At 38.3% G+C, this 60360-nt stretch overlaps 2 protein-coding genes and 1 long non-coding RNA gene across 10 annotated transcripts in view; all 3 read left to right on the top strand.

Moving 5' to 3' along the window:
* The first annotated feature begins 4359 nt into the window (after nucleotides 1-4359).
* LOC148387630 (solute carrier family 12 member 7-like) lies at nucleotides 4360-18570 on the top strand. 3 transcript variants are annotated; one of them, XM_088395760.1, is made up of 27 exons: nucleotides 4360-4480; nucleotides 4898-5056; nucleotides 6879-6967; nucleotides 7141-7266; nucleotides 9270-9416; nucleotides 10019-10073; nucleotides 10599-10729; nucleotides 10791-10927; nucleotides 10997-11101; nucleotides 11739-11950; nucleotides 12023-12190; nucleotides 12286-12384; nucleotides 12601-12658; nucleotides 12793-12967; nucleotides 13140-13258; nucleotides 13496-13594; nucleotides 13721-13840; nucleotides 13910-14014; nucleotides 14726-14894; nucleotides 15302-15497; nucleotides 15571-15740; nucleotides 15826-15957; nucleotides 16263-16370; nucleotides 16448-16617; nucleotides 16859-16873; nucleotides 17153-17286; nucleotides 17393-18570. In XM_088395760.1, the coding sequence occupies exons 2-27, from the start codon at nucleotides 4915-4917 to the stop codon at nucleotides 17482-17484; spliced, it is 3273 nt and encodes a 1090-aa protein (XP_088251886.1). In that variant the 5' UTR covers nucleotides 4360-4480; nucleotides 4898-4914; the 3' UTR covers nucleotides 17485-18570. The 3 variants fall into 3 exon arrangements, with proteins under 3 accessions (XP_088251886.1, XP_088251887.1, XP_088251888.1); XM_088395761.1 differs by lacking the exon at nucleotides 16859-16873; XM_088395762.1 differs by lacking the exons at nucleotides 17153-17286; nucleotides 17393-18570 and having other exon boundaries at nucleotides 16756-16873.
* On the top strand, nucleotides 17532-46271 carry col15a1b (collagen, type XV, alpha 1b). Of its 5 annotated transcripts, XM_088395759.1 has the most exons (48): nucleotides 17532-17618; nucleotides 18943-19851; nucleotides 19935-20045; nucleotides 20944-20982; nucleotides 21924-21988; nucleotides 31548-31735; nucleotides 32129-32338; nucleotides 32467-32619; nucleotides 33279-33353; nucleotides 33672-33767; nucleotides 34580-34691; nucleotides 34857-34897; nucleotides 34980-35126; nucleotides 35192-35218; nucleotides 35293-35355; nucleotides 35485-35562; nucleotides 35710-35772; nucleotides 35836-35988; nucleotides 36166-36321; nucleotides 37399-37452; nucleotides 37592-37627; nucleotides 37700-37837; nucleotides 37928-37987; nucleotides 38054-38080; nucleotides 38170-38211; nucleotides 38404-38466; nucleotides 38630-38665; nucleotides 38748-38831; nucleotides 39060-39125; nucleotides 39455-39490; nucleotides 39722-39784; nucleotides 39938-40021; nucleotides 40210-40245; nucleotides 40351-40404; nucleotides 40483-40539; nucleotides 40732-40791; nucleotides 41133-41177; nucleotides 42285-42372; nucleotides 42451-42476; nucleotides 42584-42682; nucleotides 42818-42962; nucleotides 43052-43107; nucleotides 43178-43309; nucleotides 43383-43481; nucleotides 43568-43642; nucleotides 43787-43984; nucleotides 44099-44214; nucleotides 44620-46271. In XM_088395759.1, exons 7-48 carry the CDS (start codon nucleotides 32156-32158, stop codon nucleotides 44840-44842), a joined length of 3645 nt encoding a protein of 1214 aa, XP_088251885.1. In that variant the 5' UTR covers nucleotides 17532-17618; nucleotides 18943-19851; nucleotides 19935-20045; nucleotides 20944-20982; nucleotides 21924-21988; nucleotides 31548-31735; nucleotides 32129-32155; the 3' UTR covers nucleotides 44843-46271. The 5 variants fall into 5 exon arrangements, with proteins under 5 accessions (XP_088251885.1, XP_088251884.1, XP_088251882.1 ...); XM_088395758.1 differs by lacking the exons at nucleotides 17532-17618; nucleotides 18943-19851; nucleotides 19935-20045; nucleotides 20944-20982 and adding an exon at nucleotides 21536-21682; XM_088395754.1 differs by lacking the exons at nucleotides 17532-17618; nucleotides 18943-19851; nucleotides 19935-20045; nucleotides 20944-20982; nucleotides 21924-21988 and adding an exon at nucleotides 28346-28911.
* A 7173-nt stretch (nucleotides 46272-53444) lies between these two features.
* Nucleotides 53445-60360, top strand: part of LOC148387628 (uncharacterized) — a 7519-nt gene continuing 603 nt past the window's right edge. The window contains exons 1-4 of one of the 2 annotated variants that reach the window (XR_015862867.1): nucleotides 53445-53830; nucleotides 53910-53964; nucleotides 54933-55071; nucleotides 58618-58835. This is a non-coding gene — a long non-coding RNA (uncharacterized LOC148387628). The remainder of the gene's footprint in view (nucleotides 53831-53909; nucleotides 53965-54932; nucleotides 55072-58617; nucleotides 58836-60360) is intronic. The other variant, XR_015862866.1, reaches the window with a different exon arrangement.

Genomic DNA, 60360 nt, shown 5'->3' with positions numbered 1-60360 from the left:
TATGTATGTACGTATGTATGTATGTATGTAAGTGTGTGTTTGTGTGTGTGTATGTAATGGGAAATGACCCCTTATCCAAATATGCTGTATATCACATAAACAATCAAAGGTCTCCAGCCAAATTTCATGCAGAAGAAAGTGTCAAAATTCACAAGAGCGTGCTGCAGAGGTGGCCATCGGTACAAATACAAGATTCTTGAAAACAACACTTCTGGTCAACAGCCAACCTCTAAGTTATGAAACAATAAGTCACTCATCATGACAGTCAAACATAAATATGTGGAATCTCAGCAAAACAAGCAGGACATCAATTAAGCAAACTTCATTTATTTATTCTCAGAACCACTTCTAATAACACTTGAGACGCAAAACAAAAAACTTTTAGCTTATCAGAGTAACTATTTTGCATTAAAAAATAACCTACTATGTAGTGTTGAGTTATTTATCAGTATCACAAACAGATTAAAAGTATAAAGAGTTTTTGTGTGATTTTTTTTGACTGACTGCCACACAAGGGAAAACCTCCCCTCACTTGCATGAGTTTGGGGAATTCAGCTCCTTGACCTTGATGTGTTTGAACTTGGCACAACATAAACTGACATGGCTGTAAGGGCCCCAAATGAGTTTGTGAACCGCACTACTCAGCAAAACGCCACATATATTGAATACGTCAGTAAATCTGTGCCAGGGCCAAAACCTTCAAAATACTTGACCTCAAACCAAACGTAACTATATTTTATAATCACAGCTTTACCTGTCATGTCATGCATGATCCCTTAAAAATTGGTAGTTACTGGTCTGGAGCGCTCAACCCACAAGATTTAAATGCATTGAAATCTAAAGGGTCTTTTCATAGAATTTGAATTTATAGTCCTGGCTGTTATTTTGTGTCGGTTTAACAACACACTCCGGTGTTGCCACTTATAGTTATAAAACGTTTTTGATTGTGTGTGTCAGGGCAACATAGTAATTAGGGGGGGGTGATGAGATATGTTTCGAAATTCGAGCACAGCTGGACATGCCACACCAAAGGGCGTTTGTGTGTGTGCACTTTTGTTGATGAATGCGTAGTTCTGCATGTGTCTGGCATGTAAGGCACTTTCTAAATATGACTATGGAACGATCTCACGCTATTAAACTGGCTTCTTGGGTGGACACACACCATGCACGCAGGTTGTGTGTTTTACGTGAGTAGTATAGCATGTGGTTCAGGCCACTCGTACCATAGATTTGGACAATGTTTTTTCTTTTTTTTTTTTTTTTTTTACCCAGTTAGCAGCTGTGTTTACTTTGTGAAACATGGTCATTATTTTCCACAGCTTGGTTTTCTCTCGGATTAGATTTATTTATAACCATTTCAGTTTACTTTCTTATGGTCCATTTGACCACACACGCATACCTATTTTATATATATATATATATATATATGAGAGAGAGAGAGAGAGAGACAGAGAGACATTGTTTGTCCATGCACTTGCCATAAATGGGGGCTGCCGCTTTTGACAGAGCTACGTCCCTTACGTACGTCAGGATTATTGTGAAACTTCTATTGCAGGTTTTTTTAATTTATTGGCTTCACGGTTTTGCCCAATTGTAGGTATTTTGCACTTCTTAAAGTTCTTTGCTAATGCACTGCAAAAATCAATAATGATTTTCAACAGGAATGTCAATATCTGGGATATATAATTTTAGATAAGTGCTCCCTTTGTTTTTTTTAAGGAGTGGACATATTTTTACTTTATTGCAATTCATCAAATTACATAATCTGATTACAGATGGTGTGTTAACTCAGCACACTATCATTAATATTTGTACCTTTTGAATGCATCTGCCTTATCTAGCCAAATAACTTCAGCAACACTCTATACCTCCCATGTTCTAAAGACACACTCACACTCAGAGTGATCCAAATGTCCATTCATGAGTTGGCAAATCTCCTGTAGTGCTGTTTTGTTGGTAACCACATACGGAGCACCGGTGCCAGCAGAGTGTGGCAGAGGGTCACTTCATCCCACAGACTCATAAATTTCACAAACTCTCTCCTTACCCTCCACCTTCTCCTCTTGGCCCATTCATTGTAGAATCAGAATTTTCCACATTTGCTAAAAATAGAAAGCAGACGCTGGGCCAAGCAGCCTTTGGTGCCCTTTAGTCGCTGCTGAATATAAACTCCAATTAGGAGACTACAGTGCATTGTATAAAACATGGGATTCATTGTTCTTATTCAAAGGCCAGTTTTGAGGCATAAACTGAAGGACCGAAGGCTCTGGTGGAACAGCTCAACTCTGAGTTTTAGGTGAATTCCTAGTGAAACACATATGAAAAGATAAACATAAAAACAAAAGTTCTTGCCATGATATTGCGGTGGCACAGCACAGTGAGGGTATTTGTAATTTATCCTGTTTGATGACACAAGATACTAGCCAAACCGAAGCCCCACTGTGTGTTTGTGCAGCTATCTGGTTTTGGAAGAGGAGTCCGTAAACAGGTAAGAATTCTACAAATAGAATTAGGTCACTTAACAAAATGGTCTTGAGGGAGGGCAGCCTGTTCCCAGTGTGCGTCAGCACTGACCTTTTTACTGTTTGCTAAAGGGATTTTGACTTTACACTTTTTCTAATTTTCACTTCAGACGTATGAGTTGGAAAAGTCTTTGTCGCTCCATTCAGTCTATTTCGGAATGTCATACTGAGTTTTTGTAATTCAGCCAAGAATAAGTGCATGCAAACAATCAGAGACCTGCATCGATTAATTTGATTGACAGTTTTATTTTACAGTACCTGATACAATTCTATTTGATTACTTGTGATTGTTTTCACAAAGTTTCCAACCTCAGGAGCTTCTCTTTTTTATTAATTATTCTGGCAGGGAGCATTTGCTGAAACTTTTTGGGCAATCACCTTCCCACTGTTACTTGCTAAAAATAATAATCCTTCCTTAGAGTGACTGATTTAGTGGATCAGTTTGGCAGTCATGTTGCATCCCTCATGTACCCACAGCACCATCTACTGACGTTGCATAGGAGGAATGAAGACTGCAGTATCATTTTTGATGTAGTCTAAAGCCGTGATTGCCAACCGGTGGTCCGCGGCTATCTAGTGGTCCGTGGTGGTATTGCAGGTGATCCACGAAATTGGAAATGGAAAATAATGAAAACATTTTTAAGAATAAAATTGATTTATTATTTGGACTTGATTTATTTTCCAGCTAATTTTGTGAATCATCTGCCCATCCAAACGATGTCAAATGAAGCTGAGATTCCCAAAATAGACATACAGATGCAAATAGCCTGTCGAGGTCTATCCTCTTTTGGGGCAAAATAAAATCATATATGCTTGAATTATTTTTTTTTCTAACAAAAGGTGCTCTGTCCCGAGTTTAACACATCTAGACGATACAACCGCTCATAATGATATACACGATGTGAGTAGGATGAAACCACACTACTTTCTCAGAAGTTAGGAGAGTAAATCATTACACCATCAGTGACACCCTGGTCATAAAGTTATCCATGAAATAGTTGGCGTCAGCAAGTTTACCTCATCATGATCATATAATTCAAAGCACAAATCAAGTTTCGGGTCATGAGAGTTCAAATGAAGATGTTTCTGACAATTATTATTTAATTTATCTCCTAAAGGCAGTACAAGTGATTATTACGCCTGCCTTATAGTTTCTGAATTTGAATTTCGGCTCAATTCTTGGAGTTTGCATCTTCTCCCTATTTTCTGTTTTCCTCCGACATTTCAAACACATGCATGTTCGCCTAACCCTAACCCTAACCCTGACTCTTGCCAGCTGGAATAGGCTGGCTCAAGCTCATCTGCAAAAGAAAACAAGCAGTTAGAAAATGGCAAGCTGAGCTGTTTTATTTCCATGAATACACGCAGCACTCCCAACAAAATGTGTCATTAGGAGTCATTAGGTCATTTGAATTGTGTAACATTAAGATAAAGAAGTTGACCTTGCATCACTCAATGATCACACTGTAAGGGAGTAATAGAAGAGGGGGGAAAAAAAACACCTTTTACGGTTAGTGTAAAATTAGGACTTATTTTTAACCGGTATACTTTGACAAGCAGTCTCTGAAACAAATACATATTTTTACAAATTAACAAGATTTAAAAGGTCATCACTGTTTTTCCTGCATTTCTAGTCATCCCAGGCCTGGGAACTATTGTTATAAAAATAATTAAATCCCTATTGCTTCTTCATTAATGGCTGGGTATTGCACTATGTTTGAAGGTGTGTTTTTTATTTTTTATTTTAAAGTTTGATATCCTATGCGAGGGTGTGTTACCACTGCCCAGAACCTCAACACCTCAGCTCTACCCATAATGCACTGTGGGAAAGGTAACACCCATTTTGTTGACTAGTAGGAAATCCGAAGCAGACGCTCCCAGTCTGAGAAGAAGTAGAAACAAAACCAAAAAGCCACAAGAAACGCAGATACTTGGCGGTTATATTTTCAAACTTCCATGTAAGTTATTGCGGTTTTGGAGGCATATCTTTCCGTGACTTTTGATGTTGTTTTTTTTCCCCCATAAGAATTTTTTTTGTCTACCTTTTGGAATTTCAACCAAGGTGAGAGTGCAAGAAGTATGACAGAGGGCGGGGGAGGAGCTGCAGGATTCTCTCCATGTTTGCAGACAGCGCTGTTCGTATGTTAAACAGTGTCACATGGGGAAATGCTCTTGGGGCATTGGAGAGAAAGGGAGGGAAAACAACAAAAGAAGAGAGAGACAAAGATATATTTTGGCTTATCTCACGTGCAGGAATAATCTCACATATTTGTGGAAATTAGATCACACCAACCAAAACAACAGACGTCACGTGGTTATGTGCAGATCGTTTTGTATCTCCAAGTTTCTTTAACACGATTTTTTACATTCTACAGGCAACTGTGGTGACAAGATGCCCACCAACTTCACTGTGGTGCCAGTGAATGATGAAGAGGGCAACAGTAATAAGGCAACTGGAGGTGACAAACCTGTCAGCCTCAATAATATTTTTCGGGATGAAGATAAGGAAAATAACTCAGACGGATCCCAGTCAGGTAGGGCATGCATTATGTTATTGCCTCAGCAAAAGTGTTCTTAGACAAACAATCATACAGCAATAACTTCATGTTGTGACAAGCATGCTGAAGTTTTAAATGCGTCAGGTTCAACTTGCTTAAACCTGCTGGCCATGCAAATGAAATATTGAACTGTGCGTAGTAAGTTAACGCTGCAAGTTAACATATGGCTGACATGCAAAAATCCGCTCCATAATTTAACAAACTCATTCAAATTTTTCTTGGGTGACTTGTTTGAATTTAAACGTTTACCTTGTTGATTGTGTTTAAATAAGTTGGTGATTAGTGAAAGTAGTTTCAGAAATGGACTGAAAAACGAAAATCTATTATAATTTTAAAAAAAAAAGTAAACTTGTATAATAAAGAATTTTCATTATCACTTACATTATCACTGATCATGAGTCATTGTGTCATATCATAGAAATGTTTCAAACAAAAACAACCCAAAAGTGTGCGTTGGTCACCTGTGGCCCTCATGACTTTATAATCAGCACATTTAGCACAACAAAAGAGCTCAAGCCCACAATGCTGATTAGACAGGATGTCATAAAAATATATAAACAACAACATACCTGTATGTGCATTTTCCATTCCCGGCTACTTTGACCAGGATGTGAAACAATCCGGTTGTATTAAAATGTACATTCAACTCTTTGCCAGTCTTGCAAGCCATTTCTAAGTATGCCCGTCTAAGAAAATACCAGAACAACGAAAATTCAACCGATGCACAGTTAGATATCACCCTAGGTTTCACTAGATCTGTTGAAGTCTCCCGAGATCTTCGAGCACATGACTTCAAGCATGATAGCGGTGTGACGACTGTGCCACTTTTGAAAAATATTTTTCAAGAGAAAGGTCATTTTTCTGCAACTTAGGAGGTCCCAATGTCATTACACAATAGAAGTAACCAAAAAGCTACATTTTGTTATAGGTAAATTCCATCCTCCCTGGTTAATTTATATATAGGTTAGATTAGGGTCACAATTGAGCTAGACCAGTCAGGACTACTTAATATCAGGGCACGCATTGACCCGAGATAACTTAACGCAGAAAAACATGCAAGAATGAGGAGAGAGCATGCAAACCCCACCAAAGAGGATTTCATACCTGGAATGTGGGACCTCTTGATTATGAGGAAGGAGCATGCTAACCACCTTGCACTTGAATATGTATCTTCCACAATTTCGGACCGGAAAAAAAAGTTGTTCCGATCAATAACTAACCCTCCATGGGATTTAAATGTTCTGCAAAGTAGTGCACACAGGCTGGACAGTTATTCTGACAAGCAGTTGCATCCTCTACTGTGGCCTAATGAAGGGCAATGGTTTCTGCAAGGCATTTCATGATCTGGAGACAACAGTCCAATTTAGTGTGATAATGTACCGTAACAAACATCTGACATAACAACAGTCATGCCCACTGCAACGTTTGTCTAGCCTTTGGATGTTTTTTTTTTCCCCCTCACAGTTGAATAACTATTCTGTTACAATGTGGAAACGTATCAGATAATGCAAATTAATGCAAAGTATTAAAAAACAGTATTTCTTAAGGTGGTGTATTTTTAGAAGAGGCTTGTTTGATTGCATTTCAATTTTAATTCACTGGGGAAAGATGATTTTAGGTACGATATGCGAGTGTGGTCACGGAACAAATTAAATTCGTATCTCAAAGTACCAGATTTTTTTTTTTTTATCTGCACATACAGTTCCATTCATTTGCATCTATTGTGTTTATTTTATTTTTTATTATTTTTGTTTTTGTATGATTTATTTTTTTCATTTTTTTTAATGAATCCCTTTAGGCGATGACGTTCAAAGGGAGTCACACCCATTCATCAACTCAGACCATGACATCGAACAGTATGATGGCAAAAACATGGCCTTATTTGAGGTAAGGCTGAACCATTTTGGGTGTTTAAGACAATTACAAATTAATTATGTTGAAGATGTCTGCTCATATGCTTCCACTATCACTGGGGGCTCATTTGGTTCCAGATATTTGTAGTAAAAAAATAAACAGCAAAATGGTTTCTAATATCCATTTGGTTCTATTCTCCTTTACAGGAAGAAATGGACCGCAACCCTATGGTGTCATCTCTTCTAAACAAGCTAGCCAACTACACCAACCTCACCCAAGGTGTTTGGGAGCACGAGGAGGCTGAAGATGGGGTTAGGAGGGTCGCCATCATGGTATGAACTTTCTTAATCCAACTTGATAACTTGCAATGGGTTTCTTAAAGAAACATCTTTCAATTTGCACATTGTAACTGTTTTTTTCCCCCCCTCGGTGAAATGAGTTTGACATGCTGAATGACATTCAAAATGTTCCTTTGAAAATTTGATCCTATTTAGTTTAGATCTTACTTACGCCCATTTGTTGAATTTGTTTCTTTGTAATATGAGAAAAAACAGCAGCACATCTGATCAAATACAAGTAGTTGTCTATATAAAATAAATAAATAATCAAATGTTAAAATGGTTTTGGGGGCATGCTGGAAACGAGACAAACACATTTTTGTCAGCGACCTACTTTGTAGTGCAGATCAAATCTCTTCCTTTCCTTTTTCCTCGTCGAACTAACTGGTAACATTTCTTTTTATTCAGTAAATTGTATGTGGCGTGTGTAAATGCAAGTTGAGGTAAAATTGGGATCATTGTAAATCCATTTTTATTTTATTTTTTTATTCTTTACATTTTTCTAAATAGCATCTGTGGGAATTATCTGGAGTGGCTAGAAGAAAGAACACTGAAAAGTGAAGAGCTGCTTTGTGAAGTGGCCTTAAGTGGTCTTGCTAAATCCCTCCTCCTGAGTGACAGCATTGCTCTTTCTTTGCTAGTCTTGAGATCTTAGGCTCGGTACTCAAAAATAGGACAGAGATATGCAAACCGACTGCAGGGAAGGAAGTAAAGCGAGAGCTTAACTGCAAAAGAAGAGATGTGGGACATTTGGAAGTCTACATCGGGGCCTTTACAGCATGTTGACAAACAATTCAAAGCCATGGAGAAAGTGCAGAACAGCATTATTATGACGACTCAAAAAATGGTATGTACAACATGTTGATTTTTATTCAGGAGCGAGAGGTGTTTCCGCATTTGACACATAGTGCCGCTTTTATGTTGCCTCTTCGGTGATATTGAAATGCAGAGGGTTCATGCAGTGATACTGCGTACAAATCGTTGTGCACTTTGACCCCAATGTACATATATTTTGATTACATCCTGTTGTGGTGTGTCCAAAAACCACCAAACGTGACCTGAAATGCATTTCTTAAATAGCATCTTTTTTATTATAATAATAATGATAATTATTATTATTACTATCATTATAATAATAATTATTATTATTGCTACATTTAGGTATTGTTCTGTGACAAAATGACATTCTGATAGCCTATTAATCTGACAATTAATTCAAAAATATAAAATGAATAACATAACTTTGTTGTAAAGTACATTATATTATATTTCTTAATTAAAATCAATTCATTTTCTCGCATTCCTAAGCAGAAAACTTTGTTCGGTGGTTGAATGCTTGAATTATGTCTGACTTGACAGTGTTATAAAGCAGGATTCAGTTTGAAATTCCTCACTCCTGTTCAACGTGGTAATTCACAGGGAGGTCACTAATACTTTAATGTGTCTTCATTGAAGTAATTCATCATTATTTGCTGTGATCATTTTGTTGTTGACATCATTGGAGTGGAGTGAGCCGCTTCTCCCGTGTACACGACAGTGTGAAGCTTAATTTCTTAAGAGTAACTTTTTGTCTTCTCAGTTAATAACATTGTTCTCAGACAATTTGGGGGGCTGGCATCTGCACTTTTTGGCAAATACCAACTTGCTATTAATTTTCTAGTGTAGCATTTCATTTTGGCAACCTTCTCGCTGCCTTTTTTAGGTTCTTGAGACGGTCTATGAAAGTGACTGAAATAGAACATGGGCATGTTGTGCCATTTTTTTTAATATCTTTAAATACCTGGAAGTATAAGCTATGTTATTGATTACTGTATCGTATTAATCTGCGGTTCCATCGAAATGTTGAAAAAAAAATGGATTAGGTATTGATGCAATATACAGTAATCAGTATATTAAACAGATGAAGTGGAAGAGTACACCTAAGGTGGAAAAAACTAAATGTGTACTGAAATATCCATCTTTCCCTTGTCTCACAAATGTGTCTCTCGTTTTTCAAGGTGCCCCAGATGGGAACGTTTATCGGGGTGTATCTGCCCTGCCTGCAAAACATTCTGGGTGTGATCCTTTTCTTGCGTCTCACCTGGATGGTCGGAACAGCAGGAATCCTCGGATCCTTGGCCATTGTGTCCATGTGTTGCATTTGTGTGAGTAGTTTTAAACTTCGAAACAATTCGGACAGTAGTATGCGTTGTCAAGAAATTGAAATGTTCAGCAATGACAGAATATTTTCATTGATTTATTTAGGGAATTCAATTGAAGTTTTAAGGGTTCAAGAGAAAAAGCATTGCATTGTTTTGATTTACTTCAGTAAGTATGTCAGTAGCTCTAGGAAGCTAGACAGGGAGATCGTTGTTCATCAATACTCATGTGATGGGAACAATTTGCTCTCCACTCTTCTCCAATGTTTATCCACTCATATACTTCAACCGTTATGTAACAAGTATAATAAAAGTGAATAAAATTAAAATGCATTATAAATAGCTTTGAAAACAGAATCTAGTTTCCAAGTGTCGGCGATGAGACCACTATATTGGATTTTGTGATTGGATCCGCTGTTTCGTAATACTTGCAGGTCCAAGTTTAAATACTCACACTGCTTCTTTTGAAACTGAATTAATAGGGCACAAAAAGCACCACTGTAACAAAGCGTAAATACAAATAAAAAAGAAGCCTGCGGCAAAATTGACGTCATGAAAATATGATGTTCCCAGTCAACCTAACTGGGTTTTTTTTTTTCTCTCTGCAGACATTGCTCACAGCTATATCGATGAGCGCCATAGCAACAAATGGTGTTGTACCAGGTAAATGACTGCACAGTTTTTATCAAATGTTACCAAAATTGCTTTAACAAATTTTTTGTTGACATTTCCTAATATAATGTTAAAAGAATGACATCACAATGCATACTGTGATAATTAAATTATGTTTATAGTTTATATTTTTATACACACACGGGATGCTTCATTTGGGCACTAATTCTAGGAAATGGGTGTCCAAATCATGTGGTTTTGGTATAAAAATTGAGCAATAACAAGAAATAAAAGTCTAAAAAAAACTAGGGCATATGAAATCCAAGGTTCCACTGTATTATTAAAATACTTTTTTTTTCTCAATGCAAGTCCGCTATGCAATTAATCAAACACCCCTAATAACTATATGAGGTGCTATCAGTGTGGTTTGCGTGATATTTGTTATCCAAAATTTCCTATCCAAAATATTCAAATGTTTTTTTTCTTCAACTGTGTACAGTAAAACCTGACTGTCGCAATGCAAAACAAAGTCTTTTGAGTTTGCTGAAATCTAACCAGGATAAAGTTTCTCTAAAGCGGGCGGCTCCTACTACATGATCTCCAGATCACTGGGACCAGAGTTTGGTGGAGCAGTTGGTCTCTGTTTCTACCTCGGGACCACCTTTGCCGGATCCTTGTACATACTCGGCACAATTGAGATTCTGCTGGTATGTGGAAACAGTGATGCTTGCAAGGACTGTTTAACTCATCCGTACTCTCCATTGCCAGACATATATTGTTCCGACAGCAACACTGTTTGAGGCTACGAGTATAGAAAGTGAAGGAACTGCTGCCCTCAACAATATGCGTGTCTACGGAACTTGTTGCCTGCTTCTGATGGCACTTATTGTGTTCGTTGGGGTTAAGTATGTATCCGCAATGGCACAAACCATGTGGACATATTCGACTCTCATATTTTGCCCTCTTGTGCGCAGGTATGTGAACAAACTGGCTCTGGTGTTTTTGGCTTGCGTCATGCTCTCCATCCTGGCCACCTATGCAGGAGTCATCAAGTCGGCCATTGAGCCGCCAGAGTTTACGTGAGTAGTTTGGAGGCATGATTATTATTATTTTTTTTTTATACGAGTGGAACAGGCTTATTTGAGATATGAGCTGTTTGGAAGATTCTTATACATTTTATTATTTTTATTTATGAGCAAAAACTTAATACGCTTCACAGCAAGCAACATTTTGGCAGATAGTGAACGATTCTTCAAAAACAGTTTTTTCAGTTTATTGCCACACCCACTTGACGTTTACTGTCGAACGAACTAAAAAGCAAAGAGAACTAGAGTATCTTAAGTATCTCATGAATATTTGGTTTTTGTTCAAAAAGTAAAAATGAAAATAAGGTTGTAGGGTCGTCAAAAACGAGTTAATTGAGGAATCCCTGGAGTACCAACCAGTGGAATTAATTTATTGCAAAGATATATAAAATATAAACTCAGCCGGGTCTTTTTAGACCCATGTTGTCCATCAAAACAGCCACAAAGTCGGCAAGTTTAATGCTAACACATAATATGGAAACACCAAAGATATGCTAACAAATAGTATCAGCGTCACGATGTCAACATGTGCGGAGCTATGAGTAACCGAAATCAAGTTAGCTGTTTATTGTGCATCTGTGTCACAGTCCAATGTCTAACTAGTGGTTTGTGTCTGCTGTTTATGGTTTAGTGTGTGTCTTCTGGGAAACCGTTCTCTGAAGAACGACAAGTTTGAAGTGTGTGCAAAGACTATGATAGTGGACAACCAGACTTTGACCACCGATCTCTGGAAACTTTTTTGTAACAGTGAACATCTCAACGCCACCTGTGATGATTATTTCAGTTTAAATAATGTTACAGAGATTCCGGCTATTCCCGGGATCTTGAGCGGGGTTCTGAAAGGTGAGAATTATCCAGTTTCAATTCTTTAATTCCCAGTAGATTTTCAATAATGGTTGTCTTGTTGTGAATCAGACAATCTATGGGGTGACTATGGTCCAGCCCGTACGGTTTTAGAAAAGAAAAATCAGGATTCTGTACCAGCTCAAGACACATCCGGAGATATTTATAAACCCTACGTCTTCAATGACATTGCCACCTACTTCACGCTGCTGGTGGGAATATATTTCCCTTCAGTTACAGGTGACTACTGTGATATTGCAAGAAAAGCCCTTACATAAAATATGTTCCATTACATGATGTGCAATTAAATATTTTTATTTTTGTCTTGATTTCAGGTATAATGGCTGGCTCAAACAGATCTGGTGATCTCAGAGATGCCCAGAGGTCAATACCGATTGGAACGATAATGGCTATTGTCACCACATCTTTCTTATGTATCCTTATCAATCAACATGTCAAGCCTAGATTTTTTTTTTTTTTTAAATCATCATAATAGTCACGCGAATAGTCATACGGTCAGGCGAGAGTCCGGAAAAAATTGAATTTAATTTATATTATCATGCCAAAGATATTTTTGGCTGAATCTGACAAGGATAATGTACAGCATATACTTTGGATTGTCAAGATATTTATCTTAATTTTATCATCAGACATTTCCTGTGTGCTATTTTTTGGTGCATGTATAGAGGGAGTGGTGCTGAGGGACAAGTAAGTCGTTCCTTATGACCTGTTTAATATTAGATTTACAATATGTACATTCAAACTATAAGTAATCGAATTGTTAAAGATCTACATCCCGGCCGACAACTTTAAATTCATAACCTCAGCTGTGTTTGTTTCAGGTTTGGCGACTCAGTCAAGAAAAACCCAGTAATTGGAATCCTGGCTTGGCCATCACCTTGGGTTATTGTGATTGGATCATTTTTTTCCTGTTGTGGGGCTGGGCTTCAAAGTCTAACTGGAGCCCCCCGGCTGCTTCAGGCCATCGCTCGTGATGGGATCGTACCATTCTTGCAGGTCAGCGCTGTCCGTTTGAATAGATACCATTGGCTGGCGGCTAGTCCAAGGTGTATCCCACATCAAGTTCTCCTAAATTATCGCTATGAGAATTAAAAAATCCTGCTTATATTTTTATATTCAAGAAGAGTATCACGTGAATATTCTCTTTTTTTATGTGTGTCTTTCTCAGATATTTGGTCACGGCAAATCTAATGGCGAACCCACTTGGGCTCTGTTGCTGACAGTTGGAATCTGCGAAATAGGAATACTCATTGCCTCGTTGGATGCCGTGGCTCCCATTCTCTCAATGTTCGTACAATATTTTTATTGACATAATGAGATCAAATACATCAACTATATCAAATCTTTAATTAGATAATCATGCTACAGTGCCAAATAAATTACTCAAGTTGTGGCATTCAAAACGGAGCATTATTACAGTGAGAAAATGGCTGTATGGCTCAAACTTCAATTGTTAAATGTCAATGACAGACTTTTTTTTTTGGGATTATATCTCTTTCTTATTGTTTCACTGCATATCCACAGGTTCTTTCTTATGTGCTATCTGTTTGTAAACCTGGCCTGTGCTGTCCAGACTTTGCTCCGAACACCCAACTGGAGGCCTCGCTTCAAATTCTATCACTGGTGAGCAGATTTCGTAACTTCTCCAATTAGTCCTTGTGATATACAAACGACTTAATTATAATGTCAAACTATGGAATGTGTAAAAAAATTAAATATATTGTTTTTGTTTTTCCCTCTGTCCTCCAGGACTTTGTCTTTCTTAGGAATGAGTCTGTGTTTGTCGCTCATGTTTATCTCCTCCTGGTACTATGCCCTGGTTGCCATGGTGATAGCTGGTTGCATCTACAAGTACATTGAGTACAGAGGGTGAGTTCAGGTTAGGTTGACCTCTTAAAAAAAAGTTCCTGTCCTTGACATGAACTAATTTGTGCACAGGGCAGAGAAGGAGTGGGGAGATGGTCTCCGAGGTTTGTCTTTAAATGCAGCACGTTTTGCCCTAACTCATCTTGAGGAATCACCACCACATACCAAAAACTGGAGGTGAGTTCTTTGTTTTGTATTGTAGCGACTAACCTGACAACCATCGGTTAATACCACCACTATCATTTTGTAATCAGATAAGTCATCAATAGTATTGAAACAATAAATATACAGTAACAGCACCCATGTTTTTAGGGTCATTGAAGACTTTTTCTTATATTATAGTACCGTATTTTCCACACTATAAGGCGCACCGGATTATAAGGCGCACCTTCAATGAATGGCCCATTTTAAAACTTTGTCCATATATAAGGCACACCGGATTATAAAGCGCATAGAATAAATAACTCAACGTTGCTCAAACGTTAATGCAATCACAATATAGTAACACTCGAAATAGTGAAAACAATAACAATTGATCAATAACTCAACGTTGCTCAAACGTTAATATCACTCAACACACAAAATAAACACGTAAAGCTTACTTTTTGATAAATTAGTCCTCATCCACAAATCCATATTGGTCCATATATAAGGCGCACCGGATTATAAAGTGCACTGTTGGGTTTTGAGAAAATTGTAGGTTTTTAGGTGCGCCTTGTAGTGCGGAAAATACGGTAATGTAAATACTGATATACCAGTAGTACAATGCACAAAACTATCATCTGAGCAATGCAATCAAAAATATTCTGTACTTCTAGTGAATAATCAATAAGCTTGTTTTAATAAACATTCTTTTTTTTTATTTTTTTTTTTTCTTCATGCCCTCAGGCCTCAGCTATTAGTCTTGTGCAAGTTGGACTCGCAGCTGTCGGTGAAACATCCGCGCCTCCTGTCTTTCACCACACAGCTTAAAGCAGGAAAAGGGCTGACCATCGTCTGTTCTGTTCTGGAGGGAACCTACATGACACGAGGGACTGATGCCAAGACCGGAGAGCAGGTTTGACTATTTGATCGGTTTTGACCCATTGGCAGGGTGAAGTGTGATCCTGCATTCCAGCCTGTTGATTCTCTGCTGTGCAGCGATGCACAGCCCAAATTAATGAATGCATGTAGACAAAACATAAGAGATGGTTCTGGTTCAGTCACACCTTAGCATCAAGGATTGCACAATCATCATTCTGATATATCTTCAGTCCACCGCTTCTTATCTGCCTGCTGAAATCTAGCTCAAAAGTGAACTCAAGCAAATAAATCCACGTTTTACAAATGTTCAGAATTAACCCTTGTTTCAAATTGGTCATTGTTTTTTACGTCTCTTGGATGGGTTGAAACTGTTAAGAGTTTTGTTGCTCTGCACTTGAGACGTTCAATTCAATTTATAACCTTTCCATTTCCAACCTGCAGAACCTGAAAGCTGTCATGGCCGCAGAACGGACTAAAGGTTTCTCCCATGTAGTCGTGTCCTCCAACCTGCGCGATGGTTTTTCTCTGCTCATTCAGTCAGCAGGACTGGGAGGAATGAAGCACAATGCGGTTTTGATGGCTTGGCCAGCAGGGTGGAAACAGGCTCGAGACTCCTCCGCAAGGAGGAACTTTATCGGTGAGCTTGAAAGTAACTTTTGGTGAAACTTTTCTTTTCTGCTCAATCATTTGAACTCTATCTTAAACTTCAGAGACCGTGAGGGAGACAACAGAGGCCCAGCAGGCTCTGCTGGTTGCTAAGAACATCGACCACTTTCCAGGAAACCAGGAGCGACTCAAGGAAGGTACCATTGATGTTTGGTGGATTGTCCATGATGGTGGACTGCTTATGCTGCTGCCATTTTTGATCAATCAGCACAAGGTTTGCATTTTTCCTTTTAGTATATAGTCTATATCTGTATATAGTAGCTCTCAACTGAAATTAACCAGCATGTCTCCTACGCTAGGTGTGGAGGAAGTGTAAAATGCGCATATTCACGGTGGCACAGATGGATGACAATTCAATCCAGATGAAGAAAGATCTCCAGATGTTCCTGTACCAGTTACGTCTGGATGCAGTGGTAGAAGTAGTTGAAATGGTGAGTGATATTTCAGTCATTGTGATGGTCTCATCTGTTAAAGGGACAGTGTGTAGAATGTTTTGATGTTTTTTAAAATGTTCATTCATTTTAAAATGCCACTATTAATTAAAGTAATATCACTTGTCATTTGTGATGACATCTTGCTTGCTTGAAATTGCACACACTATGAACTGAGGCCGTTGCATTTTTGTAAATCACCACTAGATGGCGAAAAATATGCACACTGTCACTTTAATAATATCATTTGTGTCATATCGACAGTATATACTTCTGCTGAAATTAAAATGTGTTTCTCGCCCCAGCACGACAGTGACATCTCAGCTTTCACCTATGAGAAGACACTGGTGATGGAGCAGAGATCTCAAATGCTGAAACAAATGCAGTTATCCCGCACCGAACGGGAGAGAGAGGTACACTGACCTGTGCAAAAAAAATCAAAGTAAAAATATCTTGCTATATGCACACTAGTATTTATTTATTTTTTAAGGCCCAACTGATCCATGATCGAAATACAGCGTCTCATTTTACAAAAGAAGACAAAGCTTCAACGGACAAACCTGATCGTGTCCACATGACCTGGACAAAGGATAAACTCATTAATGAGAGAAATAAACAGAGGGAAGGAATGGTTGTAAAAGATATGTTTAACATGAAACCGTAAGTACGCTGCCATACATATTCACGTTTAATATTTGTATTACATCGTTTTTTTAACATTGTTATAATTCACACATTTGACAAATGTAGCCTCCATCAATAGTTTTACATTAAGTAGCTGTCCATTTGTGTTGATAGAATCTAACTTCATTAGTATGTTGTCTGACAATTGAGATCAAGCATTTTACCGCCTTCCTGCATTAATGTTGTCTTCCTACCTCCACCCCCTCCACCCCTTCAGTGAGTGGGAGAATCTGTAAGTGGTTTTGCTTAACTTTGCTTAACTGACATGTGCATGACCGCTGTACTGTAGTATCTGCATGTGCATGATAATCTTCCTGTCAAAATGCAATCACAATGAGTGAAAGAATGAATCCCTCATTCAGTCTGATTTTATCAGCATTATTTGCATGTTTCTCATAAGTTTTCCAAAGAGGATATTCTCCTTATTTTACTTCTTAGATATAACGTAAGACTCTCGCCTGATATTGTCATACGTACCGACGTCTCTGATACTGTTCATTTTGTAATCTAGCAACCAGTCCAACGTGAGAAGGATGCACACAGCTGTGAAACTGAATGAAGTGGTGGTTAAGAAATCGCAGGATTCACAGCTGGTCTTGCTAAACATGCCAGGCCCGCCGAAGAATAAAAAAGGGGATGAGAACTGTATCCTTTTTCTTTATATTTATTTATATTATTGTGCCTGCAGTGAAGGGGACATCATAATTGTGTACTGTATCACTGCGGTATTCCTTAAGAGACTGTCCACAAGATATGGAGTTTCTAGAAGTGCTCATGGAAGGACTGGATCGTGTCCTATTGGTTCGTGGAGGTGGTCGGGAGGTCATCACCATCTACTCTTAGTGCCAAGCGGTTCCACTGGAAGGGAAACCATGGAAGACCAATGTGAGGACAAACAAATCCATGGACAATGTTGTTGGACATTGCAAGTCTTATCCGTGGCAGAGACTGGAAATTAGGAAATCTGACAAATTGAGGTCAGTGCATCATCTCAACGCCATTCCGTAGATGTTGAACCATCTATCTAGTGTGTAAACTGTAAGATTACAAATGCAAACTTCAATTCACTATGATTACATGACACAGGGAGGTAACAAATGCCACATGCTATCTATTTAATTAATTATTGCATTGTTAACGTCGTGATTTTTTATTGAAAGTGTTGCCTGTGCAATTATGTTTTGTTTGCATAATATTGTATTGAAAGGAACAGATAAAGTAATAGTTTGACGGAAACTACAAACATAAAGATTGGTAGTGCTATCATGTTTTATACCCTTTAACAACGACAGAATATGTCCTGTGTTCAGACCCGCACAACAGTTGTCGCTTTTAAACTGTTAAAGTGGGTTGGTTTGATTCAAACCAAATTAGTTGGTGTTGTGGTAGCAACAACATTGGCTTTGGTCTGTCATAGTTTGTCAGTATTGTAAACTGGTTCATATCATTTGTATGTATTTGATATAGTATATTTTATATACTATATATGTGTATGTATTAAGAGAATGTGTGTGTATTGAGAAAAGATGTAAAAAGGGCTCTGTTTGTGTAAGCCTTGTCCATTCATTGTGTACGTTTCAAGCACTGAAAAGTTGTGATTCATTTTGTGTGCGTAATATGTAGCGACTTTGAATGGGCAATTTGGGTGAACTTCATGTGTTTTATTTGCTTTGTATGTTGTCGATTCATGAAGTGTGCCAATTAGAAATAGTCACATTTGAAATCATTTTAAAGTAGACCGTTTTTACAACTCATTAGAACGAAGCTTGTCTGTATTTCTCAGAAATGAGTTAAATACAGGGAGCCACAATTTAGTTTGACTCTACATTGATTTGTGACTAGATGTCAATTAATTATTCCGATTGAAAATATTCTTCATCTGTTGAGAACAAATAAGAACAATAAATGGAACCCCCAATTGGTAACCCATTCAGGACTAGATTCAGATTTCTCTATTGTGTTGATGTCAAATACTGTACTATGGTCATTTTATACACTGTATTGCGTGAATTTGCTTTCAATTGTGAAAAAATGTCAAATGTTCTGGAGAATGCAAAAGGAACTTCATGGTGCCTGGCTGGGAGCACTCATACCATCCTCATGATGTGTTTTCCTTACAATTTGGCCAGAAATACGAACACGGGTGGACAACTGGAGGTCAATTTGTAAGGCTCTGGCAGTGCTCCTATTCTAGCACAAAGCGGCAGATAACTGTCCTGCTGCTTGCTGGGTTGTTTCCCTTGAATGGCCCCAACAACCCTCTTGTACTGGCCTGACTCTATTCTCATCACACTTTTCTAGGAGACATCACAAAGATGGAATCTTGCTGATATCAACCTGCCAGCAAGCTCAGTGAGGAAGCTATCGGTAAACATGGTTTGCAGCCGAACATCCCCAAAAAAATCTTCAAGTATTCAAGGCTGGTAGGAACTTCCGATGCACGACTTCCTTAAATATGTTCCCGCATTTAGACAAAAGGCAGGAAATGGCTTAACAGGAAGTGTACAGTATACACAAAGGAAATGAAACTAAATAATGGTTGGACATCAAGATGCTTGGATTGTAACTCTAATTCCCCTTCCTGTTTCTTTGATGCATATTGTTTTGTATCAAATAAGTGATGAGATTCTTAATTGTTCTCACTTTCTAACATTCTCTCACACGTCCCTGATAATCATTGTCATCTCTTACCTAACAAGCCCATGCAAATGCAGTTTTCCCAAAATCAATTATTCACCCCCAAATCCCCCTTGTGTGTCCGGGGACAGTTGGCTGTGGATGAATGCTTTCTTGTTAGTGTGACACATTAGTTTGCTGGGTCACCATGCACAAAACACCAAAAACTCATGTGACAGTAATCACGTGAAAATAAATTAATCTGTATCGGTCTACACCTTTCCTATAATCGCTCTCAGGATTTAATTTGATTTTTTTGCACCCACATTGGGAACCTGATCAGGCATAGTACACTACACATATTGTATTATTTATTTATTCATATTATAATGAATACTATCATATTATATATATAATTATTTTGATATTTTATTGTAATTTAATAATATAATACTCGGTGTGTGCCCGAGCTGTGAGTTGCCCATCCCTTCTCTTCCCTTATCCGAGAAAAAAATGAATTTGACACCCCTGCTCTATAGCTTATCTGGAGTTGGATCAGCTTTATCAGAGAACCCCAAACTCAGAAGTGTACAGGTAAGTGTCTCAAATGTGCTTTGTTACCTTCTTCTCTATTGTTGTCTGATAGGATAGTCTTGTAACTGAGGCTTTCCCTGCAGCTTGGTTTTCCCAAATTCCCATGGTGTTATATTGAAGTGGAAACCTGACCGTCTTAAGCCAAGTCGAGTGGACCAGAGCGGAGCCGAGATGACCCTTTGGAGTCAAATGAGGTAATAATTCATTTGTGGCTACATACTTGGACTATTTGAAACCCCGTTTGATAGGCAGAGCTCTTGTGTGTCTGATTTTTATCTTTTCATAACAATGTGAAATAAGGGCCATGATAACAACGAAAAGATTTTGATTTGGTTGGCACAATCAAATATTTTTGGAATCAATTGAGTATTCCATTGATTAATCCAGTCTTTTCCCCAAACATTTGTTTTTTTGTACTTTCTACTTTTGTTTAATGATTTCAACCCAACTAACTAAGCAATATCATACGTGAACAAACAAGCAAAGGGAGCATTTTGTAATAAGTGGTTACTGATGCTGAGGGGAAAAAAATATCTCCCAGCATACCAAGATGAAGGTAGTGTCTTTGTCTTGATTGTTCTGCAGCATGTGATGTTTGGCTAAGTAGCATTTTCCTTGAGGCGGACTGTTTATCTGACAGCTACATCTAGGCGAAGGGCTCAAAAGGTCAAACAAAAGTGCTTTGCCTGGTGAGGGAATGTTTTCCACAAAAAAAGGAAGAGAGCCAGAGGATGAGGAAGTGGGGGGCACATTTTATTTTCTTCAGGGCCATTATCATTCCTGCTTCTGCTAATAATGGGCTGTTAACATCACAGCATGAGCATTCTCTGAGCCACGCCCCTGTTGAGCCCTTTGGCTTTCTTTTTCTTTAATTGTTAGTCTGGTGTCCACCTGAGCAATAAGTACGTTTGTGATCAATAATGACTTTCCTTAAATATTAGATTTGCTTTACACTGATGATCAAAGATGTCTGATGTGTACAATTTAGAATTGTAAAACTGAATATCTGTACTTGGGGGAAAAAAATTGTCATGCTTGTTATGAACATTCAATGGGGAATTCAATTTACACTTTGTTCTGTTTTTGATGCAGATTACGCAGAAGCTGAGTACACACATGCACAGCGACAAGGTACGTGAAGTAGAGTGACTCCTGTTTAGAGAGAGTGAGATCCTAAACAATTGGGTGTTTTGTTATGTTTTTACCTTTTCCCAATAGCATCCCACAAATAAAATTATTAAAATATAAATTTGAAAATTAAAAACAAAAAAGTGTTTTGTGACAGTTATGTTGGGAACAGATTAGTTTGGTTTATTAAATTAAATTATAATAACAAAAATATTAATTGAAAACAATCTCCAAAACAGACGTGATTGCGCTTGACCTTAATATATTATTCATGTGGCAAATGTCGCACAAAACTCCAACACCTGTGTCTTTAAACATTTCAGATAAAAATACTTTTGCAAAAAGAGTTGTCGAAGCAGCTCTTATGTGACAGATTCAAGTTAAAGGTGAGAAGTTGTTTGACTATACAATAACATCATGCTAAAATGAATGAAGCAAAACTGACTGAAGCGGTTACCTAGTGAGGGGCAGGAGGGTCAATTGAGTGGGTTAAGGGTGGGGTTTCTCACCAAGGGAATCACATTTCCAAACTCTGTGGGCCTGAAGACTCAGCTAAGAACTGAGAGAGCTTTTGTGCTGCAGAGAGGGAGAGCGGGAGCTGTGGGACAGGGGGAGCACAAATTTAGCCAGAATTTCATTGCACACATGCACTTGGATTTGTCTGGTGGATTTCTAAATACTTTACTTCCATAATGCTGCCAGGGTAAGACAACTTTGCTACTGTGGATTTTTACAAATAAAGCAAGCTACATTTTATGACATCACTGATTTCTTCTCAAAGGCACTCAGTCATATATCAGCGCACCTTTGACGAGTTCTTCATTCAAGAAAAACCTTCACAATATATGGAGCTGTCTTGTCTAACATTCCAACTTTAGTTTATTTTTTAAATAAAATGTCAACTTAATACCAAAATGGAGCTAATGGCTTATGTGTCTCCTCAGGTGGCCTGTAGTTTTGCATCTTGTAATCCTGTGCTGTCGGACTGCAGCTTCACAGTTTTTGGAAGGTAACGTTCATGATTATTCTAATGCTGTCAATTTATTTCGGTCTTGAGAATGTGAATTATTATAAACCTCAATCATAAAACAAATCACACTTTACAGAACTGAAATATGTTATACGCTTGCCCAGAGACGCAAAACTTAATATTATCTTCTGTCTTTTGTTATTGTTAAAAGCGGCAAAACTGTTCTGAGATATCTTTTGAAGTCAAACGCCAGAAACATTGGCATCTTTACGCTTTTTTAGACTGCCGTACCTTTTACTTATGAATCAATCAGAGGTTAGACAGAAAATGATATTTCCCCATTAATCTTAATTCCTCATTTTACCAAAACGTTTCCAAACCGTTTCAGGAAGATTCTTACCAGTGACAGCATGACTGTGACACATGTTCTTTAATCTATCCCACCAATTTATATGATTAAGAATCATCTTAATATTAGTTTCATTAATTCTATTTTTTATTCCCATATAATTATATTTCATCACGTGTTATTTGTTGATCTTTATAACTGATTTATTGTAAATAATAATACTTATTCATAATAATTATTTAATAACTGAATATATCTAATAATAATATTGGTAATTATTATAATAATAATAATTATTATTATTATTATTATATTCCATTTGGGAATGTCCCACTTGATTTGTCCCTTTTAAAAAATCCAACAACTGTTAGCTCAAAACTTAACGCACTCCTGCTTGAAACATTTCTTCAATTTCAAAATAAAAGAAACTAAAAAGAAAGTTGATTTCAATGCTCCATATAGTCCCTTCAAGTTAACAGTGATTAGTCAAGACAACAACACGTCTGCTTCCAAAGACCCCAAAATACACATTGTCGTATCCCACTTTCCATTTCCATTGTTAACACCTCTGACGTTGTGATTTTGGTTACGCTACCTCCTGTTGTGTGCCTCTTACACAACTCTGTGGCAGAGATTGTTTGGCAGCAGGGCAACTTTCCTCTTATGTGCTTGTATGAGCATATGTGTTTGCACGCTGGTGGCAGATAAGCCAAACGCTGCACACAATGAGTCAGAAATACACATCCTTATGTTTCTTACTTGCTAGAGAACATTACTGATGATATTTGAAGTGGGAGGTATGGTTGTTTAAATATCATGCATGTTCAAGTAAGTGGCTGTACATGTTTTGGCAATTGATGATGAAAATGACTTTCCATTTAGAATTTTTTGGGTACGTATTCATGCAGACTTAAATGGAAACATTAGTGCCTTTATGGTCAGAATATTTATTCTCTACACGCTAAATAGCTCATTACAAAGGCTGCCAAGTTCTGAGGAACCACCTTGTAACTGCCAATGTTTGGATCTATCGAGAGGGAAACTTGTGTTATTAGTTATAAACTCTCTGTACAGTCAATGTAAGCATTGTTCTCCTTGCAAATACAAAGTTTATACGGATGGATGGATGGATGGATGGATGGATGGATGGATGGATGGATGGATGGATGGATGGATGGATGGATGGATGGATGGATGGATGGATGGATGGATGGATGGATGGATGGATGGATGGATGGATGGATGGATGGATGGATGGATGGATGGATGGATGGATGGATGGATGGATGGATGGATGGATGGATGGACAAATGAGTTGGAGGTTTTCTACTCACTACTCCACCCACTTGCTTTCTGATTTGTAATTCATGTTGAGCTTGTGAAAACTCGCATCACTTTTTCCATCGTAGTTGTCCTCCATTTTTTCTTTCACATTGAGCCCACAGTCTGCTTTTCAACCAGTTCCCACCATTGACATTTATTGCCAGCAGTCTGAACACAGCATGTTCACGTATGAGATGAGAGAGGTGCCACCCACATACTGTCAGTTTACTGTATTAGAACTGCACTGATTCAACACAACGACTATAATGAGTTCATTGAGCAACGGTAGACTTTGATTTGAACACAGTAGAACAACTGTAAAAGGTAATAATAATTAATGCTCAACTGTGTGGGATTTAATGGCAACAAATATTCACTGGAAACGTAAATATCCAAAAGACTGGACTGAGTTGTGTTTTTTATGATGAAATGTGACAAAGCAAAACCTCCGTTCCCACTGTTGTGTGATGAAGAAATAAGTTTTAAAACGTGATGTCAAAAATAATTTCAGATTTACCGTACTGGAAAAAAAATAAGTTTTGGCCACTTTTGCTTTGGAAGTTGGTTGTTGAAGGTTGCTCGTTCAGTCTACTGTACAATAATGAGAGGCTGTTGTTTGTATCTCCATTTCCATGGTTACCTTTGAAACGTTAACCATGAATCATTATCATTGTGTGTGTCACACTAGCTATGCTTTGGGGTGGAAAGGCTACAAAGAATGTCTGTCTACTAATTGAAGGACTCCAACATCATACTGGAGTTGTCAACTTTATGCACCACTGTAATTTTTATATTAACCTCGGCATGAAATGCACTTTACATCCGCTTAACTCGTTCACCGCCAGCCCGGGTAAAACAATGGACCTTTGACTTCTATAGCCATCGATGGCAAATATAAAAAAAAAAATGGGTGTCGATAACAAACCAGATGGCAAGAGCCAGTTCTTACTGACTGATTGATCTTATCTTACCGAACTAACACAAAGGAGTGTGTGTGGGAAGCCAGACTTGCTAGTATGTATTGTAGTATATTTATTTTATACATACAAAGTGCAAAGAAACTTATATTGCTTTAACTAGCTGTTTAGATCTCTAAACAGCTGTTTGGATCTCCAAACAATAGTGAGTGTTCTCAAGTGGGCACACTGGCAGATGGTATTCTGCCAGTGACACTCTGCAGAAAATATGAGATAATATTTTCCTGTTACATTTTTTCTGAAGGTTGTCTTTCATTCCACACAGTAAATGTCTGTCACCAAGCAGCTTTCTTCATCGGCACAAGTCCATGCAAAAACATCACTGGATGACCGCTTTGTGCTCTTCCGGGGGTGAAATTTGGGTGACAGGATGGATGGCAGGGGATTTGGGAAGCGGGATGGTCTGAGACACTCGATGTCATGGAAACAAGCCCTCTGCAGATGGTCACCTCTGACCTCCAATGTCCAAACAATACATCCCTTTATCTGCGGTAGCTGGAGGCCTTACAGTGTAATATTGAGAAAGCAAATGAGATGTTCATCTCAATCTAGACAATTGTCTTAATAACATGTCACGTGCCTGCTGGAAAGCTATTAAAACCTAAAATCTACCTAGCAACAAGTCTTTGATCTGCTACCATCTAACTTTTTTTTTTCAAGATTTGTTTTTATTGATTTATTGAAATTTATTGATTCCCAATTGTGTGAAATTGATTCTTGATGAATTATGTCCACAGACCTGGTTTCCAGGAATGAACATCTGACCTTCCAAAAAACAAATTATATAACAAAGCAATACAATACATATCTTAAATTGCTTTCTGCTTGCTTAATCAACAACTCATTCTGAATAACTGTCACGGAACTGCTTTTTAAGTATGATCCTCGACAATGTGGAGCCAAAACTGAGAACATAATTTAACATCATTCAACACCAGGCAATCTAAATTCTGCCATCCATGCACAAGTGACTCTGGATGAACACAACCTGCACTCAGATTTCTGCCGACGTTGGTGTGCAAATAATTTTAAAAAAAGGGCCTGGATGTGTCCAAAGCAGCAACGTATGCAGGGTCAAACGTTTGGGTCAATGCCCCCCCCTCGGGCAATCTCTTCTTGCGATAACCTTTTTGACTCCCACTGTTCTCCTGCTTTCACCTTTGCTTTTATTTTTTTCATCTTCTTTTGCCCTCTGCTGAGAGGGCTGAGTTGTTTTGTGCTAGTGTCTTGTCACTTTCCCACAATTTAAACGCTATAGTATAAAAAAATCACTTGAAATATAAAGATCTTGTTTCCCTACAACTCCGTAATGACGATCTCAAGCTTCAACCGAGAGCAACAGTCATGGTCTATTAGTGACCGATCCAAAATTTATAATTTTGTTTTGTGACAGGTCACCTTGAGCTTGTGTCCAGCAAATGTTTGAGGAACTTTCCAGAAGCAGATTAATTCATTCAACTAAACCAAAAATGGTTATAGAATTTCTCATGGATTCACATAAAGTGCCGCTTGCCAATTTTAGTTGTTTCTATTTAATGCTTTCTAACTCTGGCCTGTCTGGACTGGACTTTCCAAAAAAGAGCTGTTCTTACTTTCCTGACTGAACATGGTCTAGAAATATGAAATGAAAACACACCGTAGGGGGAGTGGAAGAGTGAGAGGAAGCTGCGGGGGGAGTGCAAGAGAAAAGTTAAGTTTCAACACTGGCGTCATTGATTAGTGTGTGCGCGCGTGTGTGTGAGAGCATGTGTGTGTGCACATGCACGACAGCAAGAGGGAGAGTAGAGAAAGCGAGGTGTACCATTACCTGAGAACAGCTGCTCTCTGTTTGACCTTTGTACACTTCCTCCCATGTTTCTGCATTGTTTTTATTCTTTGCAGTAATACAGTGTTCTCGATGTAGTCCACGGTCCACCTCCATAGTATTGTGGGATTGGACCCGGCTGACCTATGACCCTTAGGACAAGCGGTAGACAAGATGGATGGATGAACGGATGGACTAGGATAACAGTTTGAGTGTATTCTCGCTTTAATTAGCGTCTTTGAGACTAATTTAATATGACAAAAATCAATACTGTTATCATAACTAAAACAGCAAAGATAAATAACCATACTTAACAGAATACAGTATTGTATAAATATGAATATCTATTTCATCAGTACTGTACACTTATAGTACTATACTCACATGTTGCATTATTTTCTATGACCACTAGAGGATGATAAAATATCAGATTGGTTCAGGTTGCGGTCTCTTGAAAGTGAGAGCTTCTTTCAAGGCTGCTAGTTTGATACACACTTCTGAAAGAACATGTTTGCTCAAGTTACCTTTAACAATCTTATTATTGTACAAGTCGTGTGACTGGCAGGCGATGAATTCAGAAGTGACCCAGGATAATCGGTGCTGAAAATAGATAATGAATGATACTGATTATAATTGGAAAAGAGGTCAATATCAATATGGAAGACTATTACTACAAATCTCTGCCAGTCATGTCATAAATCCTATAACACAATTACCAGCTCTAAATCTTTGGGCCCCAAAGAAGTTTACAGGTGATAATAAATTTACAGTAACTACTATAATTGGCGATGACAGTAAACCAATTAGAGTTTATTGTTAGGATTGTTGGATAGAGTGGAAAGTGAGAGGGAGGTGAAGGGGTTACTTTTTCTGGAATCCAGAGGCCCTAAAAGGGGTCACCATGTATAGACACTGAGCGTGAATTAACATTTAAACATTTATAAAGTAAGCTACTCCCAATGGTAATTGAAATGATTTGCTATTAATGATATCTGCTTTATGTAGATGATGTGATAATGATAAAAGAGCATCTTCCTCCTCTTGTATTTTCCTAAAATAATATTGAAGTCCAGTAATTTGCTATTTGCATCTTTAATAGATATACTCATAAAAAAAAAATCATATCCTTCTATGCATCACTAACTTGTGGAAGGTTGAAGCACAGAAATGCTGGCATGGATTTGGTAAGAATGATTCATAATGAAATACATTTTCATCCTCACATTTTTATCAATTCCTAATATACGTAAGTCTAGCAGACCACCCCAAATCTGTCTACCCCTCCTCTCTGACTAATCCACAAGGATTCATGCCAAAGGCCAGTTTCCTCAGCTTCACTAAACCCATCATCTGCTCCATTAGAGTGTATCCGACCATTCTTCCCATCATGTATAGTGTATTCTAACAACAATGGAACCCCGGTTTCACTTTTCTGCCAATTAATCACTTCAATAACCAGTACTTGTCACATTGACTGATGATCCAGAAATTCATATTACTACCTCAAGTCGAGTCAATTGTACATTTGTGCAGGAATTGATCACAAAGCTCTCTCATAGTGTTATGCTTGCTAACACGCTTGTTAATTGAGGACTCTAAATTGTCAATAACTCTGTATGCAAGTGTGTATAATTGTTTATACGTCACTCTATAACTAAAGCTTTTTTTTTTTTAACTTACATTATGACTATATGTTCCAAAATTTAAAAAAAATATATAAATATAATTCATATAGTATCCATATAGCCATAAATTCTATATAGCATATAAATCATTTTGGATTATAGTGTATGCGTGTATGTGAATGGGGTTAGGTCGCGACATTGGTGTTTTGTGGAGGGGGAGCGATAGCTGAAGCTGCAGAGAAAGCGAAAGGAGTAATGAGCACATGCTATAATCTACCCGTCCACCCAAGTGAAGTGAAAATCAGGTCTGCTGTGTGGGCCAGAGGAGGGGGAGTCACTAATTACCAAAAGAGGCGGAGGGAAAGAAGCAAAAGAGAGCGAGGTTAAAGAGCATGGAGAGGGGATGGAGAAAAGACAGTAAGAAGGTTGAAAGACTTTTTTGTATTGGACCACTTTTTCTTAACTCTGCATAATGTGTCAAACTGTGTGCAGCTAGTTGGTGTCTTGAGAGGATCCATCTTTTTACACACACTGGGAGAGGAGAATGGGAACCCTTTGCATCTCCCTTGCTCTTTGCCTACTCTTATCTACACCTTTGCAAGCTCAATGGTGGAGTTTCATCTGGTCCAGCCCAAAGAGTAGCCCTAGCCCCTCTCCTCCATCCGTAACTTCTCCGAGCTCTTCGGACATGCCAGGGACAACAGCGTGGGTGGGACGTGAGGACGAGACAACGGGGACCGCTTTCAGTAGTGTGATCCAGACTGAGATGTTTAGTCTTAGCCCTGCAGGGTCTTCCCAGGGGACTTTACCTCCAGATGTGACTACAGTTGTGATGATCAATAATGCCAGATCCCATTTCAAACCACTGAAACATTGGAAGAGTGGTGAGTGGAAAAATCGGAGGGTAGTAGCTTTTCTATTTTAGATCTATGTATGTCACATTTTGGGAAGAAGTTATGTACAGTGTATATTGTGTGTGTGTTTGGGTCACTGGTATTACTAGCATGTTTCCATCTATTAAATGAATGAATTAATATTACAGCCAGCTATAGTTAAAAAGTGATTTATGAATTGGATTTTTTTTTTTTTATTCAAAATTTCGCCGGTTGTGTTTCTCAGGGCATTAGATCGATGGCAATTGGACTGTTTTGGTTGTCTTCACGTTCCGCCTCTCAACCTAACAGGCTTCTTCTGTTCATGCACAAGGCTAGTTAGGACAGCACTAGCTAGTGCAGTTGCCATTGATTCAATGCCCTATGAAGGAAGGAAATGTTCTGGGTGAATCTTCATATAGGCATCTCACAGACCTTCCAATTATGACTAACAATGATAACTTTGGATTTGGCTTTTTAGATCAAGACCCAAGTTAGAAATTTGGTTCCTCACGGAGATCAATACTCTAATTTAATAGGGTAGTTAATTGTATAGTAAAGGAGAAATCAAGATTACACGAGAGAAACGTTAATAAAAAAGTATTTTGTGTATGTGCGTGATGATCAACAAAATGTATCAAATAATTATACTCTAAGAATTGTTGATCCAATAAAAATGCATACATTTATGGACCATACATAGGGTAAAATAAAAAACTGCCAAACAAAATAATTTGTCCACATAAGAGCCTATTTATCAGACCAAGGTCATATCATGTTTGATTCGAAATTATTACCTTATTTTATTGATTTTGATTGTTATATTAATCTCAATAAAATGCTGACAATTCTGCATGCAGACTTTCTTACTCTGGTAGCACGCTGGTATGTGACATAGCCATACCCTGATGTAGGTTGCACTAAATCTTTGCGAGCCTGAGAAACCTAAAGAGAGTGGGCCAAACAGCGGGAAGCTTTTGTATGGCATGACAGGGTCAAGGTGGGTTTAAAAGGTTATGTGCGGCAACACGGAGGAGGGGCTGGCTTTTATAAATCTCGCCAAGCTGATCAAGCATTCATGTGGCCAGCATGATGATGAGGATTAAGTGGAATTTGAGAGACGTTGAGAAGAAATTGTGGCACAAAGTTTGCTTAATGGCTGACACACTTGAAAAGATGCTAATTCGGATTGAACTGACGTTTATTGATGAAGCATGAACTCTAATTAGTCTCTTAATTGACAAGATGTGTAGTTGGTCTTTTTTACACTTAAAAGACACGTTAAGTATTTAGCTTTAGTTATTTAATTGGTAAATTGGCAAGTCTTGGGAAGTTTTTGTGAATTTCTGATGGTGACTAGACTACAAAAGATTAAAGTTCATGTTGGGATTTAGAATGTTATAGTTGTGTTGCTTAAGGTTATGTAGCAAGAGCTGGGGCTGCTGTGGACAAATAGTATGAAATATCTTGAAATATATGTAGCGTGGTCTAAGTTTGTATAGAGGCACATCCTCTGTCAGAAATTTTCTCTTCCTTCAGTGCATACCTACACACACATTCATACTAAAGCCTCTAATCGGGTATGTTTCCAGTTGGTCAGGCTGATAAATTAGAGAGCCCCAAATCTTTGGAGTGTCTGGTGTAATCTGTAGCTTTTGTTCATATGAGTGAAAAAAAAAGTGTGTGTGGCCCCCATCTAACATAACGACGAGTTCTGGGGTTAACATTGGCCTCATTGCGATTGTTCATTTGTCATGCTCAAAGGACTAGGAGATGTTTTATGTCAATATAAATTCTCACTTGGGTAGCAAACGAGAATGAGTGTGCATGACTATATGTATAAATACTGTAGCAGGGGTGACTGGAATGCTGAGGTGAGAGTTCAATGGTAGAAAATAAAGGGAATGTAGGGTCATGTATTCACACTCATATGAATGAAATAGTATAATTGCCACATATTGTGAAATACTGTTTTGGATGGAGGATTATGTCCTTGCGAGGCAGAGCGGTGAAGCGTGAACAGTGTCAGGATCAAATCGAGTTGAATAAAAGTTAGGAAGAATCACAAGTACACGCACACACACATACAAATACACACATATATATACAGGACTGTCTCAGAAAATTAGAATATTGTGATAAAGTTCTTTATTTTCAGTAATGCAATTCAAAAACAAAAATTAAATTAATAAAAGGCTTGCAATATTTCAGTTGGTTTGTAATGAATCCAGAATGTATGATATTTTTGTTTTTTTAATTGCATTACAGAAAATAAAAAACTTTCACAATATTCTAATTTTCTAAGACAATCCTGTATATATATATATATATATATATAATATATATATATATAATATATATACAGCTGCATACAGAGTGCTGCACATATGCTGCCAAAATAAGTCATATCACAACAAAGTAAGTTAAAAGAATAAAATGATAAAATAAAAATGGGGGAAAGCATCTATCAGCATTGTTCTCTGTGTCAAACCATAAATTACATCATCAATTAAGACACCAGAAATGAACAAATCGATTTTACTCATACTGACAATAGCTTTTGCATGAATATGTAAACACCTCTCTGATAATTTGACCCTTTTTTTTTTTACCCCACACCTCAAGTTTTGTATTTTCTGTCTTATCAGAGCAAAGCTCCGGAAATCATTTGGATTTGACAGAGTTAATTGGTGTGCCCCTTCCACCTTCTGTCTCCTTCACTGCTGGCTTTGAGGGCTTTCCAGCGTACAACTTTGGGCCCGAAGCCAACATAGGAAGGCTCGCCAAGACCTTTGTGCCAGGCCCATTCTACATCGACTTTGCCATCATTGCCACGGTAATATGAAAGAGTTTGAATACAAACATATAGATTTGAAACACTCCCTAACTAAACAGAAAGCCATATTCAACCTTTAAATTCTCAACTGTCAAGAAGCCTAAGAAAATAGCGCCCTCTTGTGGTATTGTATGTTCCCCCTCTTTAATTTTATGCATTTCATATTAGTCTACTTTGCAATTTTACTGCCTTCCATTTTAGTTTAGTTTAATTCATTTAGTTTAGTTTCTGCTAAGGTCTACTTTATTTGTCCCAAAGATTGATTTGACACAGGTAACACTAAAATGATTAATTCTTTTTTTTTATGCTAGTGACATGCAAGATGATATTTTTCCCATTTGCATCATCACTTGCAAGTTGTAATTATCTGCAGTTACATTTTATTTTCCATAGATCCGTCCAGCCAGCCAAAGAGGAGGCATGCTCTTTGCCTTCACAGATGCCCGTCAAAAAGTGGTTGAGTTGGGCTTAGCTCTCACCCCAGTTCACAAAGGTCTTCAAAATATTTTATTATACTACACTGACAGTGAACAGCCATCACATAGCCAAAAAGCTGCTGCCTTCAGTGTGCCAGACATGACGGACCAGTGGACACGCTTTACTGTAAGTTGTACTATTATTTGAGAAATTATACTGAAGGACATCTTATAAATGGATGGATGGATGGATCATTTGAAAGTTCTGAGCAAGTTTTCAAGTATTTTGAAGCCTGTGTCTTTTTGCCATGATAGGTTGTGGTGGAGCACAATGAAGTGCGTCTCTATATGGACTGCGGTGAAGCAGAGAGGACGACCTTCCATCGAAGGCCAGAAAGACTCAATTTCTCACACAACTCTGGCATTTTTGTTGCAAATGCGGGGAGCACAGGGCTTGAGAAGTTTGTGGTAAGTGGAGAAGAGCTTAATGAAGTGTCAATGCATTGCATCTGTGCAGATGTATCAAATGTTAGGTTATATTGTTTACTTGTAAGTACTTCAATGCAACAGGCAGACTCGCACGTCCATTGCAGCTATAAAGGACCGAAAATATGTCATGACCACCAAAGAGCCTCAGGAATGCCAAATTGCGTAATTGCACAATTGTTGACATTTTTGAGGATCAAACACCGAGAGGAAGTACTATGTAGGGAGTGAGATGGGTTCTCATGTGGAAAGAGGGAGTGAATAAGGGAGTAAGGTGATAACGGATGAGGAAGTCAGACATGCCATGAAGACCTAGATTGGGTCAGCACAAAGTGCTTTGTACCATTGCCATTCGGAAACTCTAAGAACATTTGGGGAATGGTGTTTTCATGTTTCAAAGAAAAACAACACCCTGTGAATGACTGGCGACAAGTTCAGGGTGTTCTTCTAACACGATCACACAAAACTGATTTTTATTTCACAATAGAATTAGATTGAAGGCCTGTGTATTTGAGCAGTTGTGCAATTCGTTGGTCTCTGGAACTATTTCTGTCATTATGGCAACACTTGCTCTGCTCTGATGAACAATGCACAAGTGCTACACCTTAATCATTTGAGCAGCCTAAACAATTTTTCTACAGGGAGCCATTCAGCAGCTGGTTATCAAAGATGATCCGAGGGCAGCCGAGGAACAGTGTGAGGATGACGATCCTGATGTGAGTGATATACATATGTTGACAGTAGGTGTTTCTGTGGCCAGACAATCTGACGCAAGATGGACTTTCCCTCAATAAGAAAAATAAGAAAAAGCATAATTAAATGCTTTTGTTGAATTCCTCAAGTCCTAAATGACAATCACATGAAGTGCTTTATGTAAATATTATCCATCCATCATATTGTGTGAGGTCGCATGAGACTAGAATAACATATTGACTTTTTTTCTAAATATGAAATTTAAATGTACGAGAAGGAGAAGAATTTATTGTTGGTTTGAAATGTTTTTTTCCCCTTTTTACATGATGCAATGGTTGAAGGCTTCTGGGTATGCCAGTGGTGACAATGGTCTGGATGACAGAGAGACAGAAGAAATGATAAAGAAAAGAGAGGGACGGAAACATGGAGCAGCACAGGTACAGTCTGTGTAACAGTAGGTGTGTCACTCAGGTTTATTTGCTTGCAGGCAATATTATTCCACTATTCAGTCAGTCTCTGTTTATTTTGATATGGAAAAAAACAACATACTGTACATAATCAAAAGTTAGGGCAAGACATTTATTTTCTATTTGTAGCATTGCTTCCATATGAAAGCAAAATTGGTACAGTGTGCAATCGTTAACTGATTCTAAACTAAATCAAACAAAAAAAAATGGTGCCCTCGCAAATCCAATTAGATGGATTCTGGAAGTCTGAATCGATAACCAGCCATAGTATCAGTTTTGTGAAATTGAACTTATTTACACAAGCTTGAATGATGATATTTATAGTCATTTCCGTTGAATAAGACTTGTTACCATACACTGCTTTTATCAAAAGTAAATATGTGCCTGCTTGTCAACTTTCTTCCTCCCCACTTTGGGAAGTCAGGCTAACCCTAAACATCCCATGAACCCACTCTGTCCTTGAAGCCTCAAAGGGAATTCTGAATTCTTCAAAAGCTGAAGTTCTGTCATTCCGGATACTTTGTCATACAGCCCCCCCCAAGATAATTTTCCCTCAAAAGGGATATTTTAAACTTGAATAAACCATTATGCCAATAGAAATGTGGCACTCGGAAAATGCAAGCACATTATTGTGATAATAGCCACCTTCACATTGCACAAGTTTGTTGCAAGGAGCGGAATTAACATTTTCTATTTCAATTTTGCAATCTCTAAATACATGGAAATTATAATGTAGAAAATGTCTTTATCATCCTTTTACTACGACTGATACTCTCTTATAGGAAAACACTGCTCCGATTCGAGCCCCACCCACACAAGCTCCAACGCTGGACAGTGACAGTAAATCAAGTTACCAGACCTCAATGGAGGACAGTGAACAAGTCTTCCTCAGAGGTTAAATAAATGAATATTATGCATTAATTGAATTTTTATTGTAACTTTATATTATTTAATTCTTTCATATTTCATAATTATCATTACAGTGTTTTTTGAAGAACTCTGATTAGTCGCAAATGTTGTCATTCTTGTGATCCTAATTTTGTAAAATGTCATTTTCAGGGCCTCATCAGACAGATGAGCCAGGAGAAGCATCTGAAGATGTCAGTTCTGATTCATGAATATTGTTTTACAATTTATTCACTTTCTATCAGGGTTAAAAGTCTGTGAACATTTAACCCTTAGGTTCTTGTCAAGCACGCTTTAAAAGGTGAACCAGGGGAGCCTGGAGTACCAGGCTTACCTGGCTCACCTGGACCCACTGAGCCAGGGTCAAGAGGTCCACCAGGACCACCAGGAATTCCTGGAAAGCCTGGAAGAGATGGACACCAGGTTTGTGCTCTACAGATAACTCTCACAACATAAACCTCCACTTACCTCTACCAAATATTTGACAGGGAATGAAGGGGGACAATGGAGATCCAGTAAGATTCGTAAAACTTTTTTTTTTTTTTTTGTTATCATGTAACCGGTAATGAAATATTGGTTGTACTTCTAGGGTCAGCGAGGACCTCAAGGATTTCCAGGTTTGAATGGAGATGCTGGAGTCAAAGGAGATAAGGTATGGATAATTGTAATCATAAATTATATTATTTACTCTAGACCGGTTCCATTTATTTTTTTATTTTTTTCATTTCTCAAAATAAATCTACTTCATGATAGTTAATACGGTTGGCATCTCTACCTCCAGGGAGACCCTGGGGTTGGCTCACCAGGCCCACCGGGTCTACCCGGGCCTCCTGGACCTGCTAGATCACACAGTGTACCTGTAAGTATTGTTAACAAAGTAGTAATGCAATCAAATCCTGTTTTGAGATGAGTTATTGATAGACGTGATGTATGAATTAACATCTGTTGACTGTGTGTGTGTGGGTGTGTTTGTGTGTCTTCTGTGTTGTTCTGTATTATTCTGCAGTATGGAGAAGATGCGCTGGGTTCTGGGTTTGAAGACCTGGAAAGTGATACTGAGCTCATTAGGGTAAAACTAATAGATCCGGCAGGCATAGTTGATCAATTGAATAAATGTCACTGTGTTCCCCAGGGTCCTCCTGGCCCACCTGGGCCTCCAGGACCACCTGGCCCTCCTGGGGCCGAGTCTTCATCAATGAACATTGCTGGAGACCTCTCTCACACATATCGTGGGCCGCATGGTGCTCCTGGTAAAGATGGACTTGAAGGCCAGCCAGGAATACCAGTAAGTCAAAGTAATTTTATCAGCTGAATTGTCGAGTTGTTAAATGTATACATTTTTACTGTTGTTAAATGTCCAACTGTGTTTACAAATTGCTACTTTTTCTTTCTTTCTTTCTCCTCAATCTCGTTGTCCACTTTCCACATGGAACGTTTGCTCCTCCTCTCCACTCTGTTGCAGATGTTTATGGATTGGGTTAATGGTTCTGGGTCTGGTGGTTCAGGTTTGAGCGCAGAGTTGTCCTCTGACCCTGGCTCTGGTTTCAGTTCTGATTCTGAGTCCAGTTTTGCTTCAGGGTCTGGGCTTGACATCAGCTCTGCTTGGGTTTTGGGCGAGGTATATATATATTTCTTGGTTTGCTTGGTAAGCCAGCAGACCGTAATACAGTCAGAAGCCAGTGCATTGACTCAGCATGGTTTATTTTTTTATATGCTAGTTTGAGGCAGTAAAAGTGTCAATTACATTTGTATAGAAATATTATTATGAGTTATAAAGCTCTTCAGTGCTTTGGCTAATGACTGTAAGCTCTCTTGCATTGGAATATTAACTTTTCTGCCTGAAGAGGTTTGCATCCTTGCAGATGTGTGTAAACCAACATCACTTCTCTACCCTGTGATGATGCAACTGGTTTAGCATTATCTGCCTCACTTGAATGGTACAGCACAAACATGCACGCTATCAAACTTTGTGAATCACTTTTGCTTCTCTAATTCAATGTTTGCGCAAATGGTTTATTTTATGTTCTCAGTGAACATTTTGTTCTGAGGCATACCAAAAATTAAATATTTCATAATTGATCAAATGCTTAGGTCTGCCTTGCAATGAAGTGTTTCTGAAAACATAAGAGGAATACAAAGAATCTTTAATGATGACTTGTCAGCTTTCCATGCGGGATGAGAATAAAAAAAATGATGCAGTGTTTCATGCTACATTTCAACCTGGATTTTACTTGATAAATGCTTTGATGCGATGATTAAGATCAGCATAAAATCTATACTGAGCAAATATGAAAACACAACACATGGGGTCAGTAAAAAACCTGCAATATCCCATCTCAGTGTTTTTAAAAGTGAAGACAATTTGCAAGTTACATAAAGTCAACACACGATTTAGCTTCCAGGGCCACATAAAAGGATTTAGTGAGCAGTTCGTCTAATGAGAAATGAGAACAAAAACAAGTGCTGCATTTAATTTTTTTTTGTGTGTGTAAGCATCAAACACCCGATTTCCAGTGGGAAATTTTGGCATGCATCATCTCATCACCGGGAAGTTGAGTGTTCCTTTAAACAAGCTGTTGCATTTAGATTTGGCCCGAACTGGGAATGGTCAACACATTTCTCACCCCTCAATTTCTTCTTCTTTTTTTTAATGACAATATTGTCTATGACAGTTTGTGTTTGTTTGTTTGATTAGGGTCTAGCAGGAAAAGATGGTGCTCCAGGTCTCCCTGGACCTGTGGGAGAGAAGGTAAGTAAAAGACAGCAGCACATTGTGTTTGTGCTTCTATGGAATGAAAATAGAAAAAAAAAACACTCCCAAACAAGCCATATTTTGGATATTTTCACAAATTCTCTTTTTTTTTTGTCCTTTCTTGTCAAATCTTCAGGGTGACAGAGGTTTACCCGGATCACCTGGATCCAAGGTAGTTCCAGAGTATATACAGTACTTCAGTTTAACATTCTTAAGTTGTAATATTTTCTCTGCATGTTCTCAGGGTGAATGTGGATCTTCAGGCAATGCGGGGTTAGTGGGACCTCAAGGGCCCAGCGGTCCACCAGGGAAAAGAGGCCCACCGGGTCCACCAGGGCCTCCTGGTCCCCCCAGTCCTGCAGAAACCAAATTCGTTATTGAGGTGCTGGCCTAATTTCTGTTCAGTTGTATCCACACACTCCATGCCACTTTGATTTCAGCGCTTCACGTAACATTTGACCTTGTTTTTTAGGATATGGAGGGATCTGGCAAGAGTGACATGCTGCTTGGAGCAAGAGTCCCAGGCCCACAAGTAAGTGTGATTTAGTGAGTCGATAAAAGTTTGTGCCGTGCTGAATTATTTCATTCCATTGTTTAGGGTTCTCCTGGTTTGCAAGGCCCCAAGGTTGTATATATTTGTAGTACTTCACATATTATGGAGACATTAGCGACTATTTGGCATAAAATATCTGTTCTCTGCAATGTCTTTTGTAGGGTGAGAATGGAGCTCCAGGTCCACCAGGGCCTTCCATCAAGGTACATCTCATGCATGTTAGCCTTCCAGTACAATCTTTGCTGCTTTTTGTGTTTATTTTATTTTATTTTTAGTCCCTCATTTATTAGATATTTGTTCATCAGACATCTATTAAACAAAATACTATGTAATGAAATAATACAGTTTGAATGTTTGCAGTTATGAATTCAGTTTCTTTCATTGGTTTATTGTAGGGTGAAAGAGGGGACTCGGGAGCAGAAGGTTTGCAGGGTCCTGCTGGACTACCAGGTCCAAGGGTATGTATAAAGCAGTCCATCACAGTATATTTGGAAAGTATTCACAATGCTTCACTTTTTCCACATTTTCTTATCTTACAGCATCATTCCAAAATAGATTCAAAATGTGGCTTTTATTATAATGTGATCGTTCTCTCTGACTAACTTTCTTTTTTATGCACAGGGGGTTAAAGGTGAAAAGGGTAGGCCAGGGCAAAAGGTATAGGTTTACTCGCTTGACTACATTATTGCCTTAACCTGTATGTGCACACAAATGAACAAAACTCTCTGCATCCTGCAAGGGTGATCGCGGTGTGGATGGGCGTGACATCATAGGACCACCTGGGCCTCGTGGACCTCCTGGACCCGTCATTAGTTTGACAGATGTATGCACACCATTTCTCCATCCATTTTCCTTATTACACATATTTGTCTATCTGTCGTCTTGTCTGTCCGTTCATCCGTCCTTCCATCTATCTATGTATACATCAGAGGCCAACAAAATATTTTAGTTGAATTTTTTCTTTTACGTCCTGACCATGTGTTTGCCAATTAACACTTGAAAGATTCTTAAATCGACTCAAAAAAAATTAAATCCAAATTTACTCCTGCAGTTACTCCTCAATGTCACAGAGAATATATTCAACTTCACAGAGCTCAGAGGACCACCAGGGCCAATGGTAAGTAGGAAAATATATAGAATATATAAATGTGAAGTGATTATTTTTCATTAGATTTCTTGCTCACTTCCAAGAATGAATATCTTTTTTTTTTTTTTTTTTTTTTTTTTTTTGCTCAACTTGTGTGTTTGTGGTTGAAGCCTCGCCACATAGACTGCATTAGATACAGTTTATGATGTGTACTTGGCATGCTTGAAATTTTAGCTAATCATAACAGCTACTATATGCGTAAGCCTGCACGTCTCATAAAAGATAATACAATTCTCTCATACTTTTGCTTTTATTTGTGTATATACTGACATTTGCACTGGTTTGTGTGCATGTTTTAGGGACCCGAGGGCTTGCCTGGCAAAGCTGGATTCCCTGTAAGAACATTTTCACACATACCCACATAATTCTAAGGTGTGCTGCACATTTGTACAAAAGTATATTTATTAAAAAATGCTCTCTTTAGATTTCCAGGGTAGGTAAAATTAAGCAATGGTTGCAAGCGTTACCACCTGTGATTCTGCTTCATGTATAGGACATTATCGTAACAGTTATCTTTTCGATAGTGCTTCACTTCACCCTTTGTCATTTTTTTGTTTACCTCCCAGGGCCCCAGAGGACCAAAGGGAGACAAGGGTCCTCAAGGCATCCAGGGGCCATCAGGGCTCAAGGTAAGAGAATCTTGCTTTATGAGTATTGCAATGCCGAAAACTTACTGGTTCATATAAACAAAACAAAACGAAAGTCATTTCACTTAAAATCTTAATTACCACAGGAATTTATATTGGTGACAAATATGGTGTCTATTTCCCTAATATTACCAGGGAGCAAAGGGAGAGCCAGGTGTGACCATCGCTGCAGATGGATCGCTTTTATCAAAAGGACCCCATGGACCCAAAGGCATCAAGGTTGTCCTTTTCCCTTTGAAACTTAACACTGTCCAAATCTTCTGATTTATAACAGGTTGATAAAAAGTAATCAGGGTAACAATGTTTTTAAATGCCCATGAATACATGTAAAGTTGTATCTGATTAATCAATCAATAAAATGATCTATTTTAAAACATTCGATAGTGATAGCTGTAATACTTTGACAGGGTGCCCGTGGATTGCCTGGACCTGCAGGACCCATTGTAAGTTTATCTGAACTTTATCTGAACTTAAGTGATTAGATGATGTTTATTTTGGTTGCACATATGTATGTATTTTTTTTGTGTTTTGCTTTAATTTTTTTTTAGGGCCCACATGGACCTCCTGGACCAAAAGGAGAATATGGGTTCCCTGGTCGCTCTGTAAGTACTTTATACCTAATGTACTTTGGATTTTAAAATATGCAAAAAAAAAATAATAATTGTATCTTCTTCTCACAGGGAAGACCTGGTATGCCTGGTAGAAAAGGGGAAAAAGGAGATTCTGTTGGCTCGCCAGTAAGAGACAACAGTCCGTTTTTTTTTTTCATACACATACGAGTGCACATTTAGGAAATCTTAATTGTATGCAAATATTCCAACCTGTCAATTCAAATCAACTCATGAGGTTTTCAATTCCAATTTTTGCAAAACTGCAAATATCCTCAATTGGATTTTACCATTTACACTTTGTTAATCTCATATTCTCAGGGACCCCCTGGTCCACCTGGTGCGCCGGGACTTCCAGGAAGAATTCTTGGATTGAACGGAGTAAGTGTTCATCTTTGAGTTGTTGTTTTATTTTCTGAATGGACTCTGAAGATAAAAATTCCAACACATTTTAGTCAAACTGATCGGACATCATGACCTGTTTATTTGACAGAATCAAACCAGTATTTGTCATTTCACACACTTATACTATTTAGCTTTTCACATCATTAGATATCACTAAATTTTACGCCCAAATTTCAGACTTTGTAAACTCGAACTGATCCTTCTTTTTGTGATAGCAGCTGATCCATTCCGTTTCCATTTTTTTGTTCCATTTACGGCACCATGCCAAGTGATGCATCCCCATTATTCCAAGCTGATAACGTGCTCTTCTTTTAAAGACAGTGTTCCCAGTGCGCCCCAGACCGCATTGCAAAAAGGGACCAGTAAGTCTGAGTCAGACCATCTGATTGGTCCGTTTCATTTTGAAATGGTTCATTTGATGGTTCTGTTGGAGAGTGGATAGAGCAGCATGGCAGCTCTTTGGTCATCCCTTGTTGTCGCCCCACCTCTCCCCTTCATTTCCTGACCTCATTTTCCTCATTGCATTCATGAGACTCAATTTTTGTGGTGTCGGGTGCGTGGGAAAACTATTCTTCGTGCTCCAACAACTTTGCTTTGATGAATTCCAATAACTAAATTGAATCATGAACAAGTTTAAATAATGTGGGACATTGCTTATTGGAATTCACGCATATTTTTTTTAACCAATATTATTTAATCTACTGTCTTTGGTGTGGTGGAAGGTCTCTTCTTCAAATGTGTCTAACCTTAAAGGAGCCGTACTTTGCTTTTTTACCATAAGGACCGGCGTGAGGGCATATGATGAAAAGGACTTGTCGCCAACTGAGACTTTGTCAGCATATTATCAGAATTTTGACCCTTTTAATGACAGTTTTTTTTCTTATTTATCTTTTTTTTAAAGTGATGAGTAGCAACTTTAGCTCTAAGACTCCAATGAGCTATTCAGAACTCTTTTCCTGACTGCAAATGAATGGCCCATGCAGGAAGCCAGTATTGGTGAATTTAATCATATATTTGTATATATATTATATATATTTATATGTGCTAGTTCTTACACGCTAATGCTGGTGCAAGCTAACACCATAACTCTTACCTGTTGTTTTCACCATTATAGTCCGGCACCAACGCTATACCATTAAGTCATACTTCTGATGATTTTGGTCATACAGATACTGCAGATATAGATTTTATGGATAGAATATTTGCCAGCAATTATCTTATAGCCGTCAGCCATCAACAAAAAGTTTTAATCCAACATTTCCACGACATCTCTATAACCGAAAATATCACTAACAGAACCTACTGTTAACAAAGCTGTATTTTGAATGTCCTAACCTTGAGTATGAATATGTTCATCATACACAATATTTAACAATTAGGATATTTCAGTTGTGTCCATGACAACGTGAGTAAACATGGTCACAACTCCATATGCTGGTGCTGATGAGTTTGTTTATTTTTGTGTGTAGGATTCAAATAATGGGCTAAATATTGTGAAAGCTAAAGGAGAAAAAGGAGACGTCGGAATGCCTGGAGAGCCAGGGACACTTAATAAGTGTAAGATATTTTTCTATTTGTTTTTAATTGAATTTTTTTTCCAAGTATTTTCAAGAACGTTTTGTTGTCTTTTGTCAGCCCCTGAGTTTCCCGATGGAATTGTGGTGAGTGCATCTGATTCACTTTGGTCAATGGTATAAAGAGCTTGACACACATAGATTTTTTTATTCCCTGGCTGATGGGATGATTATTTTTGTTTAATAATGCTCAGGGTGCTAAAGGCGATCCAGGATCAAAAGGTCCGAAAGGAGAAAAGGGTGACTCAGGTGCTCCCGGTCCACCAGGACCACCAGGGCGGTCAGGACTTGTGGTGAGTTCTCATGAATGACCACACTGCAGCCGAATAATTATTGTCTTCCTCAATGTGGTTTAGTTATGCGTCACATCATTTCCCTGCCACGTTTCTTTAAATTTCAACTTACAATAAATGTATGTGTTTGTTCAGGGTCCTAAAGGCGAGTCAGTGCTTGGCCCTCCAGGTTCTCCTGGGTCTCCAGGCCAACGCGGAGCCCCTGGATTTGGACGCCCAGGTCCCAGAGGGCCAGCCGGCCCTCCTGGACCACCAGGACCACAACCTGCATTTGGAGCAGGTGTGGAGAGGCGCAAGACAACAAGATGCTCACCAACTATAACCTCTTCACGGAATGGTTTGTGATATTGTCATCTATTATCTCAACAGGTGTTAGCGTCCCAGGCCCTCCCGGTCCTCCTGGACCTCCTGGAATTTCCAACCTGGTAAGATAAATGGTCAAAATTCTTCAACGTAAATGTGTACAGCTCATCTCGCACTGAATTGTGTTCTCAGGTAACCACCTATGAGACAGTTAATGCTCTGACGAGAGAAACCCACCGTGCTCCAGAGGGAACCTTGGCATATGTGTCTGAGAGCGGAGGAGAGCTTTACGTCAGATCACAGAGTGGATGGCGCAAAGTTCAGGTGTGGCAACAAAGCCTACGTTCTCCCTACAGGGCTGCTCCAGCGTGTCAATAAATGTGTGACCTCCTTTCAGCTTGGAAACTTGATCCAATCCAAACCATCATCCTCGTCAGCTCCTCAAGCCCACAACAAACCTGGAGAATGGAGCCGACCACACAGGAGCCACAGCCAAGTACACACACAAAAAAAATATGGCTTTTAAACATATATATGAATATATAAATAAATGCAAACCTTATTGTGTAATTGCTTGGACAGGAGCTCCATGAGGGCGGGAGAGGATATCAACCCAGTTTTAACAATCTGCAACAGACTTTCACTGCTGTAGCTGGGGTGAGTGTAAATCTTTTATGACATTGATTAGTTTCTTTTAATTCTAGAGATAAGAGACAATACAACAAAATGACTTCATTGATAAATAACAGATGTTAGAAATCGTTTTTTATATTTTCTCTCGCTCTCTCTTGCTGTGTGTAGCTCCATCTAGTGGCTCTAAACGCTCCATTGAAAGGAGATATGCGAGGGATCCGTGGGGCCGACTTCCAGTGCTACCAGCAGGCACGGGCAATGGGATTGACGAGTACATACAGGGCCTTCCTGTCCTCACACCTCCAAGACCTGGCCACCATTGTGAGGAAGGCAGACCGTGCCAACATGCCTGTGGTTAATCTCAGGGTGAGCTATGTTTGATATGATGAGAACACAAATAATGTCAGTTCATTGAATAACCTGGGATGACGTCTGTCTGTCTCTCTCTCGCCGTCTCCCTCCCTCCCTCTATTTCATCAGGGTGAGATGCTGTTCAAAACCTGGATGTCCATTTTCTCTGGAAATGGTGGAATATTTGACCCCTCTGTCCCCATTTACTCCTTTGATGGACGCAATGTGCTGATCGACTCAGCATGGTAAGTGTCACAAAAAGCGCACTTTCTATATCTAATGAGTTTGTTTGTTTTTAAAAAATGTGGGGGGTTTATTTTGGTCTTAAATAGTTTTTTGTGGTAGTTTTTGGAATGTTGCCCCTCAATAACAATTATTCATTATTTTTGTAATCATTCATGAAAACAAACAGATTATCTTTTGTGTGTAATCAAAACAAGACATTTACAAACTATTTTTACTACTTATTAACAATGTTAATCGCTGGTGTGATTTTATTGGATTACTATTTACTTGTTCTGATCAATAAACAATACCAAAATAAACAGTAAACGGGGCAATGGTTTTGTAATAAACTTTAATTGTATTCGATTAACCACTCCAACGTCCAGGGAGTTTACTCTGCGTATGTTTCTCTTCATTCTTTCTAGGCCAGAAAAATTGATTTGGCACGGGTCCAGCACTGTGGGAATCCGTGCAACCATGAACTACTGCGAAGCGTGGAGGACCGCCGATATGGCGGTGACGGGTCAGGCCGCACTGCTTCAGACCGGACGACTCTTAGGTCAACACACCCGCTCGTGCTCCAACCACTACATCGTGCTGTGTATAGAAAACACGTACGTGGGGGATATACATCAACGGAGGACCTGAAGAGAGACACAGAAGCACCACATTATGATTAGGATCAGGTTAACTTGCAGAAGCTGGATTGTTACAAATACATTTGCATTCACTATCTTATTTTTTTTATTGGCTTTCAAATAGAACTTTGATACAACATAAATTGAAGGATGCAGCAGAGGTCAAGTTATTTATTCTTAATCCTTCTTATTCACATTTGACATCTACAACATCTTGTGTATGAGGTGTAAAAGACAGAAAATAACAAAAATGTGCCAATGTAATTTGACTTTTAATTCATTTTTTCTTTATTTTTGGTTACTGTCTGTAATTTTATTTTTATTTTTTTATTGTATTTTATGTTAATTTTCATTGTTGTTCCTACTGCATGGTAGTAGTATGTATGTGACTATTAAAAAACAATCTAGGTTTAAACTAAACTTTATTAGAAAATGTGTGTGTGTGGACATGAAGGGAAAATTCATTGTGAATAAAGTATCAATTCAGTAGGCCGCATTCCAACATGTTTTCCAAGTGACCCTCGTTAAGTGCAGGTGCGTGAAAAGTTTTAGCCACTTTCACGTTCAAAAGGAGCTAAAACTTTTCACGCACCTGCACTCAACGAGGCAATGACACGGACACACCATTAGGTACACCGCCATTTTCAAGTGTACCTAATAACAGGCCACTTTATTAGGGAAATATCATGGTCAAAGGTCACAGGTGTCAAGCTCTAGTCCTCTGGGACGCGTTCCAACATGTTTTCCAAGTGACCCTCGTTAAGCGCAGGTGCGTGAAAACTTTTAGCCACTTTCATGTTCAAAAAGAGCTAAAAGTTTTCACGCACCTGCACTTAACGAGGGAATCACACGGACACTCCATTAGGTACACCGCCATTTTCAAGTGTACCTAATAACAGGCCACTTTATTAGGGAAATATCATGGTCAAAGGTCACAGGTGCAAAGCTGTGCTTAGGGTTAGGGTTTGTGTTAGCCTTGCTCTCGCTTTTGCTGTGTTTAGGATTAGGCTTGCTTATGCAACCAAATCACCTCAGTTGTTTATCACTTCCTCTGATATTTTTGAACTTACCGTAATTTTCGGACTGTAAGTCGCACCGGAGTATAAGTGAGCAGCAGGGGGGGGCCCCATTTCAACCCCTTCCACTGAGTGCCAAGCAGGGAAGAAATGGGTACCATTGTTATAGTCACTGGTATGACTCGGCAGGGGTTTGAACCCACAACCTCCCAGTCTCAGGGCGGACACTCTCCTCTTAGGCCACTGAGCTGGTAAACACTTGTGTCGTAGTATAACACTTGTAGTCGTTTTTAAATAACGTGTATACCTATATACGCCTAAATATTGTTATCCAATATATCTACTGCAATTTCACATTAGATTGCTGGTTTGAAATTTGCTTTTGATATTATTATTTTTAATAAACATTTATGTTAAAACGTGTCTGGCGTCTTATTCCTTGTTTTTATATTCGCCAATTAAAACATAAAAATCAGACATTTTATATGACAATATGTGTAGGTACACTACACGAGGTTAAAAAAAAAACATGTTCGGTGTTGAAAGTTTCAACGGATAGTCCGAAGCAAGCCTTTCCACAGTAGTCACCATGACAGGCGACCACCTGGTGGCGTCAGTGTGCCGAGCGCCGTTGGACGATCAGGAGAAGAAGATTTGAATCGACGGATGTGACGTCAGGGCTTTAGGTCAATTGAAGACAGGTGTGCTCGCTCAAGAGGAGTTATCATATGCAGGTGCCACCGAGCGCGGGCCGGCGGCGGCGGACGGTTTCTCAGGTAAGCGAGCATGCTAGCAAATGTTTGTCGTCTCCTGCCGTTTCTCACGACGGCACGCTTTGTTGCTTTTTCTCACAAGCCTTTTTTTTTTCAATTGATTTTGTTTGTCGCAGGATTGTCGTACTCTCGTGACTCGGCAACGTCACGTCCACCGCGACAGTGGGCCTGGAGGTAAATTGTAGGCCGCAGGCCATTTAGCCCGTGAGCAAATGTTTGCAGTTTCTTACGATGCCATTTATTATTAATTGCAGGATTTTCGCTGTCTAGGGAGTGCTTGAGGTTTCGGCACGGCATGACACGGCACGCCACAATCCACTTTGCGTCGCGTCGCGTCGTTGCGCGTTTTGGTGGTATTTTAAATGTCTTTCGCGGTTGTTTTTATTCATGCTGGCCAGCATTTTTTTCATTCGTCTGTCTGTAGACGGTTCGTAAATGACGCCGCCGATAAGCGCGTGTTTGTCTGACTATAGGAAATGTTAGTTTGACTAGTCAACTTAACCATTTTTTAAATTATTTTATATGATGCGTGTGCCATTTCGGTGTCATGCAAACTGGTGAATGCAAACTGGTGAATGCAACGTATATGTTACGTCATGTCCAAATCGGACCAAATCCATTCAAAGATGGCGCCCGCCCGCAACAAACATTTGCACGGGTTATTTTCTCCCGTCTTGGACGCCGCCAACCTGGATCATCTGTCCAATGTGAGGGGAGTTGATGAATGATGAAATTAAAATATGAATTATAATCCTGAATAATTATCATAATTTACTACAATGTGATGATTATATTTTTTTTCAAATGTAAAACTCTACTTAGAATGTATCAAATTCAAAGATGAACTATAATGTTGATCAATTATCATAACTTACTACAATATAATATTTTTTTTCAAATGTAAAACTCCTAGTATGTATAATTGTTGGTAAGAAATCATGCCATTGGCACTCGACTCAATGTCTATTTTTGTTGCAATCATTTGCTTGTCTTTTGTAGCACTAAAAACTGCCGCCCAGCCAGCATCCTTCCATACAAAGCAAGCAGGAGGCTCTTGAAGGAGCCCTTTCAGTGATGTTGAGGACACTGAGGAAGAGTAGTCCTAAATCAGGTGAAAACCTGTTTTTGTCAAGTTTCAACTTCCCAACACACAATGGTTGTCGAGTTTTAGCTTCCCAGCACACAATTAATGGCTGTCTGTGTTTTTGTAGGCTGCAAGAGGAGCCGAATGGGACAATTCCATATGAAAAGGCACAATGGCCTATCCAAAGGAGCGATGGCCTATCCAAAGGAGCAATGGCCTATCCAAAGGAGCCATGGCCTATCCAAAGGAGCCATGGCCTATCCAAAGGCGCCATGGCCTACCCAAAGGAGCCATGGCCTACCCAAAGGAGCCATGGCCTATCCAAAGGAGCAATGGCCATATGCAAAGGAGCAATGGCCATATGCAAAGGAGCAATGGCCATATGCAAAGGAGCAATGGCCATGAGCAAAGGAGCAATGGCCATATGCAAAGGAGCAATGGCCATATGCAAAGGAGCAAAGGAGCAATGGCCATATGCAAAAGAGCAATGGGCATATGCAAAGGAGCAATGGCCATATCAAGTCAAGAATCAAGCATCGCGCTGCAAAAGTCGACGTGTGCGGATCATGTGCCCAGGAGGGGGCAGTGTGGTTGCCTTTGGTTATGGGTGATCGACGGAAAGGTTGCAGGTGTGGACAGTGTTTAGGGCTCTGATGGTTGGTCTTGCTTTCGAGGTGCGCTGTGGTTGTGGCTGGTCTGGATCCAGCGTTGTCTTGTGCTTGGTTGCCATTGACGGCCCACTTGGGGGAGGACGTGGTTCCGTGGATGGACACAAAACTGAACTTTGACGTGGAGCTGAATGTCCAATTTTGCCATACGACTTGTACCATTGTGTATCTTTTTCTAACCTGCCACTGTCGTAGTTGCTGCCTTCTTTGTTCTTTCCCCTCAGTGTAGGGTGGCGTCGGAGCGAGCCGATCCCGAATGTCCAATTTTGCAATTTGACTTGTGACATTTTCCTTTTCTAACCTAGTACCACTGTTGCACTTCCTCTAACCCTAACCTACCACTGTGGTACTTGTGTTCTTTGTTCTCCCCTAGGTGTTGAAGCGAGACAGTCACATTGTGTCTTTTTCTAACCTAGCACTGTCGTGCTTGATCGAAGCCTAATGTACCACTGTGCGTCCTTCGTTCTCTAGGTGTAGGGGGCGGTGTTGGGGCGAGCCGGTCCACGGTGAAGACTTAATGATGTGAGCAGCGCCCAACTCATTGCATGTTCTACCTTTTGCAGGCCGGACGCAAAAGGGGGGTGCATGGCCCGATTCGACCAGGTGACCGTCACCAAGAGTACCTAACCGCTGTGATCAAGTAAGCAAGTGACCTACAACTTGGGGTGCTCTTTGAGTTTCTAACATTTGTTTCTGTTTGTGCAGATGGCGACCGGGACGCGACACGATCTGCTCAGAGGTGGACGGACCGCTGTGGCATCGCTCTGAAGTAGCAGAGTTCTGAGGGAGACCCGCTTCCCTGGAGGCGTCGACCTGCGCAGCTTCAGCATGTGAAATGGATTTTTTTCTTTTCTTTTTAGTTCACACCGGCGGTGTCCAAATGTCTGTTTGAGGGCTGCATACTGAATCAAATTGAGAATTCTTTGACACAAATTCATTCAATCAATCACAAAATGTTGCCATTCATATTTTGTGCTACAAAGCAGTGTTGCGTTCATTCGTGTGGTGTGTTAATCAAGTTGGCCCGAGGCTACCATTTGGACACCAATGGTGACGTGTGTGTAGGGCTGCACCTGGATTGGAAAACCGTCATATGGTGGTATAGGTCGTTGACATGCACTTTAGGAAAACAAAGATTTTTTTTCTATTCATGTGGCAAATGAAAAATGTTTTCTGGCCTCCTAACTATTTGTAATGAGTTTAGAAGATAACAAGTCATTGATGCAAGTTAAAGTTAACTGGTCTAAGTGATGTCATTGCGATCAAATAGTTCCTCTCCATCCTAGAATTTTGCACAACTTTGCTCAATGCTGTGGTCTGGCCCAATACTGCCATATCGTTGGTATTCCAAAATGTTGTGCAGCCCTCATTGAGTGCCAAACGCGCAGCGACGGCAAGCCCAAGCGACTGCAAGCGCAAGCGACGGCAAGCGCAAGCGACCGCAAGCGCAAGCGACCGCGCAGCGACGGCAAGCGCAAGCGACCGCGCAGCGACGGCAAGCGCAAGCGACCGCGCAGCGACGGCAAGCGCAAGCGACCGCGCAGCGACGGCAAGCGCAAGCGACCGCGCAGGCGACGGCAAGCGCAAGCGACGGCGCAGCGAGACTTTTGTGCTTGTCTTGCAAGGTGGAAGAGACGATGTATGAAACAAACAGCCGGTGGACGGAGGCCACCAGACCCGCGATTGGTGAGCGGGGTGCAAAGGAAGGAATCACCCAAAGAAAGCAGTCGCCAAGTGTTGACGAGGAGCCTGATGCATGACTGGCCAAGGCTGGCCAGAGGTGGTGACATGGCAATCCAATATGCAACGCACTTGTTAGTTTTAATTTGATTTCCTTATTTGTCTGCCGTTCAGGGTTGCCAGGGCGGCGGATGGGACGAGCGCCAGCCTGCACCCGGAGGGACTGGGCTGCACCCACAAGACCAGGGAGAGGGCAGGTCATGAGTACGTTGACAGATGTGAGCCGCATGCAACTGAGAGCCGTTTGTCTTTTTGCACTTGTGCGAGGCGGAAGACGAGTCCAACACCGGCCGGAGTAGACCCGGACCTTGGCCCGTGACGAGCGTCCCACACGAGACTGATGGGTGCAGATGCAGCCAGCGTTTAGGGGGGAGTCTGACTTTGTTTTTTCTTTTGTGCTTTCCCTACCCCTGTCGGTTTGAATAGGGTAACTAGTAGCACGCACGGGCATTTGGGTTGCTGTGACCCTCTAGATACGAATCGGCAAAGTAGACACCCCCTGCCCCCCTCCCTCCCCCTCTTCCTCCCTCTCTCGCTCTCTTTCTCCAACGCGCCCGGCAGTACCTGCATGGCCTGGTGCACTCAGGGTGGAACGTGGCTATACCTTGCCCTTTGTGGAATACCAGGGTATAATGTCTGCCAGACTGGGTCCCAGTGTCGTCGACGGTGTCGAGGACAAGGAGATTCTCCGTGACGCTCTCTGTGACGTCACGTTTTCCTCTTTTTTTTTTCCACTCTGGGCCAAGCCAGCTCTACTCAGGGGGAACTGGCCGGTTGCGCTTAAGTGCGCACCAAAGCCTCTTATCTCCTCTCGCTTTCTCCCTCCCTACCTCCCTCCCTCCCTCCCTTTTTGTAAGGGGTTAAACATTTCATAACCCGGATCGCTCCAATGCGGGAGGGCCGTATGACACATGCGCCAGCCCGTGCGTGCCGCTAGTTACCTGATTCAAACTTACCTTAGTTAAGGTTGGGGGGGGGTGCTAGTGAAATTTTTCCCCTTGCAAAAACCACCACAATGTCTGCCTTTCAGGATTGCTGGGGCACTGGATCTGATGGGTGCCTGCACAGAGAGGGACTGGACAGGACCGCGAGACCAGAGGGTAATAATAAAAAACTTTATTTGTAGAGCACCTTTCATACAAGAAATGCAACTCAAAGCACTTTACAACAAAGAAATTATAAGCATTGAATTCTTCATATAGGAACAGACATAAAAAGAAAACAAAAACATTCATGTGTACATACGCTATTAATAAAGGAGCTTAAAGTAGGAGCACGCTTTAATAGACAGGTAATGAGTACGTCCACAGAAGTGAACCGCGTGCAACAGAGTGCCGTTTTTCTTTTTGCAGTGGCACGAGGCGGAGGATGAGTCCAAACGTCGAATACCGGCCGGGGGGGGGGAGCCAACATTCGCCCGTGATGAGCGGCCGACACGAGACGGAAGGGTGCGGATGCGGCGAGGGCAAAACGCCCAGCCATTATTTAAGGAGAGTATGACTTTGTTTTTTTCTTTTGTCCTTTCTTTCCTAAATACCTCCCTACCTCCACTTTTTCACTGGGTGTGCACACTGGCTATCTGCATGATGCCTCTTTCTTTCTCTCTGCGCCGTGTCATTTTGCAATATTGTTGTTTTACTGTTGTTTTTTTTAATCATGAAATGAACTGTTTGTACTGTAATTGTGTGTGTGTACCACTGAACTGCAATTAAACTGTGAACTGAATTCAAGTGGTCCATTTTAAACATTGGCATTGGCAGTCTATCGTGCATACAAACTGGAATCATTTGAGACATTCTCAATGACAAGACAATTGTAAAGTTAGGCTGAAACAAAATTGACTTGTTAAATATGCAGTGTCAGGCTTTTTATTTATTTTTTTAACTACACAAAGAAAAGCTGGATGCATTCTAAATTGTTGACAAAAGCCAAGTAGCCAGACACCCATAGATGCAAACGACAAGTGTACAAACGGTCTCTGTTGCGATCAGTAAGTCACTTGGGGGAGGACTTTTCAAACTGAACTTTGACGTGGAGCTGAATGTCCAATTTTGCCATACGACTTGTACCATTGTGTATCTTTTTCAAATTCCACTGCAGACCTCAATCGGAAATCAAATGAAGGGGGTTTTTATTTCAAAGTTTGTGCCCCTAGTTGTCTCTCTATGTACAATAAAAGAGTCGAGCACGAACTTATCGATGCTGCACTTGCAGCTTTATTTAAATAGTAATTAAAAGGTCGAATTTCCTCCAATATATAGTTTTAAAAAATGTTACTGAATGGGTGAAACGTATGAGAGTTTAAAAAATAAATAAAATTAAAAAAAGGCTTGTGGAACTTTTGTTAGCACTGTAGTGCCAGCAAGGGGGGGCTGGGCAGGGTGGTGGGCGACTGTTCCATAAAAAAGAAATGATCAGACATGTATACATTTTGGCACAAGTCCTGCACAACTTGATGTATGCTTCAAGAATGTACATTAACATTATGATTTGTTTATTGAATTGAATTACATCAAAATTATATCTGTCTGTGGAAATATGAAATATGGTGATGTCTAAAATCAGTCCATCCCTTCACTTTGCTATTGTCTTCTTTCCCCTCTGAAGGTTTTTATAGATACTGATGATGGTGTTACAAATACTTTCATGTACAGTGTAAATCACCTTCAAGGAAATTTAATTTATATACATGTGTATATATATATGATAAATCTGAATCTAATGGTGACCTCAAGTGTTTTTAAATATTTCCATCTGTCAATTTCCTTTGGGCCGAGCCCCCTCCGGCCTGCACCTGTAAACTCCTCCATCATAATACATTTCCAAGCTATGTAAAAATGAAAAAATATTGCCATTTAAAAAAAAATCCTCTTTTAATATTCATGATTTCCTTATTTCTTAAAACTGACCAAATTTAAACGGATGTCTTCCTTTAGTCCAGCTCGTTCCAGCGGCATTGGTCTTGTGTATGTATGATTTTGTGTGTGTTTTTAAATAACGTTTTCATACTTTATTTTATTGTATGTAAATAGCTGTTAGTCACGTGACCCAATGTGGAGGAATTTGTGGGCGGGGCCTGCTAAAAGACCAACTACGGAAGCTCCCCAAGTACTGATGTGCATTCCAGTTCTTTTAGGTGAACTGAATCTTTAGAATCTCTTTGAACGAATCGTTCACTCACGAGCCAACACTTTGGGTTTTCAGTCTTGAGGTGAGCGTTGGTTGCCCTTCTGTCACTGTCATGGACACGAGTCTTTGGTCAAGTGGTAAACGTCAATGCCTCTAACACGATGGAACCATGGTTCGGGACCCGACCTTACCCACGAGCTGTACTTTGTCAATTTTCACTCACTTCTGCATAAAGTTTGTGACTTTTTTTTTTTTTTTTTTTTTTTGAAGGCAGGTTTCAATCTTGCCTGTCGGAGAGGTGGGCGTGGTCAAGCCAATTTCAGTTGCGCTGTGATTGGTCAGACTGAATTTGGGCAGAGGTAGGAGGCGGGCAAAGTGGCACTTAGGTTTTTGAAGGCAGTTTTCAGTCTTGAGGTGAGCGACAGGTGCAACCGCCCGCGTGTGAAGTGGCCTGTCACGTGGTACGCTAGTGTGCAAAGCACCATTGGACGAGCAGGCGAGGAAGATTTGAATTGACGGATGTGACGTCATGTCTTCGGGTGTTGTCAAATACCGGTGCAATCACCCGCGCAGCGGGCGGTTTCTCAGGTAAGCTAACATGCTAGGAAATGTTTGTCGTTCATTGGCGTTTCTCACGACGGACGCCTTGTTTGTTTGTTTGTTGCAGGATTCAAGGCGAGTTATCAAATGCAGGCGCCATCGACCGTGTGGCGGTTTCTCGGGTAAGCTATCAAATGTTTGTCGTTCATTGCCGTTTCTCACGACGGACGCCTTGTTTGTTTGATGCGAACAAATATCTTGAAAATCTTTTCACACTCGTCCCGGCCACCGCGACTGTCGTTTTGCCGCTACAGTATTTCAAATCTCTTTGGCGTTGTGTTTCGTCAAATTAACAATGTTGCATTACATATAGTGTGCTATTTCCGTGTTATGCAAACTGATGAATATGACAAATTTGTTACGTCATGTTCAAATCTATTCCAAGATGGCGCCCGCCCGCCCGCCTTCCGTTATGCAACAAACATTTGCGAGCGTGATTTTCTCCCGTTTAGTCGACTGCTCGATTCATGCCGACATTTTTGAGTGAGTTGATGGATGATAAAATTAAATTATTATAATTCGGATACTTTTGTAATTATTATAACTCATTACAATATACTGATAATTGTATACATATTTTAAATATAAAACTGGAGTTGGTATGTGTAATTGTTGCAAAAATATCATGCCATTGCCACTCTACTCAATGTCTATAATTGTAACTCCCAGATGCAGAGCATATAGTATGGTATTATATTGTATGGTATTGTATTGTATGTATTGTATTGTATGCATTGTGTGTATGGTAGCGTATGGCAGGGTATTGTATGTGTTCTATGTCAATCCATCCATCCACCCATCCGTCCGTCCGCCCGTCCGTCCATCCACCCACCCGTCCATCCACCCACCCGTCCATCCACCCAACCCATCCAGCCACCCACCCAACCCACCCAATCCACCCATCCATCCGTCCATCCAACCCATCCACCCACCCATCCACCCAACCCACCCAACCATCCATCCATCCATCCATCCACCCATCCATCCGTCCATCCAACCCATCCACCCACCCACCCACCCCACCCAACCCATCCACCCAGCCCACCCAGCCCACCCACCCACCCATCCACCCACCCATCCAGCCACCCAGCCACCCATCCATCCAGCCACCCAGCCATCCACCGCTTATCCGGACGTCGGATTGCGGCGGCAGCAGCTTTAGGAGGGACTCCCAGACTTTCCTCTCTCCAGCCACTTCATCCAGCTCAACCCAGGAAATCCCAAGATTTGTATGTATTGTTTGTTTTGTTGTGTTTTTTGTTTTGTTTTTTGTTTTTTTGTTTTGTTTTTTGTTTTGTATGTATTGTATTATATGTATTGTATGTATTGTATTGTATGTATTGTTTTTTTTTTTGTTTTTTTTTGGGTTTTTGTTTTTTTGTTTTGTATGTATTGTATTGTATGTATTGTATTGTATGTAATTTTTTTTTTGTTTTTGTTTTTTTTTGTTTTTTGTATTGTATGTATTGTATGTATGTATTGTTTTGTATTGTTTGTTTTGTTTTGTTTGTTGTTTTTTGTTTTGTTTTTTGTTTTTTGTTTTGTATGTATTGTATGTATTGTATTGTATGTATTGTATTGTATTGTTTGTATTGTATTGTATCGTTTGTATTGTATTGTATTGTTTGTATTGTATTGTATCGTATTGTATGTATCGTATTGTATGTATTGTATTGTATTGTATGTATTATTATTTTTTTTGTTTTTTTTGTTTTGTTTTTTGTTTTGTATGTACTGTATGTATTGTATTGTGTGTATTGTATTGTATGTATTGGTTTTTTTTTGTTTTTTTCTTTGTATTGTATGTATTGTATGTATGTATTGTATGTATTGTATGTATGTATTGTATGTATTGTATTGTATGTATTGTTTTTTTGTTGTTTTTTTGGTTGTGTTTTTGTTTTTTTTTGTTTTGTATGTATTGTATTGTATGTATTGTATTGTATTGTATGTATTGTATGTATTTTTTGTTTTTTTGTTTTTTGTTTTTTGTTTTTTTGTATTGTATGTATTGTTTTTTTTGTTTGTTTTGTATGTATTGTATGTATTGTATTGTGTGTATTGTATTGTATGTATTTTTTTTTTGTTTTTTTTGTTTTTTTTTGCATTGTATGTATTGTATGTATTGTATTGTATGTATTGTATGTATTGTATTGTATGTATTGTATTGTATTGTATTGTATTGTATGGTTTGTATTGTATTGTATGGTTTGTATTGTATGTATTGTATTGTATGGTTTGTATTGTATTGTATTGTATGTATTGTATTGTATGTATTGTATTGTATGTATTGTATGTATTGTATTGTATGTATTGTATGTATGTATTGTATTGTATTGTATGTATCGTATTGTATTGTATGTATCGTATTGTATTGTATTGTATGTATTGTATGTATTGTATGTATTGTATTGTTTTTTTGTTGTTTTTTTTGTTGTGTTTTTGTTTTTTTTGTTTTGAATGTATTGTATGTATTGTATTGTATTGTATGTATTGTATGTATTTTTTTGTTTTGTTTTTTGTTTTTTTTGGATTGTATGTATTGTATTGTATGTATTGTTTTTTTTTGTTTGTTTTTTGTTTTGTATGTATTGTATGTATTGTATTGTGTGTATTGTATTGTATGTATTTTTTTTTTTGCATTGTATGTATTGTATGTATGTATGTATGTATGTATTGTATGTATTGTATTGTATTGTATGTATTGTATTGTATTGTGTGTATTGTATTGTATGTATTGTATTGTATGTATTGTATTATATGTATGTTTTTTTTTGTTTGTTTTGTTTTTTGTTTTGTATGTACTGTATGTATTGTATTGTGTGTATTGTATTGTATGTATTGTTTTTTTTTTGTTTTTTGTTTTTTTTTTCTTTGTATTGTATGTATTGTATGTATGTATTGTATGTATTGTATTGTATGTATTGTATTGTATGTATTGTATTGTATGTATTGTATTATATGTATTGTATGTATTGTTTTGTTGTTGTTTTTTTGGTTGTGTTTTTGTTTTTTTTTTGTTTTGTATTGTATTGTATGTATTGTATGTATTTTTTTGTTTGTTTTTTTGTTTTGTTTTTTGTTTTTTTGTATTGTATGTATTGTTTTTTTTTTGTTTTGTATGTATTGTATGTATTGTATTGTGTGTATTGTATTGTATGTATTTTTTTTTTTTTTTTTTGGTTTTTTTTGCATTGTATGTATTGTATGTATTGTATTGTATGTATTGTATTGTATTGTATTGTATTGTATGTATTGTATGGTATTGTATTGTATGGTATTGTATGTATTGTATTGTTTGTATTGTATGTATTGTATTGTATTGTATTGTATGTATCGTATTGTTTTGTATTGTATGTATCGTATTGTACGTATTGTATTGTATGTATTGTATGTATCGTATTGTATGTATTGTATTGTATGTATTGTATGTATTGTATTGTATGTATTGTATTGTATGTATTGTATGTATTGTATTGTATGTATTGTATGTATTTTTTTGTTTTTTTTTTGTTTTTTTTGTATTGTATGTATTGTATTGTATGTATTGTTTTTTTTGTTTTTTTTTTGTTTTTTGTTTTGTATGTATTGTATTGTGTGTATTGTATTGTATTGTATGTATTTTTTTTTTGTTTTTGTTTTTTTTTTGCATTGTATGTATTGTATGTATTGTATTGTATTGTATTGTATTGTTTGTATTGTATGTATTGTTTGTATTGTATGTATTGTTTGTATTGTATGTATTGTTTGTATTGTATGTATTGTATTGTATGTATTGTATTGTATTGTATGTATTATTTTTTTGTTTGTTTTTTTTTGTTTTTTGTTTTGTATGTATTGTATGTATTGTATTGTGTGTATTGTATTGTATGTATTGTTTTGTTTTCTTTTTTTTTTTTGTATTGTATGTATTGTATTGTATGTATTGTATGTATTGTGTGTATTGTATTGTATGTATTGTATGTACTGTATTGTATGTATTGTATTATATGTATTGTATGTATTGTATGTATTGTTTTTTTGTTGTTTTTGGTTGTGTTTTTGTTTTTTTTGTTTTGAATGTATTGTATTGTATTGTATGTATTGTATTGTATTGTATGTATTTTTTTGTTTTTTTTTGTTTTGTTTTTTGTTTTTTTTGGATTGTATGTATTGTATTGTATGTATTGTTTTTTTTTGTTTGTTTTTTGTTTTGTATGTATTGTATGTATTGTATTGTGTGTATTGTATTGTATGTATTTTTTTTTTGCATTGTATGTATTGTTTTTTTTTGTTTTGTTTTTTGTTTTGTATGTATTGTATGTATTGTGTGTATTGTATTGTATTGTATGTATTGTTTTGGGTTTTTTTGGGGTTTTTTTTGTTTTCTTTTTTGTTTTGTTTTTTGTTTTTTTGTATTGTATGTATTGTATTGTATGTATTGTATTGTTTGTATTGTATTGTATTGTTTGTATTGTATTGTTTGTATTGTATTGTATGTATTTTGTATGTATTTGTATGTATTTATGTATTTTTTTTGTTTTCTTTTGTTTTGTTTTTTGTTTTTTGTATTGTATGTATTGTATGTATTGTATTGTATTGTTTGTATTGTATTTGTATTGTATTGTTTGTATTGTATTGTATTGTTTGTATGTATTGTTTGTATGTATTGTATGTATTGTATTGTATTGTTTGTATGTATTGTTTGTTTTGTTTTTTGTGTTTTGTTTTGTTTTTTGTTCAGCCATCCACCCACCCATCCACCCACCCATCCACCCACCCATCCATCCATCCAGCCACCCATCCAGCCACCCATCCAGGCAGCCACCCACCCATCCAGCCAGCCACCCATCCATCCGTCCATCTAACCCATCCACCCACCCCACCCACCCAGCCATCCATCCAGCCACCCAGCCATCCACCGCTTATCCGGACGTCGGATTGCGGGACTCCCAGACTTTCCTCTCTCCAGCCACTTCATCCAGCCAGCTCAACCCAGGAAATCCCAAGATTTGTATGTATTGTTTGTTTTGTTGTGTTTTTTGTTTTGTTGTTTTTTGTTTTGTTTTTTGTTTTGTTTTTTGTTTTGTATGTATTGTATTGTATTGTATTGTATGTATTGTATGTATTGTATGTATTGTATGTATTGTATGTATTGTATTGTTTTTTTTTTTGGTTTTTTTTGTTTTTTGTTTTTTTTGTTTTGTATTGTATTGTATGTATTGTATGTATTTTTTTGTTTGTTCTGTTTTTTGTTTTTTTTGTATTGTATGTATGTATTGTTTTGTATTGTTTGTTTTGTTTTGTTGTTTTTTGTTTTGTTTTGTTTTTTGTTTTTGTTTTGTATGTATTGTATGTATGTATTGTATTGTATGTATTGTATCGTATTGTATGTATTGTATTGTATTGTATTGTATTGTATTGTATTGTATGCATTGTATTGTATTGTATGTATTATTATTTTTTTGTTTTTTGTTTTGTTTTTTGTTTTGTATGTACTGTATGTATTGTATTGTGTGTATTGTTTTTTTTGTTTTGTTTTCTTCTTTTTTTTTTGTATTGTATGTATTGTATTGTATGTATTGTATTGTATGTATTGTATGTATTGTATGTATGTATTGTATTGTATGTATTGTATTGTTTGTATTGTATGTATTGTATTGTACTGTATTGTATTGTACTGTATGTATTGTTTGTTTTTTGTTTTTTTTTGTATGTATTGTATGTATTGTGTGTATTGTATTGTATGTATTGTTTTGTTTTTTGTTTTGTTTTGTTTTTTTTGTTTTGTTTTCTTTTTTGTTTTGTTTTTTTGTATTGTATGTATTGTATGTATTGTATTGTATGTATTGTTTGTATTGTATGTATTGTATTGTATGTATTGTATTGTATGTATTGTATTGTATTGTATGTATTGTATTGTATTGTATGTATTGTATGCATTGTATTGTATGTATTATTATTTTTTTGTTTGTTTTTTGTTTTGTTTTTTGTTTTGTATGTGCTGTATGTATTGTATTGTGTGTATTGTTTTTTTTGTTTTGTTTTCTTCTTTTTTTTCGTTTTTTGTTTTTTTGTATTGTATGTATGTATTGTATGTATTGTATTGTATTGTATGTATTGTATTGTATGTATTGTATTGTATGTATTGTATGTATTGTATTGTATGTATTGTATTGTATTGTATTGTATTGTATTGTATTGTATTGTTTGTATTGTTTGTATTGTATGTATTGTATGTATTGTTTGTATTGTATTGTATTGTATTGTTTGGATTGTATTGTATTGTATGGATTGTATTGTTTGGATTGTATTGTTTGTATTGTTTTTTTTTTTTTTGTATGTATTGTATGTATTGTGTGTATTGTATTGTATGTATTTTGGTTTTTTTTGTTTTTTTTTTTTTTGTATTGTATGTATTGTATTGTATGTGTTGTATTGTATTGTATGTATTGTTTGTTTTTCTTTTTTTTTTTATGTTTTGTTTTGCGTCATTTTGCAATATTGCAGAATTTTGGTACATTTTTCTGTACGAGTAA

The sequence above is a fragment of the Syngnathus floridae genome, chromosome 14, assembly GCF_059516105.1.
Source record: "Syngnathus floridae isolate MCC-2025c chromosome 14, RoL_Sflo_1.0, whole genome shotgun sequence".
NCBI lineage: Eukaryota > Metazoa > Chordata > Actinopteri > Syngnathiformes > Syngnathidae > Syngnathus > Syngnathus floridae.
Note: the sequence above shows the minus strand (reverse complement) of the source record. Positions and strands in the feature narration are given on the sequence as shown.

Excerpts from the sequence above, each read along its gene's own strand:
- LOC148387630 (XM_088395760.1), top strand. The coding sequence starts at position 4,915 with ATGCCCACCAACTTCACTGTGGTGCCAGTGAATGATGAAGAGGGCAAC. Across the intron at positions 5,057-6,878 it reads CTCAGACGGATCCCAGTCAG|GCGATGACGTTCAAAGGGAG; the intron begins GTAGGGCATGCA and ends GAATCCCTTTAG. Across the intron at positions 13,841-13,909 it reads AAGTACATTGAGTACAGAGG|GGCAGAGAAGGAGTGGGGAG; the intron begins GTGAGTTCAGGT and ends ATTTGTGCACAG.
- col15a1b (XM_088395754.1), top strand. The coding sequence starts at position 28,572 with ATGGGAACCCTTTGCATCTCCCTTGCTCTTTGCCTACTCTTATCTACA. Across the intron at positions 38,212-38,403 it reads CACCAGGGCCTTCCATCAAG|GGTGAAAGAGGGGACTCGGG; the intron begins GTACATCTCATG and ends GGTTTATTGTAG. Across the intron at positions 40,022-40,209 it reads ATGGACCCAAAGGCATCAAG|GGTGCCCGTGGATTGCCTGG; the intron begins GTTGTCCTTTTC and ends ATACTTTGACAG.